This window comes from Chroicocephalus ridibundus, chromosome 1 (assembly GCF_963924245.1).
Source record: "Chroicocephalus ridibundus chromosome 1, bChrRid1.1, whole genome shotgun sequence".
Taxonomy (NCBI): Eukaryota; Metazoa; Chordata; class Aves; order Charadriiformes; family Laridae; genus Chroicocephalus; species Chroicocephalus ridibundus.
The window spans coordinates 99,793,167-99,864,614 of record NC_086284.1 but is presented as its reverse complement, the minus strand read 5'-3'; the positions used below and the strand labels follow the sequence as shown (position 1 = coordinate 99,864,614).

The window sequence follows — 71,448 nt, the reverse complement described above, 5'->3', positions numbered from 1 at the left end:
AAGAACTGGCAATACATTTAAATTTTGAAGCCAGGTAGGGAAGCATTGCAAAGGAGAAGAAAACAGCCTGACTGTCAGGAGACTTTCCTGATGATGAAACCCCGTGGGATTATGGATGGCCAGCTGCGGTGCCCGGAGGACACAGAGGGGAGATTATAGGTCACCTATAGCCACTGCAAGCTCAGGAAAACGTGAATCTTCAACCATCAAGACTGCCTTATATTTGTGGGCTTTACTAGGCTAATCTTCCTCCCTCTCCAGCTTTTTATCTGTTGATAATCTTTATTTATCATGATACACATTTGAAGTGCGTGCACTTTTTGGGGCAAGGGTAGTGCCGGCACAGACTCTGCCCTGTGCCAAGCAGATGCTTAGGGAGAATCCACAAGGCTCAGGGCAAAAGTTGAGACCATGACTGTCTGTTTATCTGTCTGTATTGTTTAAATGATGATTCATTACTTGCTCAGAACAAGGAATTGGGCAAGGTTTGCTCCCTTTCCCCGAAGGACCCTAGTGCCTCACACCAAGAGTGGTGGAAAAGTCCTAATCCTCAAAGAGAGAGATAGTAAAAGTTCCTCTGTCGGAGGTGTTTTAGATAGCACTGAACAAAGTCTTGGAGAGTTATTGACTGCAATAAATCTGAAAAGGAGATAACCCAGCAGATCTCTGGTTTTGCATTGTAGTATAATTATAGGTGAGCTTTACTGTCACGCAGGTGACCATGTTGCTGGGTGCTGGGAAGAAAACTGGTGATACATTACTACTGTGACTCTGGTTTCAGCCCCAAAACACACATCTCATTAGCAGGCACGTCTAGTCAGAGAAATGGCATCATGCTTAGTGTTCATGGTATTCAGCAGTGTTGAGAGGTATTAATTCATGCTTTGGTGATCTCGTCTTACTTCTGCTTTTTGTACCAAGGTTCTGAATTTCATAGCTTGTTGTTCTGAATGTGTGGCCGGAGAGTGTCGTTCTCCTAGCATGAACTGCGCACTCACTCAGTTAACGTAACACAAATCTCTTAGTAAGAACTGAAGAATTGGGGTCACGATGGAGCCTGTATCCTGCTGTTATCAGTACCTGATAATGGAAGTTCTTTGGGTAAGAAAGCACCAAACACAGTGTGGGCAGAAAGGAAATCTTCTGTTTCAGAAAGGTTGACCTAGCATCCAATTGAATGGAAAATGTGTCATCCTTCAACTCCCCAAAGGAGCAGTGTCCTAATCTTGCTCTTGCCTTGTAGTCAGGGACATGACCCTGCTTTTTAGCCATAGGGCTTCAGTGTGCAAGCCATGGTGGTGGCTCATCCCATTGCCTCGTTCTCTTCCTCATACTGCTGTGTTCAGTATGTATGCTCTTGTACCCTCCCTATACTCAGCACTTAAAATGAAGTCGATTGGATTTCACACAATAAAAATCTAACAGTGCTGCCTTGTACCAGCAAATTGTCCTGTACGTTGGGGTGAATTCGCCCAGCAGAGACTACATGGTGGTCCAGTTACCAGTTTCCCGTGGTTTTTCATACTAGGAAGAGATAGGAAATTATCCTGGCTTTTGCGTTGTGAATTCTGTCATTAGACTACATTAGAGCTGCTTCTCCATTCATCTTCCTGACCCCCACCCCACTCACCCTGCCCCTGGTGCTCAGACCTTTCTCAGGCTGGTGTTTGCTTCTTTGGGGAGCTGTTGGCTTTGTGTTACCATCGGGGAGAGAGGAGGACAAACAGCCCTCCCCAGTCAATCCATGCCAAAGTATGTTTCAGAAGTATGTTTAGCTTTGATTGGGAGGGGTGGGAAGAGGTTCTCCTGTCTCTGTTTGCCTCTATTTTACTTTGAAGCCATCAAACATCTTCATTGCCTGGCTTCGTGTGCCTCTCAAACATGGGAACCAGCAGAGAGAATATGATGAAACAGGTATTTAAGGCAATTAAGGGGCAGGCTGGAGCACAGGCTGAGTTATCAATCATTACATGATCTACCTGGAGAGGTGAAAGAACAGTGTGAGTACTTGGCACATATCTGTCTGGTATTAAAGAGGGGCTGTCTGGGGATTTTTGTATTTTTAACTAAATATGCAATGAAGTAAAGTTGTTAGTTTACCTGCTCATGTCTTATGGTTCCAGAGAGAGCTCTAAATTAATACTCTGTAGGAGCTGAGAACAGGAAATCACTTTTCCAGAGCTCCGATCTAATAAAAGCTCAGTTCCAGGACTAAAGCAGAAGATGGACTAAGAACCCCGAAGTGACACACAACATTTAACTTTTGCTTTTTTAAAAACCTCTCACGGAGCTGCAGTAATCCAAAACAAAAGTACTCAGCTTAGAGAAATACAAAGGATAGAAGTGCTTTAGCTCACAGAAAAAATCTTTCAAGGATTGGATTACATCCTAAAATGTCTTCACCTGGTTATTCCTGCCCCAAAAGAAACCCCAGAAATTGTGAGTGGATTTTTACAATGTCCTCTGTAAAAACTCTGCCAACTGCATCAATAACCTTTTTGCACTCAATATATTAGTGATTCCACAATAAGAGAATTACACAAGTGTTTATTTGTTTTACTGTTGACAGGATAATACTTTAGCCATTACAAATAGGTAAAAATGAAAAGTTCTGCCTGCCCCCAATTTAAATTATTGCTTGCTGTCCTGCAGTTTGGAGCTCTGCTGGTACTTAGAGGCCATGGAGCCCTTCTAACCAGTAATGCTGATGAGCTAGCTAGTGCTGATTGACTCTACTGATGGGTTTAGGTCCATGAAACACTTTCAAAATATGTTAGTGATCTGTTGACCTCAAGCTTTGAGAAACGCCAGTCTAAGCAAATGTGAAAAGGAAAGAAAGTGAAGCAGTGTAGTGGCATGACCAAGTTTAGAAAACATTCAGGAAAATCGAGTAGGACTTTTTTTTTTGGTAGCATCAGTAACTGAGTTTAAAAAAAAAAAAAAGTGGTTCTTTTTTTTAATTTTTTTTTTTAAAAAAGTTTTAATGGTAATAGTGTTTTTTGAAAAATTGTTCTCTGGTAGAAGTGTTTTTCTGGTGCTGATATTTTAAAAAAGCCCCACTAGGTGTCCTCAGTCAGTAATTTGACCTGAGAAGTTACAATTTCTCATACAAGAGTTGTAGTCTGAGGTGTGGGAAACAAAGCCGGAGCAGATTGTTGTGGTTTGGAAGGCTGCGGGCTTCCTCCTCCACATGCCCGCAAAACAGCACTGAAAGTCGGTTCTGGCCCTGAGAGCATACCTATGTCAGTACCAAAGCACTCATCAGTGTTTCCATGCTACAGTGAGATGCCTTTAAATGTAAGAGAGTGTGTTCTTCTGAATATGTCTTGACATACACCATAGATATATTGCCTACTTGCAAGCACGTGGATCACTGTTAATCGTAAATCCCAGACGAAGGAATAGCTTCAAAGAATCTTGTGTTTGTTTGGAGCATAAATAGCTCTGTTATAACCAATGAACCTGAACAATGAAGGAACCTCAGTATTTATCAATATTAGTTCGAAAATATTCAAGCATGTGTGCGTGCAACCAGATTTTACCTGAACTTGCAAACCTGTTGAGTCAATGAAGGTCATCTGGAAATCAGAAGGCTTTCTTCTGAGTCTTTTGGTACACGTTTTGCTGTACGGTTAGGAATAACCCCAAGCACTGCTTTCCTGCCACTGTCTCACATCTCACCCTTGGCTTTGCTGGAGGTGGTGGGAAGTATGGAGAACACTCCAAGTGCACCTCTGCTTTCTTGAACCTATTTCATCCTCTTCTTGGCCTTTTGGGTTGTGTTGATAGCAGAAGTTCAAAATCTCTGTAGAAAGCGAAGATGTTTGAAGTCTTTCAGGCAGAAAATTAGCACATTGATAAGGATCGTGGTTCAGAGTGTCTGAAACCCAAATTTAGCCTTACTAAATAAAAAAAACAAAAAATCCCACTGGTTGTTTTCTGTGTAGTTCCAGCAGGCTTGCATTAGTGTTCCTAATGAGTTTTGTAAATAATCTTTAAAAGTAATCAAAACCTGGACTGAAGCTCTATGAGGGGCACAGTGACCTTATGACAGAGCTTGGAATTACACATCTGTGCTCAGTGTTATTTCTGGTCTACTACACATCAATGTCAAATGTTGTTGGATTGTAGGTTTTAAGGTGCAGGGGGGAAGAAGGCAAAACTATTAGAAGGCAATCTAGGAACAAAACCAAGCACCTTTAGGTATCTATTCCAGTACTACGTTTGTTTTTAATATTGAATACTGCTTCTGAAACATAATAGAAAACAACCTTATTTGAATGTTTCGGTAATCTTTTTAATAAGTCTGAACACTTAGCTCTCCATGGGACCTCACATGTTGCCGTTTCAAAATACTGAAAACATTCTAAACTTCTAGAAGAAAATTGTTTTTAATGAACAGAGACTGTGGCTCAAAATACGCATTAGCAAAAACCAGATTATTAAGTGAGTTAAATGCTCATGAGACTTGCAAATTGACAACTTTGGAGGAGAAAGTTCTCTGCATAGCCACGGGGCAAATAAAGCAAGGGCAGAAGAAATACAGGCCCTGACAAAAGTGCTGTAACTTTGGCCCCAGGTCGTCCCGTTTCCGGCTTGGTTGAATGCTCGGCCTCTCTTTCCAAAGGCTGAAGCTGTTGCTCTTTCTCCTTGTTTCGAGTCCTTCAGGGCACATCTGTTGCCCTGTAACCTCCTCTAGGTAATTTTTTCCCCTCTTCCTAATGCTGATGATCTTAATGCAACTCTGGAATACCCAGCGGCTCTGGTGCCTTCGTGCCTGTCTTGCTTTGAAATGTAAGGTTGGACCTCCCTTGAGTAGTCTCACGAATTCACTGAAGAAAACCATCCATTTTGTGGGGGCATTGAAGAGGGGACCTTGACCCTTTCAGCAAGGCAGACCTCCTGTCCTAAAAGGCAGGAGTCGACATGACTCACCGTAGGTTGAGTGGTGTGTTTCCTGATCCAACATTTCTTCCCGGGTATTTCTCATCTCATTCTGATCTTAGTCATAAAGTTTTATGAGCGCTTTTCTTCCTGGCCTTTTTACCCTAGCTCAATGCTGTTAAGCAGCCCTTTGTTCCTTTTAGTCATCCACCCACAGCTTTCCCAGTTTTATTAGTGCCAAAATGAACGTTCCTACTTCTCTAGGCCATTCAGCACATATTGATTCACACAACTTCTAATCAGCCTTTTCTTATTCCCAGTGTGGAACTGGGAATTAGCTGAAATTTAAATAGAATCCTGCAGATTAGGATGTCTGCAGAAGCAGATCCCCTTTTGTATAGTGGAGAAGATAAGCTTTAGGTTTTTAAATGCTCCAACAATCTTTCTGGCATGATTAGTGCTCCAGGGAGTGTTCCTGTTATCCATAATGGCTTTAATTGTGCCCTTGGGGTATTGTGAGGTGGGAGGGGAGACGACCTGTGTTAGGGAAAGATAAATCATTTATCACATTTCTGGATGTTTTGAAAGTCCCCAGCAAACACCAGGTTGGAGCAGAAAGCTCATCAGTGATTCCTGCTGGGAGGCAAGCAGCCCCACAGTGGCTCACAGCTGATTGCCCTGGCAGAGGAGGTTGGCACATCACCTACCCTCCAAAAACATGTGCTCTGTCCCAGGCACTCACTCTTTGGGAAGACAAGGTGTGCTGTGGCTGCCCTACCTCAGCTGCAGTGCTGGCAGTTTTGGGGGGTCTTAGCCCAGAGACTCTTCTTTGGCCTTGTGGGCAGTAGATTGATTTGTATCTCCTTTATAGGAATAACTAGCTCTAAGGTCAGGTCTTCGTTTTGTCTCTCCCTGTGGAAGAATCCCTGCTGTCAAGAAGAAGCTTGCATAGAGGGAGCAAGGATATAATTTTTCTCTGGTCTTTAATTAGTGGATTTTTTTTAATGATTTCTTCACAAGCTAGCCCTTTAGGTTGCTACTACTTATGACTTGTCTGACTCTGCTGTCTCCTCTCTCTCCCTTCCGCCTTCCTTCTAGCCCTCTCATTTCCATTTTTGTGTCTTTGCTTCCCCTCTTGTTGCACTTCCCTCCCTGCAGAGCTTCATACCTCTTTATGAACTTCACACCTACCACAGTCTTTGCTTAACCTTACAGCAAAGACCAACTGTTGAAGAACTAACGTTGACATTGAACTGTCAACACTGTTACTCTGCCATGCTGAGGTTGCTGTGAGATGGCCAAGAAAGGTCTAGTAGCTGAGTCATTGTTTGGAGACCTCTGCAAGCTTGGGCGTGTGTGACTATCTCTGCTTGGTTCTTTTTTTGGCAGGCCTCCTCTGTGACAAACAAGGGGTAGAGTCTTGTCCATTGAAAAACAATGAAAAACAAAGCAACTCTCTAATACACATTTAGCATCTGGATTCTACCCAGGGCAAACTAGGCTTACAAACCACATGCTCTGCTGCCATTCTGCAGTGGCATGTCCTGAGTTTTGTGGAGCTTTTCTTCTGCTGTGAAGAGTAGGCTGGATCTACAGTCAGGAGTAGCACTGAGACTAGTATTTAGATGGCCAGCCAAGTCTTAATATCCATGGAAAGGTTCTACATTTCCATAAAGTTTGGTATTGCTTGCATACCAGGTGGATTCTAGAGAAAAAAAAAATCCAGTCACAGGTTTAGTTATACAAAGTGGGGAGCATGAGCAAGGAGCTGAATTACATTTGTTTTGAGGATATTTCTAATATAGCATTAAATTAACTTATTTAAGCAAATGGTGCACTTCAGTCAACTCCCACCAGAGTCAGGTGCAAGATCAGGTTCCACAAAGGTGAACATGATGCTTAAATAATACTAGAAGTTCTCTGTGACCATTGGGCTTCTCATACAAAGAAAGTGCAGAGAGTAGACCAGGTGTGTATTAAACAAGCTGAAGAAGAGGTGACTGCCCACAAGCCAAATCCAGGTTGCCTTCCCTTGACCTCCCCCTGCACACCCCAATGGTCAGAGTGTCCTCTGCCCAGCTACCTGCCATGGGGTGGGTGGGAGGAGGGAGGAGGAGGAAGGAAGGAGAGCAGGAGCTTCCGCTTCTGGTAGCAACAAGTTACTGAGCCTTGACATGAATTCCTACCTTGGAGCAGGGCAGGGAGTGCAAGGGGCAGAGTATGGGCAGATCAGAGGCAGCGGACACCCTGCCAGTGGTGATGGAGCTGCGGAAAAAGCTGTGGCATGACCCTGGGCTGCACAGCAAGATCTGGGAGAAGATGTCGGTCTTTGGCCCGGTGAAGCAGATGACAACCCTCCAGTCTGTGCTCAGAAAAACTCTATGGCAAGCCTCTTGGTGGGGATGAGAAGAGAAAGGCTTGGGAGGGCAGCAGTGTAGAGAGCAAAGAAGAAAAGTAAAGAAGTGAAGATCAATTAAAAGTGTATATATTGATTTATTGAGTAAATGGGACAATAGACACAATCTCCACAAATACTGACAATTAGAATTTTCAATTTGAAGGAGTCTGAAATACTCTGTTTTCTTCTTGAGGCTTTCTTACTTTGGTTTCAGAGTATGATTTGAAATACCTTAATTAAAGAAATTATTTTCCAAATACCAGGTTTCTTGGGGGAGGACAGTCGGGACAATTATTTCAAAAACACTTTTTAGGGGTGGGGAGGGAGGGAGGTGCTGCTTATATGTGTGTGTGTGTATAAATACACACACAAAAAAAATATTCTGTCAGGAGAACCTTCAGTAACGTGCATGAAATACATAGATTTTAAAATGGTATCTTTCAACACAGAAGTATAATTAATAGACACATCTTACTTTTTCTTCTTAAATTAAGTAATCCTCTCTAAGGCTGTTATGACAGCTGTGTGCTGGAGCTGAGGGTTCAGGTATTTGTAGACAAGTTACTAATGGGGCGCTGAAAGAAATGACCTCTTGTTTCTCATGACCAAGGACGGCTTCATAATGATTGTCTGTCCTGATGCCATAATGTAGAACCTGATATGGACCGATTTGCATCGTAATGATGATACATTATTGATACAAGGAGAAGTATTTCACCCAGTTACAGCGCAGACCTCTCCCATATCTTCTTGTGCAAGTGCATTGAAATCTCTGTTGACATTGAGTGTGTCCGGCTGTGTCATTATGTTTCCAAACAAGCCACTCCCTCTGCCCATTGTTTCCTAAACTTCTCTCCAGAGAAATTATTTACTTCAGTGCTAACCCACAGTGAAGAAAAAAATGTATACATATAAAAAGTAAGCCCAAGGAATCTGTAGTAGAACACTTTTCAACTAGCAAAGGAAGGAAATGCTTTTGTGGGGTGTGGTTTTAGGACATCGTTTCATTACATTCTGCTACTTTTTTTTTCTTCTTCATGCTGAAATTTCTTCAGGAGAGGAGACTACTCACACTAAGCAGATCCATCAAAGGACAAGTGCCTCAGCTTAATTTCAAGAATGAATTGCCCTCAAAAGTCTTTTATTGCCACATCTGTTTTTCTGCCCTAAACATTAATGCTTTTGGATGGTAACTTGTCTGTTGACAGATTGTCTTCCTGCTTCCCAGACAAAGTGCTCATCCACACTTAAAATACTTGGTATATTTCAGAGGAGGGGAGACTCTTGTTCTTTTTTTTTATCATAGTGTTTGATTATCTGTGGTACTGGATTGTATAAAAGCGTGAAACAAAGAGAGCCTCTCGTATAAGAACAAGTTTATTGTCGGCACAGGAATGTCTTGAAGAAAGTACAGGGGGCCAATGCTTAGGGAAGCTGACTATTCAGTATCTCTACAGATATGAACAGATAAGTAGGTATATACGGGTGAATGCAACTTGGAATTCCTGCCTATTGGAACGTTTCTATGGTTTTATGCTTCATATAAAACAGTTTTTAAAAAATTTGGTCCAGAAATGCTTCAGATTAGAACCTGTCAGTTGCTGCTACTGGATTGTCAGGTGTTCAGTGGGAACTGAAATTGAGGAACGTCATGTCCCTTCTTCTTTTAGGATCAAGCCTCTGTGTAAACTCAAGCTTGTGTGTCTTATTATGTATGAAAATGGCGGAGACTTTTTTTGTGGAACTATGCACGTACACTTGTTGCCTCCTGTATGTAGTCTGTCAAGCAGACAAACAATGACAAAATCCAAATGAGTAATGTTTTTTTTTTCCCAAGACTTCATGTATGCAGGGATTTATATATCCTATTGCAATGTGGCTGAGTTACCCTGTGTGGTAACTTCAGAAATAGATTCAGTGTGAATTTCCTTGCCAGTTAAGGAAAGTTATATACATCCACATACTTATTCAGTAAAATGCCAGATTATAGACCAAGTTCTATGAGACCAATGATGATGCCAAAAAATATATCTGATGAGACTGGGGGGAAGTTAGTCACCCCGCACTTGAGCTGGATAGGAAATTTGGCCACTGTTCAAAATTAGCAGGAGTCTTAAGTTCAACTCATTTGGTCAGTTCTGAAGTCTGAGTTCCTCCACGTTTTGGAAAGGAACCCCTCAGGTGTTCTACGCCAGACCGTTCACATGTCTATTTATTTCCTTATTTGAACACATTGCTAATTTTGCCAGTTAAACAGTAAAATGAGGTTAAAACACGCATTCAGAGCAGAAATGCCCACAGTGGTTTAAGGGCAAACTCTCTTTTGCCAGCAGAAGTCTGCCTTTGGTGGCAGAGAGATCGTGCACATGTGCTTTAGCTGTTTTGGTGCCAATTGATTGCCCGTAACAGGGTCTGAGTTAGTCTGTGATCTCAGCCCTGGCGAGGTCGAGGTGCCGGCACGTGGTCTGTTTTACAGCCTTGCTGGTGTCTGGCCGTGCAGTGCAAAGGCCTGGGTTACAAAACAGCTTAACAGGTAGCAGCATCCTAAATTGCTGCTATTAAACTTGGCATTGCATGCTTGACCCATGCCCTTAAAAAGCTTTTCTGGAACTGCTCTCCTTTAAGCCGATAACGAGACCTTTGCAATTTCTGAGCTTGTTTTAGTAAACTGATCTTATCTGAAGATCAAAATAGATTTTAAAGGTGCACAATGCTCGCAGTATATCTCCTGTAACAACACGCTTGTCACAACAGGTGGAGGCTTCAGACTGAACAGCACATTGGGCTTGGCCGCTCTTCGCGCTCCCGTCAGCTTCAGTGAGGCTGTGGGAGGGATGCAAACCCTCCCATTGAACAGAGCGATGTGACTTTTTGGGCTGTTTGGAGTACGTGTTGCACTCTGGTCTCTGGTTTGATCTGTTGTTATCACTATGTTTCATAAGGAAAATATTTAGTTTGACACACATGGTGTTTTTCTTTTCTGTATCTTACTATTAAATCCCTGACTGAAAGCACGTTGCTGCATAATTACACGCAGGTATCTTCCTTTGGGTTTAGAAATAAAATTGCAGATGTCTGCAAGGGGAATCTTTTCTTCTGTCTATTCAAAGAAATGAGAGCCATCTTGTAAAACTTGCAATGTACTCTTGTTCTTTCAGCCTCAACCAGAATGAATTCTGCAATAACGTTTGGTGACACACATCTGTGGGGGTGGCGGGGTTTTATTTTTCATCTTCAGAAATGATGTTTCAGTGATGCTGAAACGCTTTACAGCACTTAGAGGGTGTTATATAATAACTTAAGTGTGTGCTCAGAGGAGTCGGAGAACTTTGACCAGGAAATCAGGCTGGGGAGAACAGTCATCGCGGGTCAGGCCTGCGTCAGGGTGGGGAGTAGGTCGGGCAGCCTCCGAGTCCTGGAGCAGAGCCGGATCAGAGACACTGCTACTTTGGGATTTCTTCCCAACTGCGGTGGTGGTGGTGGTGGAGAAGCATTAAACCACAAACAGGATGAGGCGTCTGTTGATCTGTAGGCTGTGCTGGAGAGGGTTGTCCTGAGACATGAAGCTTAGTGACCTGCGCTGTAGGTGGTAAAAGTCTGCTTGTGGGTAGAGCTGAAATCGGGCTGAGCAGATGGTGTTCAAGTGCCTTCCTTGCCCCGCAAACCCCTGCTGTCCCCACAGCCTTCAGCAAAGGCAGCACAGGGTGGCATTTTTGCACTCAGTTGTCACAGTTGCAGCACCTTACGGGACAAGAGATGGTGGATAAAGTCCAGCTGTGCACACAGGTGCCTGTGCCTGGTGCAAAAGCTCCTGTCCATACTGTAGTCCAAAGCAGAGTCGGGCGTTCCCTGCCACCATCCCTGGAGCATGCCCAAAGCCTGCAGTGAGTTTACACTCGGGCACCTTGTAGCTATGCTCAGGTTGCAGCATGGAGCTGGGCCCCCCGAGGTGTTTCCTAGGTGCATCATAGATGCTATTAAATACAGGCGGGGGGGTGAAGAAAATAGGCTTGTCTAGCACTGTTTTGTCAAAATACAACCAGGACAAGTGCAAACTAATTAGAAATCTAGACAACTCCCATATAAAACGCAATGGTGTGTCATGTGTGTGCCAACACACAAAGTCATTACTCAGTTGTTGTTCAGCTAAAATTCCCACTGAGTAAGGTCAGAGTAATCACCTCAGGATCTGGCCCTCCTGTGTTCCCCTCCAGTTGCCATAGTGCTTGTGATGAGCACAAGGTACTTTCTGATCTCGGCTGGGTGCGTGTCTCGCACTCATGACTTTGCTGAGTCAAGGCAAGGCTTGGCACGGCACCTGGACGTCACCCGTCCTCTCCGAGAGGAGACAAAACCTCCTGGGCTTCTGCACGTCGTCCTCCTGCAAGCACCTTCATCCCTGTGCCACCTTACCAAAATTGCCACAGTGATTAGGCAATGCTGTGTGGAAGTTGCTGCCTATCAGAGTGATCACGGTCGATTTGTCCTTGTTATCCCTTCATTTCATCTTCCCTGCCTTTCCATACTAGTGAGCAGGCCAACTGGAGGCAACTGGGGACATGCCCTTCACCCACTCTTCCCCAAAAGCTCTGCTGGGCTTTTTTCATCCCCACTGGGCGGTGAGGGAGGGGTGACGGTGCCTGGGTACAGGCTCACCTGGCTCTTGCCACCAGCCTTGCAGTAGCCATGAGCTACCTCAGCCCCTGGCTGAGGTAGGCTGCCAAAAAAGCACAAAAGCAGGCTGCCAGATGGACATTGCAGTTTCCTGGAGGCAGGTGCACATCTTGCTCCATTTGTACAGGTCTGAGGGTTGTATGCACCAGGGGCTCCTCCTGTGCTCCCTTGAGATCAGTAATGGTAGAGATGTGATACTTTCAGATGCTTTTCTTTGTGTGGAGAGATGCTGCTTTAGTGCCCGGGCCCACCCTTTCCAGCTCATGGCCTCTCATCTACCTCTAATGTCCAGGGATGCATCAGACCCTTCAGACACCTCCCCAGATCAGTATTACTCTTCAAAGGCCACCTCCAGGGCCTGTCCTGAGCCTTGCTGGTCTCTCTGGAGGTCCATGGGGTTGGTCTGGCTCCCTTATTGTGGGGCAGCTTTCAGGATCTGGACCAAAGGGGGTTTTTTTGAGGACTCTGGTATGGCTGCAGTCCTTTTATAGCCTGGGTAGTCCTTAACGTCAGCGCTATGAACACTGCTGGGCATGAACTGTCTCACACTGTGTTCCCATCCCTCTATTTCAGGGATTTCAAGTTCCCTGCATCCCTCTCCCTGCGTACTCTGCCATCTCCCTGCAGGGATGGATTGCATGCCTAACTTAAATACCAGGGACTCATGTTATCCTCCCATTGCTTCCCATTCACCGCACTGGGCAAGGAGCTCCCTGCATCTCACCCTCTCCCATAATGCGTGTTTCCCTCCTGGGTTTTTCATGCCTGCCCCACACCAGCTCCCCTCTATTCCCCTTTCCTCCCTGGACTCCACCCAGCTTTATCTTCTAGACAGACGGAGAGATATGACACACAGCTGTGTTCAGACCTTACTTCACTTGGCTGATGATCTCTCTCCAATTAGCTTAAATGCAAGCTAGCACAGCAAGAAGGAGAGGAAGTTTTAGGAGGGCTTGAGAGAAAAATGTCATGCTCCATGGCAATAGCAAAGAAAAAAGAAAAAGGATTTGATTTACAGCAAAAGCAGGCTGCCAGATGGACTTCTAGGCCAGTTAGCGTGAAATTAATGATAAAAACATAATGTGTGCAAATTTTGGCCTTGATTCCTCTGTTGCTTGTGTGTGTTAGGCATCTGACCAAGGATGGCAAGAGCTGAGCTCTGGGAGATGTAGCTGTGGTTGTTTGTCTGTGCTCTGCCTCTCTGCTGGAGGTTGGTGTCTGAGCAGCAGGGTATCATGGAGGGCAGGAGGACCTACAGCCCAGCTGCTGCTCTTCGTTGTCCAGCCCGGTTCCTGAAATCAGTAATAACGGTGGCATTGTACTAAAATGCTGTGAACCCAAGGGGGTTGCATGAGTCATTTTCTGGCCCCTCTTCTGAGAAGAGATATCCTTCAGAAAAGTGTGTGTCAGGAGGGTGGGAATGGTAATGTCTTGTCCATGAGGGCTGTCCTGTCCACAGACAAGACAGTTCCCATGTTGACTTTCCTTTTTTTTAGGCTTAATATTGGTTTTCTCTTTACGTACCCCTGGCTTGATGGAGATGTACCTTTTGACATTGTGTAAGAGCAACGCTTTGGAAGGAAATGTCTCCATTTATGCTTATGTGGGTATTATGTATGGCTGCTGGGAAGGAAAAGGCCTGTCCTTTAGAAGAGCCTTATTAAGGGAAACCAGTTATTAACAAGTATATATGGAAAGGGTGGGGCTCCTCATTACTCCACTCATTTCAGCATCTCCTATCTGCCTCAGGAGTGCATCATAGTGATATCAGCCTTTATTAATATAAAATGCAGAATTACGCACCCAAGATTACACCACAGGTAGCTAATTCAGTGGGTCTCTGACACTGCAGCCTATCTGATTAAAGTGGCAGTGGAGCGATCAATGACAGCAAATTAAGCTGTCAGTGAGAAGGAGCTTTTGGTGTTATGGTGCAAACTTTAAATGATATTCAAGGATTAAAACCTGGGAGACTGTGATTTAATTAGCTGAAGTTTATCCTGTGAGTGGTTGAGACGTAGTGACTTGGAGATGCGGAGATGAAAATGCCCAATGGCCAATTTTCTCTGTGGGAAAGTGAAAAATTAATTGTTTTTTATATGTGCTACATGATTTTCTGTGTGCTTTTTTGATGGGTTCTGTCCAGTCTAAGGAACATGCTGCTGTGGAAAGATATATTAACTTTATCTCTTTTCCAAGCAAGTATGAGTTACAGAGATTTTCCCCTCTCCTTAGGAAAAGTATCTTTATCTGGTTCCTGCCTTTATCACAGGAGTTACCACAAAACTTAATCAGGGGAAGCATGTTTTTAGTGGTGGAGCTGCTGAGAAATTAGTACTTCTGTTCTGAAGTCCAGTGTTGATGTTTAAATCTTGTGTGGGAAGAAAAAGTCCACATCTCTTGCAAAACAAAACTCAGTTATTCCTAATGAAAATTCTCCAGAAACCTTTCATATTGAGAGTAACATTTTGATAGTATCACATCTTATACTTTATTGTTATACAGGTAAACATGTTTCAATAGAGAGAGCATAGAAAATAATAATAATAATAATAAAATTACCATATAAAAAAAATTCTCATTCCATTTTGTTAATCTGAAAAATTGTTTGGTCTCTTCCTTTCTTGAAAACACTTATACCAAACCATTTCTGCAAAACATCTTGCTTCTGTTACAACATCATGTTTTTTCTTTTTTTAACAGAAAACTCTTCCCTCAGATATTTTCATCACTTTTATTTAGCATATGAGTGTCTAGTGTTTCAGATAATGAGAGGTGCAGGGTGGCTTCAGATGAATTTTAAGGGACTCAGCACTCCTCAGCGTGAGTCCCACAATATTTACCCAGCGATGAGACAAGCAGGTGTAATTATATTGGCCTTTATCGTTTTCTCATAGCTGTCTCGGTGATAAGCCGTCCTTGTTGAGAACAGCTCACGCACACTCGATGACGAACCGGTGTGTTTGCGTGCGTATGTGTGCCCATGCATGGACACAGACACACCAGGGCTGCCCTCTGGTACCATTCCCACCCAGCCTCGGAGAAAGAGGGGACTCAGAGCTCTGGCTTTCGGTATTAAGGGGTGTTTTTTGAGCAGCTGTTGGTATTGTGGATTTCTGATGCAATTCAGTTGTGGCTCAGGACTCCTCTTCCCCGCTAATACTCCTCCCTCCCCCATACTCGGCTCTGTGAAATGAGGTCCCTCAAAGCTGGCCCTTGCTTCAGAGAGCTTGGCACCCAAGCTGGCACTGTTCTGCAAAACTTTGAAATATACCGCCTTCTCCAAGTGCCATTATGCTCTGTCCTCGTGATAGCTGCTTTCTGTCTTCCTGTCTCTGTCTTTCTTTCTGCCTTCTTCCTCTAAACCTAAGCTGTGTATGTGTAAGAGGAGCCCACTCGTTCTGCTCTGTCAGTGGGCTCACAGCATGCTCTCTGCCTGGCTGCAGTTGATGGGAAGGAGGTTTTATCATCCGCCCATCAGCGGATGCAGCCCAGCCCTCCACTGAACATCTGTAGGGAACAGGGGATAATATAGAGGGTTGTGTTCAACCAACACATTAACAGACAAAGAGAAGTCAAGCTGTCTTTTAAGGCAAAAGATAAGCTGAAAAAATATGTATATCTCAACGACAGTGGGATTTAAGGGGTGAAAATAATTGGATGCAGTTTAAGGAATGAAAAATGTCCCAGATCTAGATTCTTTCCTGTATGTCAATATTTAGCTGTAGGATTTTATGGAGAGGGTATCTTGGGATCAATAGTTGTGTTTCAAAGAACGCCTTTGACCTACTTATGTGACAAGCTTGTTACTTGGTGTCTAAATAAAACTTCTGATGATAAGTAAATGATGCTGTTCCCAAGTGAACTCTACAGAAAATGTGCAGATTGTTAGCTAACTCATTTTTCACCTTGGGAGACAGACACTGGAGTGAAAGCTGATCATGAACTTGCTACTGTAAGCGTCAAGCACTGGAAACATTCATCATTGCTCACGGGCTGTTAAGTCAACTTCCCGTTCCCCAGTTCTCTTCTTATTTTGTCAGGTTTTCTCTCTTTATTTTTTTTTTCTTAAGTTTTTTTTTTCTCTCTCTTAAGTTTTTCTCTCTTATTTTCCAGTCTTCTCACCTCTCTCATTCCTCTTTCCATCAGCGCAGCACCTCCTATTGAGCTTCCTTATACCCTTAAAACACTGCCCACATCTCTTGTGGACAGGAAACTCACCATTCTCCTCCACATCATTGCTGGGGAGGAAGAGTAAAAGTATTGAGGAAGATGCCAGGAGCTAGGGTTTACATTTTTTTTGCAGTGGTTTGGGGTGATTATTTTATGGGCAAAACTTTTAATTTGAGCAGAACTTATATTCATGTCAATATGTATTTAATGACAATTAAATCCCCGTTCCGATTCAATTTTTAATTGGCACTTTTAACATATCCTACTTTGTGTATTGGCAAAGACAAACTTTTTCTCTTTAATGCATCCTCCCACTTTTTGACTCTTGTCCTTTCACTCTGTTCATTTCCAACACCTGATCAGCCAATTTATTTACTTAAGGTTTTTCAAGGTAAAAATATAATTTGGCATATGTATGAAAACATGCTATTCAAATGAATAAAAATAAGGAATATTGAGATTCTTTTTAAGTCCTCAAATCTACCTATATTATATTAATTTTCACAACAAAAGTTTCATAAATTATTTTGGAGACTTTTCATGGAATGGAAACTTTTTTCACGTTTCCTGTGTTGTTTTTTTGGTTTGGCTTGGGTTTTTTCCTTAACTAGAAATTCATGTTCTTTAAGAGCTGTTTGCCCAGTGCCGTTTTTAAACTCCTACCATTATCTCCCATGCATACCTTTTACTTTAAGTATGTAATTGATGCTGGAGACTGCGCCGTGTTTAAAAACAATTACATTAATTCCTGTATTTTTCACATAATGCGGTGTGTGTCTGCTGCAGCCTACAAAGGCTTAATAACATGGCTAAATACTGCATGAGGGTGCAGTGAAGATTAGGCTGAGCATGGAAAGTGCAGAAACTGAAACGGAGGGGAAAGGCTTTTGTTCAACTAGAATGGGGTGAGAAACCTTTTCCTTACCTGGGACCACAGAGGGCTCTCGGGTACCAGATCAGTGGCTCTTGCAGTAGCACACACCAGCGTGTATTTCCTTTTCTCCTGGACCCTGCACAGTGCCCACTCTTGCCCAGCATCTCCCACGCCACAGCACCAGACTTCCTCAGCTTGCTAAGCCCGGAATCATCGCAGCATTCTCTAGCCCCCTGTGTGGCACTAAGCTGCCCCGAGCCAGGCATCAACCTGTGTGGAGTTGGAAAATGGGAGTCCAAGAGCATCCTTTGGGACACAGGGGTGAAAATGGAGAGTGGAAAAAGATCAATAGAAGGGATGGGAAACAGAGGTGGGACTTCACAGGGCACCAGGCTGTGCCGGGGAAGTTGTCATTGGGGTGCAGGTTTCCCACCTCTGTGCTAGAGAGTCAACTTTCAAAATCAGCCTAGCAAGGAAAGGGCTGAGCCCTAGCCCTTTGCGATGGGAGCTGGGCATGCACAGGTATGTTCCCTGGTGAAAAACGGCAGCTGTGGTTGTGGTAGAGGGAGCAGCTCATCAGTTTGGGGAGGGCAATGGCAGGAGCGGAGGGAGGTCCGCACTGCTGTGTGTACAGGCAATGTGTTGCAAAATGATAGTTGTGTCATCCTGCCAGAGGGGATGTGACCCAGAAAAGATGATACAAAATACGAAGGAATACATTAACTGGAGGAGACCGTGTTCCCGGGCAGGACAGCAGCTGGCCAAGCCATGTGGATGTAGTAGGGAGAACTTTTTGCCTTTAGCCTCACTCTGGGGGACCAGATTGGGTAAAATGCAGATTTATTACCCAGGATTTAATTTCTAACTTCTCCCAGAGGAGAAAATTTAGAGCTAACCTTGTTCTTTTTTTTTCCCACTCTTGACACCCTAGAAAGGAAAAGTAACCAGCCGAGGTTTAAAGCGTCTGACACCAGGCCTGATGCAATGGCAATATGGGGTAAAATAACAAGTTGCAAACCCTGCCTGGGAGCGTGGAAGATTGCTGGTGCCGTGCTGAGGGACACAAGCTGCCGCCGGTGCTCGAGCCGTGGCTTCCCAGGTGGCAGTCGCACCCTTTTAGCCTGTGGTGTGGGCATTGCCTTTGGTGTTACTGGCTCAGCAGCGAGAAGTGCTGAGCCAGTTGCTGGCTATTTAGGTAGGGTTCCCGGCCTGTCTCCCAGGGAAATCAGAGTTGCGTAAGGGCACAAGTTGGAAGTCTTGCTGGGGCACAGGGGAAGTGGAAGTTGTAATGGGAGAAGTGTATGCAAGGGAAGATCCTGTGGGAGAAAAAAGGGTGAGAGCCAGGTTTCTCTTTCTTGGTTGGAGAGCAGACCACCCGCCCACCTGCTTATTTTTTCTAACTTTCGATCTGCTCATGGTTCGCCACCTTTGACCTGGTGTAAATTCCTATTCTCTGTTCATATCTCCATCCTCTCGCTTATAGCGGGTTCCTGTGCTATCACTAGCAGTTGCTGGAAATGTCGGACCTGGTCTTCAAAACTAGATGGCTCCAATTGGGTTGAATTTGCCCTGAAGACTTGTGTACAAACGAGTCCAATACACACACTTGGATTGGGTGGTGGGTGGCTGTGAAGAAGCCGTCTCACTGAGCTCCTTACAAGCACTTATGCAGTCATGCACACAAACCCAATTATGAAAGGGAAAACCAAGGTAATATGACAGGAAGGTCTGTAACAGACCCCTACGGCACGGGAGAAGGGATGGATGTGATTTATTATTTTTTTTCTAAAGGCAGCTATTGTGCCTGTCTGAGGGGTGGGACCTTGTGGTAAACAGACATCTCGCTCTCCCAAAGGCCTGTTGGAGCAGCAGTTGGGCGGCCAGGTTCCTCCAACACAGTAGAAACAACTCATCTCAGAAATGGGAGGCAGCTAATAATGGACTGGCTATTTTAGTATTTGTCCTGGTTAATAGAAACTGATTTAACAATCCAAAGGTGGGAGTTAATTGAGTGATCATAAAATAAGCCAGGTCACTATGATAATAATCGTGGATTTCAGGAAAGGTATGGAGCTGGTCGATTGTTATCCAGGGCAAAAGTCTAAAGGGTAAAGGATGACTGACAATAAGATACTGTATCCAAAACATGCTGGTAGACTTTACTGATCTAGCAGCCAGCTGGAAAGCTCTGTCTGAAATGCCCTGCAGTCCCTGGAGAGGAACTCGGTACAGACAGGTGCATTCCCGCTTCAGGATGTGGCACAAAATGAAGCGTGGGGAATATCTCCTTGGCAGCAGTGGAGCAGAAGGATCCAGTTGTGAACAGAGTGCAAAGGATGGCCAGCTGCGATGCAAACGTGTCCTTCAGCAAGAATGGCCGAAGTCTAGACAGGCTTGTGCTCCTCTATGGCCTCGCTGGGTTTGTTTGTGTTTTGGGATTCCAGCACGTTGTATCTCAAGTGTTCCACATCCACAGGAATGTGAAAAGCATTAAAATCAAGATTAGGATGATTGATATAGTGCTGTTTGTTTGCTAACCTGGTTACAAAAAGTATTCCGCTTTGTAGTGCGCTCTGAATTATAAGTGAATGTAGCCCGATGTCTGAGTCTGCTCTGAAACGTATGTAGTGTAGCCAAACGTTTACAGTGCCCTGAACAGTGCTGACGTGTTGGCCTTTGTGCAGTCTGGGTACATGGGGGAGTACTCACTTTTGGTATAATAATAATAATAATGAAAAATTAGATATTTGAAAGAAATCTCATGGAACTGGCAGAGTCTTCCTATTCAGCTACACTTTTGTTGTTTTGCAGCCCTTTTACACCCTAAGTACATTCTGTTAGCTAATGCTAGTGGTTCCTTTTACTGTTACAAAGCTAGTTCATGAAGAGAAATATGTGCCGTGTCCAGCTTTTCCTGTTCAGGGAGTAATTTTTTCCATGACGTCTAATCTTTTTCTTTTGCTGAACTGTCAGTAAAGCCAGACCACTTTGGCTTGGCATTTCGCCCACATCCACCTACATATTTTTCTTAACAGCAAACAAACTAATTAAATGCCTTTATCTTATGAGGCATTCCTTTCTCTCAGGTAGTTACTGATTAAAAAAAATAAATAAAACTTCTCACTATTTTGAGAAAACAAGAGATGAGTCAGTGTGTTCACAGCCTGGTTTATTATTAAATAAGAAGCCAGGATCAAAAAATGAGCAGGGTGGAAAAAAATGTTAGTGCCATCGTATTATGTTTGTGGCCAGTGAAAAGAGTCTGTTCTCACTCCAGTGAGCATTTCCAATATTCATTAAAATTCATGAGCATTACATTTGCACATGTAGGTGGACAGGGGTACATAAACGAGGCAGAGGTACCTCTCATGTGAAAGATTACTGCAATAAAATGTTAATTTATAAACCATAGTTTGTATTGCTTCATGTTAGGCATGTGCTTCAATAGCCTTTCCAATAATGCTAACCTGAAGCAGAAAGGCAATTGTTCAGAGTCAACAGAGGTTCTCCAAATCTAATAGGTAACAATAACCTTACCAATTGAAGCTTTGTCTTCTTTTTCACTTAAAAAAGTGGTACACTTATAAAATGAATTAATTGGAAATGGAAATATTCAGAGAGATCATCTAGGCCAACATCTGCTATTGGAGGAGTCGTGGGGAATAACAGTATGTGTACTCTGGGTGTTACAGCTCCCAAGCAATTTCCCTTCATGGGGTAAAAAAGGAGCAGGAGCAAAGGGCAAAAAGCCTGGCTGGGTGGTGCCGTGGGGGAGAGGGTGGGGGGCTTGATGCCTCGGTGGCTCCACATGCTAGGGCTGAGGAGCAAAGGTGCTGCTAGATAGCCTGGTGAAGGCAGGTAGCTCTGGTGTTAACCTGAACTAATCCCGATGGACCTTCTGGGCCTGAGCAAAATAGTTGTTCATTCGGCGCCGCTGCCTGAGCACTGACCGCAGCACCCTGATCGACCCGAGGCACCAACCAGGCAGTGAGTGATGAATGTACCAGTAAGCTCCTGCCAGGGCAGCATCCACTGTAATGCTCTACACTTAAGAGAAAACAACAATTAAGAGGTCTTCGGTCCCTGTTGTCTCTTTCCCTAATATTAAGCCCAGTTCTAGGCTTGCCTGTGTTTGCCTGGAGAACAATCTGTGCCCCAAGACAAACCAGGAGACGCTTGCTGCTATTACCAGCAGCCCTCATTCTACCTTGGGAGGTGTTGCAAAATGTGTAAATCAGCTTAGCTCTTCATCCCTTGGTTTTCTTAATCAGGAGTTCAACTCCAGCCTTTGAAGCAGGCTTTAGTCACAACAGACCTATTAAGTTATTTGCTTCTGCTATTGTATATCCAGGAGATCCACACATGCCCCACAGTTACATAGAAGCCATCCAGACTGACACCAGTATTTATGCAAATCTACAGGATTTATCATTTGGCGTAGAGTTTGGGCCAAAGTGCCAACCCTGTATTTAAAAACTACCGTGCCATAGAGTAGCATCCCAGCAAACTCTCCCTGCCCCAGAAAAAAGCAGGAGCTATTGGCTTACAGTGGCACCATCTCTAATCCCAGCCTCCAAGGGCTGAATGATTCAGAAGCAGGCTGAGATCTTCCATGCATTGTTTTGATCCCTAATCCTGCCCAATCCTCTTCCTTTGATATGTAATAGAGGGCTGCTGGCAGCTGTGGTGAGTGGCTGCTGTTCGCCAAAGGGTGGTTAGGAGACACCAGATGCTGGAGCTGCTGAGGTATGTTAGCATTGGGCAGAAGGTAGAATCAGTGCAGCCTGAAAAAGGAGATTTGCTGCTGGAGCTGGGAAGGCCCCATGGGTGGAGCTGATGGTGAGTTTGGCCAGACAGTGCTCACGGAGATGGTGAGAAGAGCTAAATAACCCTGACAGCGTGACACCAGCTCCCATCCTGCTTTCCCACTGGGCCAATTAAAGCAGGAAAACAGGCTCTTCCAACCCAAGCATTAAGTGTGTGCCCATAGACACATGTGTAGGAGTCCCTATCTCATCCCAAAATAGTCCAAAAGGTATTTGCTCCTTCTAATGCCAGCCATCCTCCTGCTTATCTGAGCTTTGTGAATCAGTTGGGCTCCTCAAACCCTGCTGTTCCTAATCCTGGCCCTCATCTTAGCACAGGACCTCCAGGAGCTCATCCTTATGAAAAACAACTAATCCTTTGAGGATGCTGCACAGGCTCTCATCCCAGGCCCTCAGCTTTACCTTGTGGTAAAACAAGAAACTCCTCAGTTCCTGTTGAATGAAGCCCTGGCCTTGCCCTAAGCTTTCTGGAGCGTTTCTACTGCCTTTGGGCTTTGATTAGCACTGGTGGCACGTGGGTGTGTGTTTGTAGTTCCTGTGTCTGAGGGACCACATGGAAAGGTAAGGGTCTAAAGAGCTGCATGGGTCAATATGTGCATGTGCCTGCAAGACTAAACAAGCAAAAGTGAGGGTGGCATCCTGAGGGAAAACATTGATCTTTGATTTGTTCAGGTGTGTTTTTTTAAAACACAGCAGAAGGCATGATGGTTAGGGTTTGGCTTAGCACAGGCTGAAGATCTCCCGGACTCTGTGTTCTGTTCTGCTGAGCCCTGCTACACATTTAAAAGTAGGATGGCTACCATGTGGGTGAGAGAGTCCTCTGGGAGCAAGGATATCAAGCCTGTTGTTAGGACTCAAGCTGGCTCACAAAGATCTGTAATTTCTGTTTGGTTCTTGTAGTCTCGTAAAACTGAAAACTTAGCATCACCTAGGGCAAAAGGCTCATAATTCATTTAGGTTCAGCTCAACATCACTGGGCCAGAGTGTTAAGGGCAGAAGCTGAAGAGTTTGATATAATATGAGCATCCTGTCTGGCTAAGATAAGGGTTGCATAATGTGGAGGCAATTTTGCTTTGATTTGCTCAGAAGTGGGATGAGAGTTTTCTGTAAGGCTAAAATGAGAGTCAGTGCCTCCTGGCATGAATTCAGTGTTGATTATTCTAGACCAGATTCAACTAATTGAAGAGGCATTATGGTTTGCACCCAGAGTACAGGAAACTCCAGTGTAAAAGCAGAAAGGGTTGCGGCCTAGGCAAGAGGTAGGACAGGTGTTAGGTCTCAGAAAAGCAGAAATTATCCTCATTGTGATGAGAAGTGATTGGCAAGCTTGTCCACTGAATGTGAGGCTGGTGCCAGGAATTCTGAATGGAATATCTTTGTCTAGGACAAATGGAAATGGCTGGGTGTTACTGGGAAGGCTGAGAGTTACTTGTCCCTACTACTACCATTGGCCTGCATTCACTTTCTAGGCAACATTGCTCGGGTTATTTCTTTTGATCCTGTGGTTCTCAATGCTGACCCTAGCCTTAGCAAAGAGTGACTTAGCTCAACACATGCTGCTAATCCCTGCTGGCACCCTGCCTTGTCCTCTGTCTTTAGTGTGCATTTGATTTGATTCTGAACTTCCTCAGACCTGCCTCTACCAAATGACCATCTGACCTACCCCTCCAGCCGTGAGCTTTCCTATACCAAGGAGTCCTCAGCCAATTTCAGAATTATGTAGAGCCCTTCAGAAACTTGCCTTCATGCCCATGTCTCCCAGGGCACCTTCTGTGAGAGCAGCCCTGCTGCCCTAAACCCCAACCCTAACACAGCAGACCACCTCAGTGAAGCACTGCTAGCTCCTCAAGGGTTGATAACCCGTTTACCCCTAGAGACAGTGGCACTTACTCTAGGTCTTTTGTCCGTGCTTTTAACACAGCAGCAGACCCGTCTCTTTAGTTCCTTCTGTTCTTATCCATAAACATAACCCTAACCCTACTGTTAGCCCATCAGTCTGGTCAATTCAACACAACCTATTAGACAATTAGCTTTGACACACAGCGAGTGCTCAGCCTAGGAGGACCCACCAGATGAGATACCTGGCTCTGCTACCATTGCAGTCCTCTTCCTTCCTCAAGAGACTGTACAATACACAGTCATGAGGCCAATTCTCCAACTCCTAGACCAAACCCCCCTCAGAACTCCAGTGATACCCTAAGGCATGTCACAGGAGCTGCTTATCATGTCCCTTTCCTGGGGCTGTTCTAACAAAGCATAGGTAGCCTCGGTGGGATGTAGCTCTCCTTACTTTGTCCAGCCCAGTTCCCAGGGGTCCATCTGGGCAGTCTGCTTTCCCTCTCTGGTCAGTGCAGGGCACTCAGCTCACCCAGAGACACATCTCAGTGTCCGAGGAAGGTGGGATGAATAAATACACTGGGGTTTCCTCTTTTTCTCTCCACTGGCTGCTGAGGGACCGTTTGCACACATGTGGTCTATTGGAGGCCTAAAGTTGGGTGTGCTGCATCCCACCTGGCTACGAAAGCTTGTATTTCATGAATAACCTAAACTGTGATCGAGTTACTAGCCCTGTTCCCCCTGTCTTATTAGTCTCTGGGTTGGTCGTATGTTTCCAGCACTTGCAAATGTGTTCTTTTGGCTCTTTGTTGGCACTCTCCATAATTAGTAAGCGTGTTACCCACTGTGCTCTGCATGGTGATCTGGGATGTGCAGGAGACGAGCCCACATGGCAGGGGCTGCCTGATCCCACTGCAGGAGGGCAGTGAGCACAAGTCCTCGGTGACGCTTAGACACTTGGTGCCATGGATTTCAGCTTTGAGGAGCTGGGACGCTGTGCTTAGGCAGTTGGCTGAGCCCTTCCTTGGGACACCTGCCACTTCTGAAGTCTCTGAGACCGTGCATCTGTGTTCATCCAGCGTGTGCTGAGGAGGAAGGGACTGTACGAGGAGGCCATGGAAAGATGCAGCAATCGGAGGAAAATGAAACAAACCCACAAACTCCTTTTTGTTAGGAGCAGTCATAAAAACACCTGGTGGAGAGGTGATTTCAGCTGTAGGTGCTGTTACCTGATACCAGCTTGATATCATGGTGCCATCTTGGGTGGGGTCTTTGCAGAGAACAACTTTGTTACAAGAACATTAAAGCTGTAACAGCTGGCTCAAACAATGCAAGTAAAGGGAAATAAAAGAGAAGGATAAGAAAGTAATTGTCATAATTAGACAGGCGGAGAAAACTGAATAGGCTGTGTTGGGGGGAGCGGAGGCAGCAAAGCGCTGCTGGGCTACCTGCTGCAGGTGTGGAGCTGTAATGGCAAAGACTCAAAAAAAAATTTAGAGTTGTGTAATTAATACCCTATGAATAATGCAAATAGGTGCCCTCACAGGTAGTTGAATAACTGATTTTGTTACAGGGATACTGCATAATTCCACAATGTGCTTTTCTTTCCCAGCTGCCTTCTTGATTTTCTTCCTCCTCCTCCACATTTCTGTTTCAGGAGTTGGTGTTCTTTTCATCAAATCAATAAGTTTCCTGTGTCTCGTCCCGTTTCACTGCTGTGAGAGAGAGATCCTTAATAACTTGGCCCAGCCAAGGCAGGAGGAAGTGGAAGAAGGATCTCTCGGGACCTCCATCATAGGTGAGACAAAGAAAAGGAGAAAGTCCCTGCAGAGGAGGGAGGGGAAAAAAACTGCAGTGACGGGGCCATGTTACAGGTAGGCTGAGTTAGAGAGGGTGTTGGCAGCTGTACTCCCACAAAACACTGGAATAGCTTCACCAGAGGAGCAGACATCCACTGCTTCCAACCTCTAGAGCACACGGTACAGCTCTGCAGGATATAGAGGGGAGGAAAAATCTGCACCAGGGGACATGGCTTGTCCCATGTGTTCATTTTGCACCCACCCCTCCGTGAGTCATTGAGGCTTCATCCTTCAACTCTGGATGTGCTCAATCACTGACGGCTCAAAGGGCAGGACCCAGAAGAGGAGCAGGAGGTGAAGACAGCAGGCTTAAGCACCCTTCCAGTGGCAGCTGGCACACCTAAGGAAAAGAAGGGCAGGCTGGGCTGTTGTCATGTGTGGTGGCTGTAGGCACACCTACGCACCCAGGAGGTACAGCGGGGTCACCCTGAGGTGACAGCACCCCTGGCACCTGCTGCTTTCAGGAACAAGCAAATGTAGGCATCTAGGAGCTGTCTTTAAGGTCTGCTCGGTGAAGTGTGCAGTCAAGAATGAGGTCAAACTAAGGTGGGACAGATACATTCGCAGCTTAATGGCCTTTTTAAGACAAGGGAACAGCATCTAATGTAACCTAGGCACAAAGTAGGCTCTATCGTGGAGCAGCCATTCCTTGGAGGGCCTCGTAGCTTCTTACTTGCATATATGTTAGAAAAATATCTCAGCTGGATGTGGGCATTTCCGGTGAGGAACAAGGTTCTTTTAATGGCTTGAACAAAGGATGGGATATCAAATAGGACTAAATTTAATCCGTAGTTAAAGGATTATTTTTTGGCTCCAAAACAATTACATATTCAGTGGAAATCTGGTGATCTTAAGTATGTCACAATATAATATTAATTACCTCATTACACATTAACCATGTCACAATTCAGATACCACAGCCAAACTCTGCTGGCAACAGAGAGGCATTTGTACTGACATCTTAACTTCACTGCTGTCGGCCAAATGCCTTTTGGGCAAAATAGGAGGATTGGGTTGGTTGTTCAGGAAGGTCATTATGGAGTTAAAAGCACTGGGGAGGCAGGTGGAGGCAAACCCAAAAGCTGAGGCTGGCTCTGGGTTGCTGGGAGGTTTCTCCATCAATAGAAATGACTTTGCTCCTCTGGCTCACCCACCTCCCATCCTCTTGCGGGGAGCAGCAGAGCTGCCCCCAAAGCTCCAGCATCTCTCAAGAGCTGGCCTGCACCTCTCCCCAAAACAGGCCTCCCCAGAAATTAAACTTTCAGGGGAGCTGAGGTACTGGGGCTCGCTCCCCTCGTGGGCAGCCCTGTCAGGGGGGGCCTGGTGGCAGCACCCTGCTGCAGCCTTGGCCAGGAGCACATCTTGTCCCTGGCTGGGTCTGCTCCTGTCACTCACTATCGGCAGAGCAGCTTTGATATCTGATTGAGGAAGATAATTAAAGCAGCTCGAGATACCTTCGAGGAAGCCATAATCCTCTGGCACTTCAATGGGGTGTGGGTGGCAAGGAGTGGCCGGGGCTCAACATGGAGCCCCTGGCACCCACCAGCATCAGGAAGGGGTAGGGGGACATTTTTAGGAGAGAGAAATAAATCTAGCTTTGCTGCGGGCTGTGGTCTGCTTGGCTTGGAAATTTTTGGCCCTTGCATCTTGGTCTCCAGTGAATTTTGTTATCTGGAACATATTCAGGGTCTAGAGCAAATACAGGAAAACAAACAGGGCTTGGGAAAACAGCAGAAGGGCAGGAGGAGGCTTGATACGTTGCTGCTTGTAAAAGCAGTCTGGCACTGCAACCGACTGCTTAGTCTGTGTGTGCGTGCATACCTCTGCAATGGATGTAAGAAATACTTGGTGAATACCTTCTTTATGGGCCAAAGACTGCCCTTTGGTGTAAATTTGAGGCTGTTGCAGCATCAGCAGAGAAAGTAATTAAAAAGTGTGTTGAAGAAGGCAGCTGGAGGACAGGGGGAGGAATAAACCACTGAGAAGATGTAAGGTCAAAAGTAAATAAGCTCCTTCAGCTTTTGGTAATGCAGGAACAGCAGCCACATGTAGCATTTTGGACCCAAGACCTTGCTCTGGGTTTGGATTTGGGTTGGGATGGGGTTGGAGCTGTTGTCAATAAGTAGCATCGTAGAGAAAACTAAGGGTTTATATCCCATATCTCACGTGACTGCTAGAGAGAAGGTAAAGACAACTTACTCTGCCACCACAGGAGGTAGAAGCAGACTCCAAAGGCAGAATGTCTTTAGACTGAACAAATAAATGCTTTCAAGGGCTTTCATATATATATGAAATACATACATATATGAATACATACACACACATACATATGTATATACATTAAAATATAAAAAATATGTATGTATATATAAATATTTTTTAAAAATGGTAACTGTTAAGAACAGTGTAGGATTCTGGCAGTATTTAAATATTTATTATAGGAAACGTGAACACTGTGATAAGTGTCTGGGATGTGGAGGGCATTTTCCCTATGAGCATTTTACTTCCGAACTGCTTAGAGCAGGATTATGTTTTGATTCTTCCTTAGGCTTTCAACACAGGAAACTCTCAGGCAAAATACTGAATCTGGGGAATGCTGCTCTGATCCAGATTGTGTTTACTGGGCTGGGAATGCCTGAATGGGAACAACCATACCAGTGTTCATGGTTCCGCAAGTTGATATTTCTTCCTCTTGCTTTTGCAGCCAGGATTTGATTTCTTTCTGACAGCGGCAGTATCTCACAGGAGTGGATTACAGGGTTGCGGCAGTGCCGTGATGTGTCTGACTCGAGCCGGTGGCAGCCTCAAGGGATGCACCCTGAGGCTGCCTTTAGTCATCTTGGATGTTCTGATAGACCACAGGGAGCTGGGATGGAGTAGCTCAAAGGGGAGAGCTGCAAACTGCTGTGGTACTGAGTGTTCGATGGGGATTAGGTTAGCAAAGCATTGCATGAACAGCCGTGCATTAGTGCCGTCTCCTCTCTCATTTCTGCAGTCCGTTTCTGAAAGCAAAAAGTTACAGCCCTGTCATTATGTGGCTTGGGCTGGGGTGAATTTGGTGGAGGTAGTGGTCTGAGAGCTCCCTGCCTTGAAAAGTGGCTAATTCTCAGCATGAAAATAAGAAATGAATATTGCATTTGTGAAGGCAGGGCAGGCACGTGTGTGCCTGTGAGCCTGCGTGTGCAGGAGGGCAAGTGCGTGTGCCTGTGTAGGTAGGTACACATGCACCTACACAGGCACACGGCCGTCCCTGTGATCACAGTGAAGAAAGAGATGCATTAAAAAGCTGAAATAGCTTGCAGTCCCGTCCTTATTGCCTCTGGTCTCCTACCTCGCCCAGCCTCACCCTGTCCCACGTCCCTGTTAATTGCTCGCAAACAGCAGCCAGGGACACAGCGGCAGCCAGGGTTGCTGCGTGCTTGTCACAGGGCTGATCAGCAAGTCGGGCCCTTCTCTGGGAAGCCATACCGCCTTGATGTGGTGCTCGTGCCAACCTGTGACACCGGCTGCTTCAGAGCAGTCGAGCAAAGGGCCGAGGGAGAGCCCTGCCTGCAAGCTGGTGGCACAAACTGGTGGAATGCACAAGGGGCGCTCATGACACACCTCAGAGCAAAGTTCTGGGAATTTTACACCAAAAAACCTGACTTTGGGCCCTGTGAGTTTTTTTCTGGGTGCCTTAGAGCATGCACGGGGCTGTCGGATGGAGGGAGGCAGTAGGGTGCTGTGGTGCATCCCTCAGCCCGTTTCCTCTACGGGGCAGGAGGGAGTGGAGGAGGTGACATCATGTGAAGGATCAGTCCCAGCCGCCTGCAGGCATCAAGCACAGCGCTGGCCAAGTCCCTTAGGTTGGCGTCCCTCTGGTTTTAATGGGAGTCAGATGCATAAAATCCTTGTAAAGTGGTTGCTGTCCTTAAGGGAATGACAGTCTCCCCCGGAGCAGCTTTTTCTGGCCCGCTCCAGCCTGAAGAGACTCTGTCAGGGGGCTAGCACAGCCCTGATACCCCCAAAACATCAGGGAGCAAAACGGTCCCTTTCTGAGGGTGAGCTTGGCTAGCAGTGCCGCTGCTGGGGAGTTGCACACTCTGACCACCCCCAAGCCAGCCCCACTTCACCCCTGCCTTTCGGCTGCCAGCCCACACCCTGGCAGGGCGAAAAAGGGCATCCCCCTTCAGGCACTCGTCTCTGACGGAGGGGAGAAGCTGGTGTGTTCCTCTGTGTCTGTTGGCCTTTTAGTTTATTTTTTCTTTTCATTCCTCCAGGAAGGAGGCAACTAATTGAGAGGCAAGGGAAGCTAAGAGGGAGGAAGGAGAGGACCAGGGAGGCCTCAGCCTCCCCACTGGCACAGGCTGGTTATGAGCCATGATGACTACCCAGCCATTTTGCTTTGCTGGGTGCGCTGCCAGCACAGCTAATTACCATTGCCATCACTGTCAGGCTTTACCCTGACTTAAGGCTGGAGCAGCTGTTTTGGTTACTAATGGAGAGAAACGAATGGAGAAAGTCCAGCGGCATCTGCAATGCCGCCTCCCTGCCAAAAAAGCCGGCTGGAAAACCTCAGGCAGCCTCGTCTGGGCAGGAGCCTCCCTCGATGGGAAGGCAGGCGGCAGTGAGCCGGAGCCACCTGTAGCGCAGTGCGTGCCAGCACACGCCGTGCGGGCTGCCGGGCTTCACTCGCCACCCAGGGCAAAGGGCTCCCATGAAGCTGCCAAGTCCTGGCAGGCCTGTGAGGAGGAAGGAGAAAGGGTGCTGCGCTGAAAGCATGTCTGGGGCTCTCTCCTTGGCACTGCTGTGGCCCTGGGAAGGGGATGCCAGGAGTAGTTCTGCACCTCTCTCTTTCCCCGGAGTTAGCAGAACCAAGGATGGCAAGCGAGCCCCTCAGTTTCCAAGTCTGCAAAGCTTTTTTGCTTTGGAAACTGCTCTGGTGAAAGGGAGGGCAATGCACGCTGCGGGTTGTAGCTGTGGCAAGGGAGCTTATCTGCATCTTGCCGGCTGGCCTGGTTTGCTGCACTAAAGCAAACTTCTCTGGGAACCGGTGTGCTGAGAAATGTGCCAGGAGTCCAAAGGGTGAGGGAAGAAAAGGGATGGTCCTGAGAGATGTCTGACTTGGAGAGCAATGGCACAGTACCACCTTTCCTTAATAAACCACCGTCCGAATCAGGATTTAGGTCAGGTGGAAACAGAAAGCCCTGGTTGCTCATTAATGGTCAGTGGCCCTCTGCTGCTCTGCTCCCCACCCCCGGTTACGGTTACCACTATAGCAGCAGCCTTGCAGTGCAGCTTCCTCCTCCTCCTCCTCTTCTTCCCTCCTGCTCCCCATAGGGAAGCTCAGCTGGGGCGTGGGCTCACGCATCCTTGTGTGGAAAGGGGGTGAAAGCCTGGTACCTCCCACCTGCCCTGAAGGTACTTCACAAGTTGTACCCTGGCTGCACCCGGCAGGGAGATGCTGTCATGCTCAGGAATTGGAACCAAGTGGGAAGATACAGGGGAATAAAGGCTTTTCTGCTTTGGGAAGCCGTTGGTAAGGCTAAATTAATCTTAAGACTTCTAGCATCTTTAAGCTGGGATGGACTAGTCTGCTGGTTAGATTTAAAAATTTACTTGTTTTTGAAAAGGAAGATGTTGGAGAATTTTGTGAGCCCCTGAGACTAGCGGAGGGACTTCAAGTTAGGCTGAAGTCAGCCTTTATATTCACCGCATACAAACTTCTAGACTTTGATTTTGCAAACATCTAAACCCCATTGCACGTGTGCTTTTGGATGTAGCTACTGTGATAAGTGTTCCCAATGTCAGTTATAATTGTGGCCTGCTTAACCTCCTACGATGCCCCTAGCTAAGCATCTTTGCAAAGAGCAAGACAATGTTGGGACAAAGCCAGCCTCGCTGGGGGTTTTAAAACACACGGCAGACATCAGTAACAGCAGCACAGGACCTGGCATGTTTTGCCCATTAGTGGACTAAGAAAGCAATCCTATTTAAATAGATAAAAAGGAAATGTATTGGACCCAGTCCCTGTTGAGGCAGGGTCAGGGCATGAACTCATGTGAAAACTGGCTCTACGAGGTTTTATTTCCTCTGATGCCATCAGGTGATGGAGACTAGGGGGGCGGGGGGCTCGGCAGGCAAATTTGTCTCTCGTTCATGTTGGGAGTCTGCAGCCCCTGGGCCCTTATTCCTGCCACTATCAAGGGTTGCTCTCTGCCCGCAGGGAAGAGCCTGCCCCAGGGAGCAGCACCTGCAAACGGGCTCTTGCCTGCTCTTTCAGGGAAGAGCACAGAGCATCTTCCCCCTCGCCATCGCCACAGCTGTAGGATCTATCCTGTGCCTCTGCATGTTTCTACTCGAGCCTCTCAGAGCCAGGTGTTTCCATGCAGATTGTGAGTTGCTTTTTATTAGCTTTTTAAATGGTCTTTGCTCTACATCACTGCAGAGAAAAGCCTGAAAGCCTCTCCTACTGCATTTCAAAAACACAAGGTGGTGTCAACAGTGATTTTTAAACCCTGTTTTTGCTCAAGTGCCTGCCACGTGGTTCCCTACCAGTTATGGGCTTCCCCAGTGCGGCAGCGAGGGCTTCCCGGCCCAGCTGGGTGTCGTGGCTGCCTCCGCAGCCGGCACAGCCTCCCCGCGCCGCTCCCAGCCCCAACACCCTGCCCTCGGCCCCGCGTCTCGCTGCCGCAGCCCCTGAGGCTCAGCCGCCGAGCGAGGACGTGTTGGGATCTGCCTTCTGCCACCTCCCCTGCTCAAAGGGCTTCCTCGGCTCTTAACGCTGCTCTGGTTAATCAGCGCTCGCTTCGGGTTGTGAACCCCTCCCTGGCTCGGGTCGGCCATAGGAGCGCTGGTGTTCAGGCGTTTTGCCACAGCCCCTGGGTTATATTGTGTCCCAAAAGCAGGGAGAGGGGAGGGAGGGGAATGGAGCGGGGCCATGCATGATCCATCCCTCTGCAATTCTGAATCGGTGTGGCAAAAGCAGTTGAAGGCTTCACATGGGCGTTTTTGGCCAAAGAACAGGACAGGCTAAGCGTGGCGGACATCTTATCTCCAGCCCCTGGCCCCAGGACTCATGAAAGGCTCTTTCTTCCTTGCTTGTGTGTGTGTGTGTGTGTGTGTGTTTCTCCTTCAAAGAAACAGATCAAAATCAATGCTGCTGAAGACAGCCCTCCCTGTCTGAGACGGCGAGGGAAGGAGGAAGGTTGGACATCCCCTCTCCAAGAAGGCGCAGGGGCGATGGGATCCGATCGGCAGTCGGGCCCAGGGCCAGTCAGGGAGATCAAGCAGGTTTGCACCCCAGCAGCAGAGCCCCGTGGCACCCAAAGGCTTTGCCTGTTTTTTTGGGGGACACCTGCGAGCTGGTCTGCACTGTACGCCACCCAGCTGGGGTTAAAGGAACATGGAGGAGAGCAGATATCCCCCTCCCCAGACCTCTCCATGAAAGGAGACCTTGTAGAGCAGCTCCCACATGCCTTGTTTTTGTTGCAACCCTGTTGTGCAGAGCCAAGGTGGTGGTGCAAGAGAGGAGGCAGGAATGAAAGGGCTGAGGTTTGCCTCCGGGCCTCTTTGCAATCACCCAGCAATCCTCTCCCCTCGCCCCGCCACCGCCGAGCGAGCGTGTTTGAACCGCAGGCTTGTCGAGTCCTCCCGAGGCCTGTCGAAACACGGGGCTGCAGCGCCTCACGCTAAGTAGCAGGTAAATAAAGCTGCTCAGGCGCTGGGAACGAACTGTTGCGAAGACAGGTAATGCATCAGGGGCTGCGCGAGCCCCCCCGCAGGCGGAGGCCGGGATGGAGGAGCGAGGAACAGGGATGGTGTGAGGCACCTTCCCCGCTGATGGGGCTCCTACATGGGGAGCCGGCACCAGCCCCGACTACCCCCACTGCAGGCAGGCAGGCAGGCAGAGCCCAGGTTGAAAAACCACAGCTGGAGATGAAAAGCTGAAGATTATGGTCACTCACACCATTTCGTTTTATGTTTTTTTACCTACATTCGTTACTCCTTGTGCTGAAATAGCCACCTGGGGCCACGGTCAGAAGCCCTAAGGAAGTGGGCGAGCACGGTGAACGCAGAAACCCTGCAAGGACCCTCTACCTGATTTTGGAGGTGATGTTCATCTTGCAGCCCTTTCTGCTGCCAGGGAAGCAGTCAGGCAGCGTGGGGGGACCTGGAGCAAGGCTCAGCTCCGTGGAGCCCTCCGTGCCTTCACACTACCTCCCAAAGCCGCTTCCCCAGCGTGCGGTGATTTTGGGCACGTTTTAGGGATTTGCGTGAGGGCTGGAGCCGGAGGGGTGAGTGGGCAGAGCCTGCGGCTCTGGAGCTGGTTCACACCGGTGCCTCGGCTTTGCTGCAGGGCGCGAGCTGAAGTAGAGGGAGGGAAGCTGGCAGAAGGTGGTGTGGGGAGGGGAGCAGGTTTCCTTTCAGACTTGGGGCAGCTGAGTTCAACCTGCCAACTCAGCTGGGGAAAAGAAGTCAAAGGATAGCGAGTGTTCATTTACTGTTGCACCTGGGGATTTCTTTTTTTCATTTGGTAGAGGGTTTTGGGTTTTTTTGATAGGTAAGTAGTAACAAAGCCTGATATTGCCATTAGATGGTTCTGTGTATTTTGGGGGCAATTTTTTAAAGAACATGGCTAAGATTGGAAAGAGGCAAAGAAATGCCTGTAAGCTTTAGGTCAGCAGCCCAATTAGGACTTCAGCTAAGTCAGAGGAGGGCACATATGACCAGGAAAGTCACCTGCAGGAGACCTTCACAAAACAATAATTTGCAATTGCTGCATTAGTGCTAATTTAGCACCCCCATTCACCCCTCCTGCCCCCAAGGAAGGCTGGTTCACAGGGACAAATACCCACTCCAGTACTGGCAGCATGTCATTGCAATTCCTTTGCTGTTTTGTTTTTTTTTTCCAGCACCAGCTGCATTACCTTCTATGTAATGCATAGCTGGTGCCTGGTATTGTGAAAGATGGCATGGAAAATCAAGACTCATGAGTGTGGCCTCATGTTTAATTAGAAGCTAATGTGCTATTATTATTAGGCACTGAAGGAATGTACTGGCGAAGCAGTGCTTGAGCTGTTTTAAAAGCATTTTATAAGTGTACTTTCCCCTTGCCTAGCTGGCATGCACCACCTTTATTAGGAGGTGCAAGACTGCTGGTACTTGGTCTTACAGCTCTTTTGCAGTTCAGGCAAATACCACTGGAATTAAAGTACCTCAAATCTTACTGTTTGGAGGACTTTGAAATAGAAGGGTATGGTGTGTGCTAGGCTAGGCCAAGTGTTTAATCACCGTGGCACAGGACTTGAGAGACTAAAAGTGGTCTGTGGTTGAATTTGCTATAAAGAGAGGCTGATTAAGTCCCGCTTAATGAAACATGACAGCCTTATTGGTCTCAAAAGAAGTTGAAGGAAGCAGCAAGAAAATTACAGTTTTGGTTGTTTAATGAGAAGTTTCAGTGTCAGCACTTTTAGGAAGCTTGCTGTGACTGCCATGCTCCGGTAAGCCGTATATTGCTTTGTAACCTCTGTATATTGGCATGAACATGGCTTCGCCATCTGTTCTTTAATACAGTTTCATTAGGCAGTCAATGAACTGTCTTGAAATTCAAGAACTTGAACTAGGGGAGTTGCAAGCAGGTACTTGGAGCCAGGAACAGCATCAAACAGCAGCAGGTTTCCTGCGCCCTCTGCAAGCACCCATTCTCCTTTCGTTACCGCCCTCAGCCACTACCATCTCCAATAACAGGAGGCTGGTTTTTGTTTTTTGAGAAAGTATTGACTTTCATGGGGCTAGATTCCAACAGGAGCACTTTGCCTCCTAAAATCAGATACTGAGGTAGCACTGGCATTCATATCACTGCCATCAGGTATGTGCAAAAAAGGTCTGGAGCAGGAGCAGCTTTCTTGTCAGGGGAGGTGGGAACAAAGCATGACACTGCTGCTTGCTCCATGGCACGCGTGGTAGGAACACACCACCACCAAGGAGAGGCGAGGTACTTGTCTGGGCAGCAGCCCACCAGCTACAGCATAAAAGCAAAGCATCCCAGTTGTACAGCAATGTGTTATGCACCTGAAGACTAGGTTATGTGGGGTTTTAGACTACGAATTTATGCTATAATTAACACCTCCAATTCATTCAAGCTCCTTGCCTTCTGTATGAAAGCTAAGTGGAATGTAAATCTGAGGACAGCCTTACATGTCAACAGTTTGGGCTTCAACATCATTAAACATATTACAGCTGTGTGCTGCTGCTGGGCAGTGGGGTTTCTGTTGCTTTAACAACTACAAAAATACAGACAGAGATGGAACACAATCTTTTATTAATAACACATCACATTTGAACTTTGAAAAGAGTGAAAATAAAAGGTGTATTAAAACATACCCACTCTAAGCAATCTATTTTCTTCAGTAGAAAAAAGCATACAACAGGTAGAAATACTATATACACAGTATATCAATCTAGTCATCAGCCCCTCCAAACATTGTTTTGCAAATTGGTATAATGGTGTTAGAATATACCATCCAGTTACAGTCCAGTATGAATTTTAGCTTTTGACATTTTAATTTAAGACAAACCGCTAAGCACCTAGATCAGTTACTGATATTAGAATACATACAAGGTGGTACTGTATATGAAGATACCAGTGTTAAGCTTGTATTTCTGCTTATGTATTTTCGGGATCCTACCTTGTTAGTAAGTCTGCCTCATCAGTTTCGAGTACAGGGAAATCTGTAATCAATGTCTCTGTTAAACAGAGTAACTTCTGACCCTGAAATGTGAATAGCGAATAACTGTATTCTTAATAGCCCTTTCCTCATCTCTTATTTTAATTTCAAGCAGATTTGTGTTGTGTTTATTTCACGCTGGAGGCTTTCAGCCTAAAATATAGATCACTACAATAAATCAGGAATCTATGCCATCCTTTTTTTTTTTTGGCTGGGCAGGAAAATAAAAAAAGCAAAATGTTAGTTCTTAAATTAGTTTGGCACATTAAAAAAAAAAAAAAAAAAAAGCAGGAAGAAACTCACAAGTTGCATCCTTCTCTCACAACATCCTTGGAAGAGGAATGTCAATACACAGACAGGGCAGGCACATGCAGAATGACTGCTAAAACCACGGCATAGCAGACTCCAGCTCTTAGCCTTACATCTGGCCTTAGTCCATGTGCGCTCTCACTCGCACACTCAAACGCAAGTAGCTTCTGCTGGTTGCACCTCAGTCCATCAGCTGACACCGCTGATGAGCACTGCACAACTGGAGAAGGCCCTCATGAGTCAAGCTCCAGCAGCCTTCTCGCACCACACAGAAAGGTAGCAAGTTCTGTACCTTTTGTTTAAGTGTCACTTAACAACACAGTAACCGAGCTGTTACTGCTCTGCTGAGGGAGCTGTAGCAGGGTCTGACATGTGGGTCTTTGCATGTCAGTGTGCGCCCCATGCTTCAGAAGAACCTCAACTGTTTTTGTGTGCCCTCCTCGTGCAGCCAGATGAAGAGCTGTCCACCCTTCACTGTCAAAAACATTGATATTCTCTGAACTGACAAGTTCTTCTACTACTTCAGAGTGCCCGTTTTCTGCAGCAAGATGTAACGCTGTCCTATTTAAAGGGCCTCTGGCTAGAACACTGGCCCTTTCATCTATCAGCAACTTCGTTGTTGCTAAATGGCCACTGCGAGATGCCAAGTGCAGAGCGGTGTATCCTTCTGCTGTGGCTGCCTCAATGTCTGCACCATGTTTAAGGAGCAGCCTCGACGTGCTTGTGTGGCCAGTTTCAGCAGCTATGTGGAGAGCAGTCTGCAAGAGCGCGTTCCGTATGTTGACATCTGTCTCCAGGTCTATGAGAAGGCGAGCGACACGGTAGTGCCCTCGTTGAGCAGCCAAGTGTAGCGAGGTCCTTCCATCCACGGTCTGCACATTCACGTTTGCACCCCGCTGTTTGGCCAGGAGCTTTACAATGGGGAGATGACCTTGCCAGGCAGCATAGTGCAGTGGCACCCAGTCATCCTTTCCTTTGATGTTCACATTAACACCTCTTCTCAGCAGGATCCGCACAATATTCTCTTGGCCATACTGACAGGCTATGTGGATGGGGGCTCTGCCTTCAAAATCTATTTCATTTAAGGATGCGTTCTTATCAAGCAGCATTTTGGTGCTGAAATCATCCCCGTTTTGGGCAGCAAAGTGAAGAGCAGTCCACTGATCCTCATCTTTGGCATTAACATTGATTTTCCTAGCCATTATCAGCTCCACAATGCTTTTAACTTTCTTCTCAATGGCTATGTGAAGAGGGGTGGATCCCTTCTTGTTGGTGAGGTTAGGGTTAGCATTGTACAGGAGAAGCCATTTGACACATTCTTCTTGACCAGCTTCAACAGCCAAGTGCAAAAGACTGGAGTTCCCATCTAAAACAATATCAACATCTTGAGGCTGGAGGATCTTCATCAGCTTGCTGGTATCTCCAGATAAAATGGCCTCCGTTAGCTTTCTCTTCTGTATGTCTGTAGTACCAATATCTAGATGGATATAAGGAAGAAGTTTTTTTACAATGAGAATGGCAAAACACTGGAACAGGTTGCCCAGAGAGGTGGTAGATGCCCCATCCCTGGGAACATTCAAGGTCAGGCTGGATGGGGCTCTGAGCAACCTGATCTAGTTGAAGATGTCCCTGCTCATTGCAGGGGGGGTGGACTAGGTGACCTTTAAAGGTCCCTTCCAACCCAAACTATTCTACGATTCTATGAAAAAGACACCATCGCAATTCTGATACCTGTCAAAGCTTACTTGGCCATTGTTAATGTATCTGGTGGCTTCAGCAATGGCTTGACTGCAAAGAACCTCCCCCCTCCGCCTCCTGCAGTGGTTTCAGAACAATTTCAGGTCAGATTTGGAGCCCCACTTACTCTTATTCTGTTTCTTGTGAAAAGAAGATGTAAGGATGCTGTGGTTGACCTCCCTGCGCTAATCATTGTTTGCCTAACTGGAAAACAGATGCCTGGTTTTTGCAGCATGGGATTCAAAAGGGAGAGGTGTGTGCGCAACAGTGAGGGTCTTTATTACAGTGTTGATGGGGCTGCTGAGAAGGTGGCTTGAGTCTTCTCAAAAAAACCGGAAGAAAAAAAAAGAAGAAGGAAGAAAAAAAAAAGAAGAAGGAAGAAAAAAAAAAGAAGAAGGAAGAAAAAAAAAAAAGAAGAAGGAAGAAAAAAAAAAAGAAGAAGGAAGAAAAAAAAAAAGAAGAAGGAAGAAAAAAAAAAGAAGAAGGAAGAAAAAAAAAGAAGAAAAAAAAGAAGAAAAAAAAGAAGAAAAAAAAGAAGAAAAAAAAGAAGAAAAAAAAGAAGAAAAAAAAGAAGAAAAAAAAGAAGAAAAAAAAAGAAGAAAAAAAAAGAAGAAAAAAAAAGAAGAAAAAAAAAGAAGAAAAAAAAAGAAGAAAAAAAAAGAAGAAAAAAAAAGAAGAAAAAAAAGAAGAAAAAAAAGAAGAAAAAAAGGAAGAAAAAAAGGAAGAAAAAAAGGAAGAAAAAAAGGAAGAAAAAAAGGAAGAAAAAAAGGAAGAAAAAAAGGAAGAAAAAAAGGAAGAAAAAAAGGAAGAAAAAAAGGAAGAAAAAAAGGAAGAAAAAAAGGAAGAAAAAAAGGAAAAAAAAAAAGAAGAAAAAAAAGAGAAGAAAAAAAGAAGAAAAAAAAAGAGAAGAAAAAAAGAAGAAAAAAAGAAGAAGAAAAAAAAGAGAAGAAAAAAAGAAGAAGAAAAAAAGAAGAAGAAAAAAAGAAGAAGAAAAAAAGAAGAAGAAAAAAAGAAGAAGAAAAAAAGAAGAAGAAAAAAAGAAGAAGAAAAAAAGAAGAAGAAAAAAAGAAGAAGAAAAAAAAGAAGAAGAAAAAAAAGAAGAAGAAAAAAAAGAAGAAGAAAAAAAGAGAAGAAAAAAAAAAGAGAAGAAAAAAAAAGAAAAAAAAAGAGAAGGAAAAAAAAAGAAGAAAAAAAAAAGAAGAAAAAAAAAAAAGGGGGAAGAAAAAAAAAAAGCGGTGCTCAGAGTCAGGCTTAGTATAACTGAAAACGCCACAAACTCAGGTGACCTGACCAGGCATTGGCTTTAGTCCCACTTCGAGCAAGATGCTGGACTAGGTGACCTCACTTCCAACCAACTTTACATGACTGATTCTGCAATTGCTTTGGTGGGAATTCAGGTCACTTCTTTTCAAAAGTAAATGAGATTTATTATGTTTGGGAACCACCTCATTTAATTTTTTTTTTAAATAACTACCTCCAGTAAACAAATTTGTAGTGCTGACAGGAAGAGAATGCAAGGCTAACAGTGATTTCCAGAATGTTATTCTTTGTGTGACTACTCTCCAACTCATTGACTCCCATGCCCCAGTCCAAACAACTATAAAAATAAACAACAACAAAAAAACCCTGACCATTACCTGAACTCTCCCTTTCAAAGGAAAGGGAAAGGGAGCCTCTGGATGAGAAAGCTGAATCTACAGATGAAACTCCCGAAAGCCGCTTGTCACTGGAGGCAAGTTTGGACTCAGAAGAGCTGCGGCTGAGATCCTCAGGGCCTTCCATAGTCTGTGAAATCCCTGAATCCAGCTGGGACAACAACTCTGAGAGACTGTAATCCTTAACTGACGGTAAAGCAGGCTCCTGTTTCGGCTGGGATAACGCAGACATCCCCTTCAAGAGAAGCACGCAAGCATTTTAGAAAGGTCAGTAAAGAAAACTGAGCATGAGACACCACAAGAAGAAACGTAAGATTGTTTGTTTGCAGGTAGCCTTTAAGCACTGTTTGTATTAAATGAGCCTATGAATAAGGCCACTGAAAATTTTCAGATGCAGGAGGGCAACTTTCATCAGTACTCGCACAGACACTAAAGCCACACGGCTCTTCTGTCTGCAGCATTTTTTAAGATCAGTCACACCCACATAGTCCCAGCCTTTATTTCCTAACTGTCCTGCTCTCCCTCAGCAGGCTGAGATCCACTTGCACTTAGTCCTGCGCTGAGGTTTTCTTGAGATGGCCCATGCATCTGCTGTCACTTTTGCATTCCAGTCCTTCACCAAGACCCACTTCTATCAGGCAAGAAGGTGCTCAAAAGCGGCAAAGAGAAGGTTGCTTGTGGAGTTACAGGTCACAGAGGAACCTGTTCCTTGCAAAACCTACTGCCCTTGAACAAGAGACGGAAAGAGAAAATACCTCAGGCTGCTGCTCTGGGGAATTCTTGGTGTCCAGGTCCTGAGTTATCATCTCTCTTGTTTCATCTTCTGGTTTCTCACAAAGGGCCTCTGTTTCTGAAGTGATTTCTTTGAAGAAAGCAAGAGAAGGTGGTGTTTTGGTTTTTTGGCTTTTGTTTTTTTTTGTTTTTTTTTTTTTTAATAGGAGACTTTCCTGAGATGCCCTGCTGCCTTTATCTATCATTAGAGCTTAACAGCTTTGAGATACTGTGGGAGAAAAACTCCAATTTTGACTATTCCATCTAGCACCTCATCAGGAGGTACAAGTGTGTAGCTAAGCAAAGAGTGCATAGGGTTGACTCAACAATTCATTTTCACATTCAGACCAGACTGATGTTATGTGGTGTCTACGCTGCAGGACTGTGAAATGGGAACCAGCCTACTGCTGGCAGACTTAACGACATATGTTTTTAAAAAGATGGGATCCCTGTTCCCATCAGTCCCCATACCTTGTTTGGCCGGGGGGAGAAGGAAGAGGCAAATATCTCCCATTAATTAATGCTAAATGAAGCTACCTGGAGATAGCACTTGCTACATCCTTCTGCACCTTTGAATTCATAACAGGTGCATTGGGTGAGTTCAAGCCTTTCACCAGCGTTGCCTTTTATTGGCAGAAAAATGACCATACAAATTGTTTTGTTACAAGAAAACAATTCAATTTCTCAGCATACAACAGCAAGTGCCAAGAGGCAGCACCTTCAACGCTTTGGTATGGTGAAAGCCGCAACAACTCCAGCTCGGTATATGCCCTCATACACACAGTCAGAAATGAACATAATTTCTGGCTAAATGGATCAACTGGTTCAGTACAGTCCTTATTCCTGATGTGTTTACATAGCACCGTCATGGTCAGACTTGTCCCCAGATAATCTCTTCCTCCCCAAATGAATAACTGGCCTGTATCATTGTCTCTACCATACAATGTGCTCTATTTATTCTGTCACTGAGGTTCACAGCATTTACCCCAAGGATTAAGAGAGTCCTGAGCAATAACGTGACTCATAGAAGAATAAATGGGCAGCCAAGTTACGAGGAAATCTTACCTTGAAATGTTGGCCGTTCACCAGGATCATCTTGCCAACATTTTTGCATCAGTTTGATCAAGTTATTACATGACTGAGGCCTGGATTTGGAAACAGCAGGTAGCTCTGGGCGGTGGCCTTTAACTACTTTTACCATAATATGTAAAATGTTGTTTTCCTCTGTAAAGCAAAAGCACACAAATTAAGATCTCCCAGCAAAAGGAAGATTTCTCTTTTGTCTAAGAACATTAACGGTGTATTTAGGCTGAAACTTTGTTTTCATGCCTTTTTTTCTAGATTTACAGTGCTTTCTTTTATCAACAGGGAAAAAAAGAGAAGTTGCCCTTACTCTCCCATAATACCTTTGTCAATGCAGTAACACCTACTTCCCGTTTATCAGTTAAAAACAATTGCCAGTAAGTGACTGTGTTCTTTTTCCACCCACAAAAGACACAGAACCAAGGAAAAAAAACTCAAACAGTTCTTTGCGACCTCTCTCTGGATTTCCATATCTGCTGTAAGAGAACTGAACCACAGCTTGTAGTTAGAGCAGGTACCTGAACTTTTCACACAGGTGAAGGAAGCACACAAATCAAGCAGTGGCAGTAATGTGGCTCCTGACTCTGAAGTCAACCATTGAGCTAAACGGGATCTCTCGCTTGGAGAAAAATTAATAGTAGACTGGAACGTGTTCAAACATGTTTTCTATATATGGGCTAGTCATACACCCAGGAAAAGCCATAAAGAATAAATAGCTGCCTGTTGATCGGTACATTTACTGTGGGGTGGAACAAGGCTCATTCTAGCAGACTAGCAGACTGCTTTTTTTTTTTTTTTTTTTTTTTAAGGAACAAATCAGTACCTACAATCTACAAATAAACTACAGAACCTCTCTATAGGGAAGCTGTTTCTGAAAACAGCACAGTCAACTCCCACTTGGCTTTGCTCTGCGCTGCTCCTCGTTGGCTGCAAATGCGCCAGAAGCCTGCGCAGACCACACGCTCCTCTGGGTCCGTACAGCAAACTCCGGCAGGAGCAAAAAGGTGCAACTAGGGCCCCCTGCAGCAATATGGGTTCTGCTTTCATGATGTAGGACAAAGAAGCACTTAACATTCGTGATCAGAATTTCCGAGCTTAAAAGCATCTGCCACACAAGACTAGGAATTTGGAGGACATGCCTGTAATCTGGGGCTGGTGGGGCAGGAAGCGTGCTCAACAACGGGAGAAAGGAAAAAATTCCAACACAACCCACAAAACATCAAACTTACCTGCAAAAGGCTTCTTCTGTGTAAGAACTCCCCAAACGACAATGGAAAAGCTACAAATAAAGGCAAAAAAATTATTTCTAGAAAAGCTTTAAAAAAAAAAAAAAACATAACCCAAACAAATAACAAAAGTGCCAAAAAACTCACAGAAGTATGATTTATTTTCCTAAATTCTCTTTCCCTGTCCTTCACTTCTGCATCTAACTCAGCTGATGAACACACACAGCAAGATGCAGCCGAGACCCATGATTTTTTGCAGGGAGGAACCTGAGGCAGTGAACACGGGGACCTGCTGGAGGCTGCTGAGTTCTTGGTAATATTTATCAACTACTCCACACCAACACTGACAAAATCAGAGAGCAGCAAAGCGTTACTGTGGATTTTATTTAATACTTCTACCCTGCAAGACATCTTTAAAGAAATACATTCCATTGAGAATATGACACATCTTTTAATCTACAGCTATGATTTCCTTTTCCTAATAACCTTACCATGAAAGAAGAAACAGAGACCTAGTGATGAAATCCACTGAAGATAGCTAAGAATTTTGTCACAGACTCGAAAAGTAGGTCAGGATGTACCTTTTGATGGGGAAATTAAAGGTGGGCAGGCTGCCTCACATGCCAGTTACTTATTTATAAGTGTTACTTGGAATGATAATGCTCAAGACCCAGGATCGGCTGCAGTTCGTTAAAAGGCCTCTACACTATAAAGACATTGCAAAAAGCGAAGCAAACATGACCCTTTGCAAGATGAGGCTCAAACTAGATTTAGGGTTTTCATGCTCCATTAGGTTTTAGAACCAGAAAGAGGGCTCATTTTACAGCATTACTTAAAGAGCTTCTAAGTGTTTTCATAGTTAACTGACCTGTACACATCATGTTTGGTGTCAAAACACCTGTTTTTCTCTTTGATGCGCTCTGGAGGAAGGTACGCAATTGTGCCACACAAGCCGTCCATGCTGATGTCATGGGAATGGGACAAGCCATTGCACTTTGCAAGTCCAAAGTCAGAAATCTGCAAAAAACGGAGGAGGAAGAGGGGAAGAAAAGTTCACGCTACCATTAGACTTTGGAGGTGTTAAGAAAAAATTTTCTGTAGAGAACGACAGAGGTAACAGGATGACCCACCAAAATATAGTGAGCTGCCGTTCAGAAATACTAAGGTAAGAAACCATCTCTGGAAGAATTACGCTATGGTAATGCTTTATGGTTAAGCAAAAAAAATAAAGTATAAGCAGTTTTTTGCAAGCAGCAGCATGTCACCCCATTACATGGCAAACACAACAAACAGACAATCTATTGTAATTTGAAACTAGTCAAATTTAGCTAGCGCAAACTACACTTTAATGTAATTATTGGTCCTGCCACCCCCTTTCCCTGCGTAACCTCCCATTGTATGTTACGTTTAAGTGTTCTGAGCACCTGTTTTCAGACCATGAGCTCTGCAGTGAGTGCAAGAGAATTGCTCTTTCAGATATCGCTGTTACAGTGACCATACCAACAAGGACAAAGCCCAACACCGGAGACACAAAAAGTTTGTTGTTTGTTTGGGTTTTTTTGTTTGTGTGTTTTTAGTTTTGTTTTTTTTTTAAAGAAAAGTACACAAAAAACCCAAACCAAAACACACACACACATCAAAAACCCACACAGGGAATTCTTTTTGGCAACGAGGAGATATGGCAAGTTGGTGCAGTGACGCAGTGAACACAGCTGAAATGAACTAAACAAGTGACAGCAAGTTTATAAAAAGGAAAACACACCTCCACTTTAATTTGAAGTGTCAAACAAATATGCATTCATTTGCTCTCAAAGGCATACCAATCATCAAGCAAACAGATAGGCAAGGAATTTCCTTTGTCTCACTTATTTCCCACTGCTCAAAAATGTCTATTATGCTAAGTGGAAATTTCAAGAAAAGTCAAGTCTTTTTGGACAACTCAGCCCACTGATTTTTGTCTACATGTTAGATAAGATTTCCTCCCCGCCCCCCCGACTTATATATTCTTTTTATCTAATAAATACGCAGGTTTTTCAATGACTCATTCCCCTTTTGATCTTCACAGCTTCTTTGAGAAAGTTCTCCCTCAAAACAACAAGCATAATTAAAAAAAGCTTTTTTGTTTTTCTTCCCTTTTTAAATAGGCTCCAACTTTACACTTTCAGAAGTTTCTGCCTAAAGATACCACAAAGCCAGTCGTAACATGCACCCGTTACTGGAAAGGGAGAAAACTGCTGCCAGCTTCGGCCTCCTGGAGAACAGGCAGGCTACACAGCCATCGGTCTTCAAATGCTAGGAATCTCCCTTTGCCGTAAACCAAACAAAGCGACCAACGCCAGCTTCAAGAAGAACTTCTCCCAGGCACAAAGCACTCGACAGAGGCATTCTCAGGAGCTGTACAAGGCCTGTACTTTAGCACACAGGTATATTTGACCTGTTGTCCACCTGTATCTTAAATCTGTAGGGTAATGTGGGAATGACTTGAAAAGAAGAATAACAGAGAGGGGGGGAAGGAAAAAAGCGAAGTCATCTGGAGGAATAGTTTCTTGTGCTTGTAGGGCTACACTCTCGGAAGGGGATTGCTGGCCTCCTCAGCAAGCCGAGCGTTGGAATCCAGGAAAGCAGTAAGGATTCAAGAAAACCAAGTTCGCAAGCCAGCTTAGCCCTGGGAAGAGCTGAATCAACCGCCCCAGGAAGTGCTGCAGGACTCTGGGGCACTTAGCACTCCACGGGAGAACAAAAGCACAACCCCAACATCGCACAAGCCCGTGGTGTCAGGTTAATAAACGCACCGACTGCTGCAAGTCTGAACAGATCCGACCCGGCGAGGCGCTGCTATCCTTTGATTAACATGGAGCAGAGGCTTGTATACACCTCAAGAAATCCATATGGCATGAAGGCATAATTAAAGTAATACACCTTCCTCTTTGTCTAAACAATACCGGGTTTCCTACTGCCTAAGTTAAGAAATAAAGATGAAATGCAGACAGCACAGCGACACTCCTGCGTTAAGAGGCACCAGCTACGTTGCGGGAATCTAAGGCTAGGGGCTAAGACAGGAGTCTAAGCACGCCAGACAGAAAAGGTCTCAGTCTCTTTAAACCAAGAAACAGCAAAGGTCCGTAATATACCCCTCTCCCCAGGCTAGCAAGGACTTCACCTCGTGAACCCGCCCCTACCTACTATGAAGGACTTGGTTTTATACCAATTAAGAGGAAATTCATCTGTAGAGCAGGGCTTCAATCATACCAAATTCTGCAGAAAGCAGTGGAAATTGAAGAGTTATCTTCCAGGCTGCAACAAAATAGTAAGATTCTGCAGACAGCTTTTGTGGCTTTTATTAGTTCCTTTGGGGTAAATTTTCCACACTGCACAGCGTATTTAGTCATGCAGTTTCTTTAAACACCAGTGGGAACTGTGCAGTGGGTGGAAGACGCGGCCATTTAACGTACCTATTTTGCCTTTAAATTGCTTGCCAGGTACCTGGTTCTGCAATACAAGGCACCCTTGGCTGGTGAAGGTAGTGAAAGCGGAGCAACCCTCGCCGCTTCTTCCTCCGCATCCCCACTAGCCCTGGCAGCCCACCCCGGCATCTGCCCTGCCCCACGATCCCACAGAACCCCTAATCTCACTCCTCACATCAGTTATTTCAGGCGGATCCCACCATGCTTCAAAAGCACACCCAATATCAGCAAGAGTTAAGCGGAGACACGGAGGCGACAGACTGCTTCATGCAAAACAGGCGGTGAAGAGGTAGGAAGAAGAGAAAAAAAAAAAAAACACAACAAAACAACAACAAAAAAAACATTGGCCAAAGCCCACGCAGACAGTGGGATTGTTCGTGTTCAGACAGCTCGCGCCATCTCTGCTCTGAAAATGTCTGCAGGAGAACACACACGTGAGCGGCAGCTGGGGAGGGGAGCTGTACGTGTTTTCCTGCTCACTTCCCAGCAACACTTCACTTTACTGAGAGATTCCATGAACTAAAGATTTTTTTTTTTCTTTTTTTGTTTGTTTTAAATGGAGTATGCTACGCACACAGCTCTTTCTCTGCTTCTGTCATTTGTGGATGTTTCAAATCCAGTTTGTACAAAAAACTCAAAACGCTCACTTGCAAAGTTTTAAATGCTTGAGCTTGTCAAGTTATTTTCTGGAGGGGTTTTGGTGGTTTGGGATGTTGGGGTTTTTTTGGGGGGGAGCGGGGTGGTGTTTGGGTTTTGGTTGATTTTTTTTTTCCTATTTGTTTGGTTGGTTTTGGTTTTTTTTAATAGTAGATATGCTCACTTAACTACAATGGTTACTAAAGTTCCCAAACTATTCCCAAACACTGCAGGGATCTAGCTCCCAGGAATAAAATTAGCACTTGGAAGGTGCTTTCACTGATGATTCCCGACAGGCCATCCTGAAGCGTGCGCTCGGCTTCTGACACTGCATGTCATTTTTCTGCAAATAAGACTCAAGAACCCACTACAATGGACTCGGGGACAGAGTCCACCTAAAGGTTTTCTTCATCAAATAGGTAATAAAGCCATCAGATTAATTTTTAATCACTGCTGGCATATCCAGTATTTGTCTCTGTCCAAAGTCTCTGTGCACTTGGACATTGAGAATGCCACCACATTTGTCTGCAGGGTTTTTGGGTGTCTGGGGCATGGGGGGTGCTGGCCTTCTTTGTTTGTTTTTCTGGGGATAGAGGGAAATGCTGGTTGTTTCAATTTTGTTCTCTAAGAAATGCTAGAAATTTTTAAGAGACTTACATAGGGCACAGATTTTGACTACTAAAAATTAGGAATAAAAATTCATTCCAAGAGTAGACAGACCAGCATCCGCACCTCAAACATATGTCTTTACTTCAGTGTTTATGAACACACTTCAGTTGTTAGGCGCTAAAAGAAGTCTTTCTGAAACAGACTGTACTGCCATCCTTTTCCAGCCTGCCCTGAAACTTCAAATCCTCAAAACCTGTTTCAGGTGCGATGTTTGCAGTGCTCTCTTCAGAAGCAGCAGAAACCAAAGCCACGGCCAAACATCCATTTTAATCCATCATAAATCTACATTACTGTGACAGGGATGGTCTTGTTCCCTCCCCTGTGCCACCACAATTAGATCAATTAGAGAACTGATCAAGGTGAAAACCAGCTTTGTTGGTTGGGATTAAAGAGCCACCTAACAACAGCCCGACATGGAAACCTTGATCAGGAGGGGTGGGAAAGAGGGAGCAGGGACACCCAAAACAACAAAGCCTCTTCTCATTTCTAATAACAGGAGAGCATTTGCAGCTGATAAAAAGAAGTGGCTGTGTTAACTACATCAGCTAGGCTAATAAAGTGAGACAACCGCTCTTTACCAGCCTGGCCTCTGGGTATTACTTTGACCTACAGTTAACGACCTACATTAAGAAGCTTTCTGATACACGAATTTGCCCTGGAACTAGGCTTCTAACTCCACACGCAGAAATTTTGCGGCCCCTTCTTCAGCCGAAGCAAATAAAGGTGAAGACCACAGGGGGAAAGCTGTCCATGTTCAGTAAGACTGTCAGCACAGAACAACACAGCAGCAAACTTCACTCTTGACACTGGTTTAAATTGGAGCCCTGGGGCAGGGGGAAATATAAAAGCAACTACAGTGAGCTCAAAGCAGTGCACAGCTGAGACCAGCTCAGCCTGCTTCAAGTTCCTTACAAACAAAATCTGGGAGATGAAAAGTAACTGGTGGGATTTACCCCTGCGTGTATGCCCACACGTATATACATGAGCGTGTGCGTATATATACATATATACGATGAGATGAGGAGCAGCAAAACCCAGGTTGGATAGAAAAAGAAACAAGAACTTACAAATAATGCTTTTGCCCGAAAGTATTAAGTTGCAGGTTGACTTCATTTTAAATACCTGAACAAAAAGTAACACTCTTAACTATGAGATTTGGAAGATAAGAAACCTGGGAAGCAAGAACAGAGAGAGCATGGCGGGCACGGTAGCTGGCAACAAGTTAGGGTACGAGATTACTGCACGGCACGGCGTGAGTGTGTGTGTGTGTTTGTGTGTATTCTCCTACTGAGGGCCCTGGAGAGAGATCACATCGGAGCAGGGAACGAGCAAACTAACGCGGCACTGCCTCCCCAGCAGCAGCTCCCCGCCAGCAATTGTCACATCTCAGGGAGCTCAGGGGAGAGATCCAGAATTCTTACAGAGGACAGGAGAGCTGCAGAACAGGCTCATAAGACACGGTCCAGTTAAGCAAAAACTAGATGTTAAGCAGCCCATTAAGTATCGGAAGGCTGCATCAATGGAACACTGGAGAATGGGGAGGGAGGGATCTTGTTGGTACAAATAGAAGCGGCAGGTTGAAATTAAAGAAAAAACAAATGCATGCTGATCCTGGCTAGCAAAGCCTGTCTGGGTATGAAATAATCCTCCCAAGGAAACCACACTGCCTAAGGCAACCATGATGGAGCAGGACACGGAGGGGAAGGGAGCTCCCAGCTGAGGCTCTTGTCAATAGTGAGCTCCACCACCACCCCTCGCCAGGGAGGAGGCACGCATGCATGCGTCCATCCTCCAAAAACCAGCAAAGCCTTACCTTGCATTGTACGTATTATAGACATATATTTAAAATCACCAAGGAATCCCCAACGTGCCTTTGGAAAGTTAATATCTGTCTATCTAATATCCCCGCTCAGTGCTCGGGCTGATCCCATCCTCTTAATTATCCTCCCAAGAACAAAATTCGGCACACACTTATGTAATGCGCGGGAGACGGCTTTATGATATGGAGGCACCCACTTGATGATAAGTTCTGTACAACACTGCTGCCTTAGTCATCATCCTCACTTGGGGTTTTTACAGTAAGTGGTGTGCTCGTAAAAGAAGAAGGGCGTGTTTCCATTTAACTAGCAATACGGCACAGAAGCATTTCTAATGCGCTCCACTGGAAGAACTGTCTGTTTCCTGGCTCAAGGGCAAACAGTTTATAAAAGTCCTCCCTACCTCCAAACTCTTCTTTTGCAGTCTGCAACATCTCTTCACTCACCTTAGGATTCTATTAGGGCCAGGTCACCTACTAAATTAACACTGACATTTAAAAAGTAAAAACACTTCAATCAACAGCTCTATTAGCCTTCCAGCAAGAAAATCAAGCATATTCAATCAAGCTGCAGGGTCTGACATTTAATTACAAGCTTCACATCACACAAAAAGAAGGTTTGGGGCCACATTTTTAAAGTGAAGGCACCTCACAGAATATGTACATCTCTTATTTTGCATATAGGTTCCTATGTCTGCTTTGCTGCTTGGAGGGGTTTCCTCCAAGACGCCTGCAGATGTAAAAGACTGCTGGCTGGAAAAAGGTTTGGATTAGACCCTTCTTTTCTGAACTTAACGGCAAGGGTCTGAAGACCTTCATGTGTTTCATCTACAGAGCAAGTAGCAACAGTTTAGTCATGTCAACAGTGACCTCACCAGAAACATTCTCCTTTTTGAACATTTTGCACTTTGCCCCTTGTATTACATCACCACCCAACGTAGGCTGCACAGTAGGCAGAATATCAGGCAGCATTTCAACCTCCTGAAACAGTGAGAAAAATACAGCCTTCATATCTTGGCTCATGGATGAGTCAAGAATTAGGAATTTAAGAAGTTATGCAAGCCAGCACAAACTTTAGGTAAATAAATACTTAGCGACGGCCTCTCAGCACCAACATGTAAGAATATACTTTTAACAGTTCAAACCCTGATGTTCCGGTCATGATACCATGGACCGCCATAGATGCCTCTTATTCCAGAAATTCCTTCTAAGAAGTGAACCACTAAGAGGCCTAGTAAAAAAGCTGAGACCGTCACAGGTGTGACGGCATTAGAGGCACACACCTCTTACGGCTCCAACCCTTTCCTGACATCAGGAGAGGTGTTTTCATCTCATGAAAACGTCGTTTTTAGAATGGTACAGGCCAAAGCTATTTGGCCAGTTTGAGGGGGACAGGAAAATGAAGCAGATGGATGATGGCACCAATTACAATCTAGGACCACTTGTACTGAGTTATATCAGCCAGCCGGGATGATTAAGCCTGCAGTTCTAAGGTGAAGAGTTCGGCCATTGATTTGGAAAAAAAAAAAAAAAATTGGGAAAAATACGTATGTTAGTCCCTTTCTTCTCCAAAAGAAAGGATCAGAAAGCAAGCACAACTGTCTTAGTCCAGCTGTCAAAACAGAACCTCCAACAGAGAAGGCCAACAAGTTTTGCTAGCTTACTCTGGAAATGGATAACGAAAAGAATTTCATGCTGATACAGCCACAAAAATTTCCTTAAGTGACCTCTGGTATGCATAAGCAGTCAGGACAGAGATACTTCTTCACTGTATGTGCTCTGAGTAAATGAAAGAAGAAAATGAGTTGCCTCCAGGAAGGCTTCTCTGGACTCCAGCTGTAAATGAGATTTGGGTATTTAGTGGAGCGTACAAAGCCAGAAACACCTAGACAGAACAAGGTTACCACTGAAGCTGTGGAGGTGGCATAGATGATTTAGAGGTTCACGCTACTTTTCTCTCGCTGTTCTCATCTGCCTCATGATCCTACTGCGAGGAAATTTACAGCAGGGCCCATTAGGTATCAAGACCAGAGTCCACTACACTAGCACCCTCCTAAAATTTCAAGAGAGTTCTCACAAGCTCCCTAACTCAGCCTCAATAGAAGTTGTAACAAAATGATGCGTAAATCAGGTAGGCAAGTTTGGGGATTGGAGAGGTTGGGTTGCTGGGCGTTTTTCTAATTCAAAAGGAATGCTGCTGGTTTCTCTCAGGCCTCTGAGTTTGGCAGGAGCCATGCAGGAATATCCAAAAGTGGGTCCCTGGTATAGAGTGCCCAATGCCTACCTTGACATGGTAGTGGGCATCAAGCAGGATGTTTGCAGGCTTGAGGTCCAGGTGGAGCAGCGGAGGGGACATGCAGTGCAGGAAGTTCATCCCCACAGCTGTCTCGTGGATGATTCGGAAGCGCAATTCCCAGGGCAGAGGTTCTGAAGCCAGGAGTTTTTCTAGAGAACCCGTTTCCATGTATTCCATGACCAAGCCAACAGGTTCTTTACAGATGCCATAAACAGGAAGGATGTAGCGAAACTTTGCCATTTCCATCTTCCTGGCTTCTTCCAGTAACTCCATGCGCTCCCTGGGTAGAAGAGAACAGACGGTGAAGGATGGAGTAGCTGTTTCTTCCCCCCCAAAATGTGCACAAAAAGTTTCTTATGAAACTGAACACCGCGCTTCATGATCATCGCTTTCATGACCACGCTACATCTCATCAGCCTGTACTCCAGGCGTATTTCCACAGTTGCTAACTTTGTTTTACACTTCTAATGGCAGGCAGCTCACAGCTGCTGAGCCACAGACGAGTTGCACACTTCGGTGGCGCAAATATCCCCAGCGTAAAGCCCGTCCCCCCCGCTTTGATGTTTATGCTGTGCTGTTCAGAACGAGGACGATACATGCGGTGCCCAGATTTACCACCGCTGTAACTCCTTGGGCTAAAGTCATTAACTTTTTGTGAGTCATAAGGCTGTGTTAATCAGGAGCGAGCAGGGATGGCATTGCTTCAGCCGCCCTGCCCGGCGTGGGCTGCCGGTGCGCAGACCCCGGCCTTGGGAGAGGAACCCCCGGGACCCACCATGCAGGGGAGCAAGCTGCCCGCTGCGGCTGGGGGGACCCAGCAAGAGCCTCCTCGTCCTCAAAAACCCAGGCTTAGCAACTCCAATACCATGCTCACTCAGCTCCAGCGGATGCCGAAAACTCCCAGCATGCCATTTTCGGTGATGTAACAGTCCCAGCGCCAGCACGTGTAATGAGCACCCCCGGGTTGTTTACGGGTCACTCCAGCCTGACCCCACAGAGCACGAAGCGTTACTCAGGCCAAGCTGCAGCCTCACAGGTCAAGACCCTTAATTGCCATGCCCTCCTTCTGCACCTCGCACACGGCCAACCTGCCGGGAGTCGCGTTCGCAAGAGGAAACAAAGGTCCTCTCCCTTGGCCGACTGTGCCCCCACAGAGGAGCCACACCTGATGGGTGAAAAAAACCTTCATTCCGTCAAAAGCTACATTACTAGTGATGATGGGCAGTACCCAGAGCAGCTTTGGGCCAGGGGTACTGATGCATCTCCGTTGCTGCCACCCACCGGTTCACAAAAGAGGACAGAGGGAGGTCAGATAGATAATATTTCCTGAACAGAACCTCTCTTATTACACGACCCTGTAATGTACCCAAGGCGTGTCCACTATTTAATGGAGAACAGTACCCGAAGTAATACGACAAAGTTTTAACACAGACACCTGGTAAACAGAGAGTCCTACTTTAAAAGAAAAAAAACAAACAACACATTGATTTGACACTCTCCTACCCACCCAAGCGTTTTGAGTTGACCAGCCTTTCTGGAAGACATCAGGGTTTAAATATAAAGCTCAGCAAGCACGTTCACAGTGGCTGCCACAAGTGATGAGAAGAAAGATGCTCGTAGCCTGGCAAGGCAGAAAGCTCTGTCGCCTGCCCCTTCTGCCAGTTCCCGAGAGCTGGAGAACACCTGAGGACCGATCCTGACCCAGTCTCAGTTTGTGCCCTATGCCACTAAGAAGTGATGCCAGTCACCACCAGGGAAGCCTCTGCCATGGCAGAGCTATCAGCTCAATCAAACTTACTATTTTTAAAATACAAGGCCAGCTAGAAGCACTCTCCATTTCTAAAAAGAGAAAAGCCAAGTCCAACCTTAGCGCAGTAAAGTCTCCCCTTCCTGCGTGTCCCCCTCGCCGATGCCCGAATGACCCAGGGGACACCACACACCACCCACATGAAACGTGGCTTGCAAGGGACCCTCAGCACTCCCATGTGGGAGCAATTTTGGGAGCCATCATTGAGCCCTTAGACTCCTGTGCATCAGGACACTCCTGTGGCCCCATCCCCTTCCGCTCTGCTTCACCGGCTGCGGGAAGCGCAGAGTTGATGTTTGCCCAGACAAGGTTGGGAACGCGTCTGCTGCCTGTTCCTCACCAGCTGCAGCAGCCTGCAATAACCCGATGCAGTTAACATTTCATGCTGGGGGCGAGTCTAGCCCAGCAAGAAGCAGCAGACCTATTTCAGAGGCAAGATTAGGCTGAAAAATGGTTTAAGAGGGACATACACACTGGCAGGAAAAAAAAAAAAAAAGATAAGGGAAATAATTTCTATTAACCATGTTGGCTCCTGCTGCTCCCTACAGCAACTTTCTTGTGAAATAATTGCCTTTGTAGACAAGTACCCAGTTTGCTCTTTGGCACGCTGGAAGGGAGCGCCTATGAATAATGCAACCAACTCCTTGCCCCCAAGCCACATGCATAGCCAGCATAATTCACCAGGCTTCGGCGGGCTGAGCTCTGGAGTCAGGGATGTAAAGTACCTGTCTGAGCCCTCCAAGGCAAGGCAAGAACCCAGCAACAGCTACAGCCTAACAAGAACCACTAGACTCCGGGGATGGGGTTCCCGGGCTGACAACAGCCTCAGAGAGCATCATCAAAATGACAGGCATCAGCTGCTGGAAATGGGGCATTTTCCCCAATGAAGAGAGAAGTTCTAGTTTCAACAAATTTTTTTTTTTTTTTTTTTAAAAAAAAAGCTCCCTTTCTGCTTGGACCAGACCCAGTTAGTTGAGTGAATTAACTGACTAATTAACAGGCAAGGGCCCTTTATCTAATTTGCCTGTTTAATAAAACCCCCACACAACAATTGCCACCTTTAGCATCTTCCCATACCCAGAGCATTCAAAACTTAATCAGCCAGCCACCTGGTACAGCCAGGGAGACATGTCGGTTTTCAAATACCTTTAGAAACCAGAAAAGGAAAAAAGACAAAAGAAATAGAGAGGGACAAAATGCAACTCGGTCATTAGCCAAGTGCCAGAGTGCACTTGCATTAATCGTATTAACACAAACAGGTCGTTAAAGCAAGATCTCCTGCATCAGGCAAAGATGAAAGGTCTTTCCCTTCCCTTTCCCCTCAGCGCAGGGCGCTGCTGGCAACTCAGCACAGCCTTAGGTGTTCCCAGCGCGCCCATCACCTCAACGCGCAAGTGGTAAAGCTGCGACAAAGGATGCTGTAGGTATCCTTCACCTTCACGTTTAACAGATCAAAGTAAGCGCTGGGATGGGGGGGCTGCTGCTCAGTTACTCCTAGTGCTTCGAAACTACTCCGCGGCACTATCACCAAGAAACACCTCCCTCCTAAGTGGGGGAAAAGAAAAGCTCCTTAGGACGTTTCTCAGTCAAGAGGCATGAGACTAGCCTCTGTTATAATAGCTTCTTATTTAACACCTACACGATTAAAGAGTCAGAATTATCTTCCCTGAGCACCTTGGCTCCATTCCCCTTCCCCTCCACTACTATATCCTAACATTATAGTTATAAAAAGTAAAAAAGGAAAAGAAAAAGCTCACACACAGGGCAGCCGAGCTCATGTAAATCATGGGGTGCGTACACTTTCCCCCGTAATAGTATTAGGGGACGGGGGCATTCGCAGCAAGAGATCTAGCACTGGGTTCAGTGCCAAACAGCATCTTTGTCAGAGAAGTCAATGACAGATCTCCCATTTTCAAAGCAATCAGGAGCATTACATGAACGAGGGACCTCCGACATCCCCAAAACAGCTGCCTGCTTCTGCTCAAAGTCAGACCCCGAACGGATAAGGCCACATTCTTTGGATTCTCCTGGAGAGACAAGGGCCTTACTCCTGCCCACCGCCTCACTCCCCAGGGCCCAACCCTTGTACCACAAACCCTGCCACAAGAACAGCAAGAATTACGACTATATCCACATTTGCATGTATCCAATCTTTATGCCCTAAAGATAACACTGTGTTATAAAAGCACAACTTTAAACTCACAAGGCAGTCCTTGCAGCTTTATATTCCCCCACCACTACCACCACATTTCCTTAATGGAGTCTGAGACAGAGCAGTTTAAAGGTGCTCCAGAGAAAAATCAAAAAGCCCCGAAAAGCCGTAATGGGGCTGTTTCTGTGAACCACCTCCAGACAGAGAGCAGCCAGGCTTCTTTCTCCCAGCCCTGCACAGCCACGCTGCTCTCCAGCGGGGAACGCCAGTCACCTCTTTGCAAGCTGCAGCCGCTGAAAGATGGGGTCCACAAAAATACAACACCCGGTAATTCTTTCAGGGGCTCTTTTGTCTGCACCACGGCAGATGTTTAAGAGCATACCGTGACCTCTGCTCTGCAGGGTACCTCTTTAATGACCTTCACGCTGCTGGTCCTGAGAGAAGAATGTGAGTAAGAGAAGAAAAGAAAAACCACTGCATGGCCAGGGCAGAATATGTTTGGGGAAAAGGAAAGAAAAAAAAAAAAAAAAAAAAGGAAGAAAAATCCCTTCTTTCAGGTTAACACAGATCTCAGCCCTGCTAACAGACCTCTGCTGCACAGCCCCGGTACAAGGGGATGACAGGTTAACTCAGACAGCTAGGCTCGCCCCTACGCTTTAAGGGGCACAAGTTGAGTTATTAAGTTCTACCTACACATCCAGGGACCGCCAGAACAGACATTCATTCACCTTCGTCACCTAAATAAATGCAACATCCGCTAACAGCAAGGCATTTCTAAAACCTCATGAATTTCTAAATTCCACTCCACTCCTAAATCCAGGTCCTGCAGAGGGACATGTAGGGCTTTGCTCTTTTTTTTTTTCCCAATCAAGAAGGCAGACCTTTCCACCTCCACACCCTGTAGTCACCCCCACCAGAGAAGAGCCCTGAAGAACCTCTCTGGGAACCGTTACATCGTTCATCCTCATTGGAGCCTGCACGTTTACGTTCAGCTATAAGAAATCCACAAAGGCTTCCAGGTTGCTCTCTGAGCTCACCACCCTTTTTCTCCAGACCATACTTACATTCTGGCCAACGAGAGTAAAGAGAAAAGACTTGCTGCTCTCCGCCGCAAGTCCTGGGGGAGAGGCTCCTCCACCTTTCTGGCTCACACTCTCTTTTATTCAGGCTTACACTGAACCTCCCCATCTTATACAATCATAGAATGGTTTGGGTTCGAAAGGACCTTAAAAATCACCTAGTTCCAACCATCTAGTCCCTGCCATGGGCAGGGACACCTCCCACCAGACCAGGTTGCTCAAAGCCCCATCCAGCCTGGCCTTGAACACTGCCAGGGATGGGGCATCCACAGCGTCTCTGGGCAACCTGTTCCAGTGCCTCACCACCCTCACAGGAAAGAATTTCTTCCTAATATCTAATCTAAATCTCCCCTCTTTCAGTTTAGCCCTCGTCCTATCACTCCTCTCCCTGATAAAGAGTCCCTCCCCGTCTCTCCTGTAGGCCCTGTTCAGGTACTGTAAGGCTGCTATAAGGTCTCCCTGGAGCCTTCTCTTCTCCAGGCTGAACAAGCCCAACTCTCTCAGCCTGTCCTCACAGCAATCTTGAGAGCATCTTGAGTCACATGCGGGAAATGTGATCTCAGGAGACAGAAAGTGGGAGCAAATAAGGTGTTAGGAATGGAATTTGGCTTGATCACCTGAGAGGGCTTGGGCTTAAAGGTAAAAACCACTTCTGGCTGTACATTCAGTTTTTCTTCTGCTTGAGGCCACTTGGCTCTATGCTGCGATAATTGCCAAGGGAATTACTTCAAATCTCTTACTGTCTGCAGAAACACAGTAAGAGAGACTGTATACAGAGTACTACTACCACCAAGCCATTACAAACAGGGTTTTAATGTGGTACCAAATAAATAAATAATAAAAAAAGCACCTCTGTGTTTTTCAGTTAATGTTTCTGATGCCACTAACTCTGCCGCTTCACAGAGTTCCAAGAAACGGCTAGTCAAGTTAATATCCTGGATTAACAATCTAATTACACAGGCTTGTTCCAACCTGCAAACTAAAAAGGTAGTGGTTTATTTTGTCTGTGCCCCCCACCCCACCATTGGAATGGCACAATTTAGAAAAGTTTCGGGTGAAAAGTCTTTTTTTTTTTTGGGGGCGCGGGGGGAGGGCAGCGTTATCAGCTACTGAAAGGGGTTTGGTAGAGCAGCCTAAGAACCAAAGGAGAAGCAAGTACAAATTCAGCTTAGCTTTTATTTTGCAGAAACAGCCATTTCAATGGCCAGAGACCCTCCAACTTCTAATTAATGCTCCCCTTAAGCACTTGAAACACAAATTCTGCAGTAAAAGAAATAAATTAGTGTTTCGAGGATTGGATCGTCAAAATGAACTAGGAGCTGCAAGAGCCCCACGCCCTCAAAGTTCCCAAATTCCGAACGCATTTCTGTGTACTGCACTGCATGTTTGTACAGTCCTCACAGCCACGGAGGGACAGGCAATTCTCTATTGCTCATTGAAGATATTAATATAGAGATTTGGTAGAAACTCTCAAAATTAATTGTTCACATTACAATAGGTGGCAGCATCCTTCTTCTCTGACTGAAAATTCACTTTTGAGTAAACTTCTAAATGCACTCTGCAAACGAAGAGTATAACAAGTGTTCTAGCTTATTTTTAAGAGTTGTTTTAACTGCAAAATCAGTCAGCTACAATGCAATTTTTATTAGGCCTCAATAAGCAGCAAGTCTAAAGTCTACTTTGAAGTTTTAATGGCAGGAGGGCTCGCAGGTTAACCCAATAAAACACCCTCGGCAACTTTGAGGTCTTTTCTGTGTCACCCACAGACAGCACAGTTACCCTACGCATATATTAAACTCTCCCTCTCCCCTTTTAAACAAGGATCGCTTTTATTTTATTTACTAGGCTATATAAGCCAAAGTCAGCAATTCAGATAATGGGCAAGATGCCCCACTGCCCTAGTAATCTTGCAGAAGATGGGCTCACAAACGTCTATCTCCCTCCTCCTGCAGGAATGGCAACAAGGGAAACCTTTTGTGACCGAACCAACCCACTTCTCAAAAAAAAAAAAAAAAACGAACTGCAGAATCAGCTCGTGAGCTGGCAGAGATCCCAGAGACCAAGATGGAGCTGGAAAAGCTGCATGAACCCGACTTGGCCACATTTCGCCTCCCTCCGCGCAGAGGCTGACCTGCTGGGAAATCACTACTGTCCCTCAAAACAGAAGGATGCTTCTGAAGACGCCTCTGCCAGCCTTCCTCTCCTTGGGAAGGAGAGCTGCGCTCCATCGGCCCCCACCACACGCAGACGGCACGAGCACAGCGTAGCTGACCATCCTCCACCACGGGCCACAGCTGGTTACAGATGGCAGGGGAGCCGGAGGAGGCTCTCACCATGCGGTATCTTTACCTGCCACACGCAAGACGGCTCCTCACTGGACCACCCAGTGAGGACGCACCCTGGGCAGAGGCAGGGAGAAGCGCCGGCCCTGAACTGAAGCTGGAGAACGTTATTTCCCAGCACGTCTCCTTTCAGCACCCGCTCCTGAAAGGCGGAACGCCCGTGGCTGCGGCACCCGCACCCCAACGCCCCCCACTTGCCCCACCAGCATCTGCCCCACGGGAGTCGCGACTAACGCGTCTGCAAATGCAAAATGCAGGCTATAGGGTTTCTGCAAGGTATGGAGATGACTGATCCCCAGAAGCCCCCGGGGATCCCATCCGGCATTCCCACTCCTGCAACCTCCCATCCGGCGCTGCCTTCCACGACCTTTGGAGCCGCGGCAGGCGTTAACGCTTCGGCGCAAGCCGATACACGCGCGACCAGGGGCAGGGCCGAATGCTTTTCCCTGCATGGCTCCCGGGGAATCAAGCAAGACCCATGCCGCAGCCCGTGCGGCCAAATGACACCTTGGAAGGAGGGGTACGACGGAAGGAAAAAGGCTGCTCTTGGCTTGAAGTGTGGCAAAGGCCACTTGGGGAATATTTAATCGCCCGGCGTTTGGTGAGAACCTTCGTTCTCGTTGTCGCTGGTGGGTTAAGTAGGGCTACTAAGGGGGAGCCCTCGGTTGCCCCGCGGCTCCCCGGCTGCGCGTACGCGCAGCCGGGGAGCCGCGGGGCAACCGAGGGCTCCAGGCTGCCCGGAGAGGGGTCTCTCCCATGGGATAAAATGCTTCCCACCCCACCACCACCACCACCAACCACCCTTACTTCTCATCCACATGCAGGCTGGGCGAGCACTTGATGGCGAGCCAGGTCTTCCAGTGGAGGTGCCGCACCTTGTACACCTGCCCGAACCCCCCCGAGCCGATCTTCTCCCAGCTGCCGAATTCGCTCTCCTCGAAAGTTTTCAGGAGTCCCATGGCCCCCCAGGGCGAGCCGGGCTCCCGGGACATGATGATGGTGGTGGTGATGGTGATGATGATGCTCCTGCCGCCGCCACCGCTGCTGTTCCTTCTCGGTCGCCGCCGCCGCCGCCGCCACCCGGCACCGCTACCGTCACCGCCCGTCCAGGTGAGTCAGGTGTGACGGGGGGTGGGGGGGGAGTGGCGTCACTTCCTGGGCTGGACCCGTCATCCCGGCCGGGCTCCCGGCTCGTAGCGCCCTCCTCGGTCCTTGCGGAGGGAGGCGGGATGTCCCCAGGGAAGGGACAACGCTTGGGACACCTATAAAGGGCAGCGTCCCCCTCGCCCCCCCTCAGCGCACGCTGTCGAGCTGCGACAATTAAGCTATTAAATAATTAGCACCGGCGACTGCATTCCTTCTTTTTCTTCAAGGCAGGGGCTGCGTCCCTCCGGCAAAGGAGGACAAACCCCTTCACCCGTGTGTCCCCAGGCTCGGGCCATCCCACTTGCAGGTTGTGTCTGTCCGTCTGTCCAGACACGCTCCAAAGCGACCATTTTTAAGGCTCTGGGAAACCCTATTGATGCATCTCTGGTGTTTTTTTAGTTGTTTTTTTTTTGTTGTTTTTGGTTTTTTTATTGGTCGCGCCCGGGATTCGAAGCTTTGATGATCCCTGCGGCGCATTTCAGTGCCTGAATCCTTTTGCGGATCTAATTCGCAGGTACCGCAGGATGAAGAGAAGAGGTTTAACTCGGTGACCGAGGGGAGGTCACAGCTGCAGCTGGGAGGAGGGAGCCCGCAGCCCCGGGCGAGCAACCTGGCAGCAAAGAGGCTACTCCCATGGGCATCAGGACCTTCACGCCTATCGCGTGTCTAAAGGTTAATAAAGCTCGTGTTTGTTGTACTGAGTATCGGACTCGGGTTGGTTGTTCTAGGCCGTTAGTGTATGATCATTTAATCTGGCGTGTTAGGCAAGAGATAGAGGACAATGTGTTTTAAAGCTGGGATAATAGCAGTAGTCAGCCTTGTCTTTGCAAAGCGCCATTTAAAAAGAATCCATAGAGACATTTAATTACTTTCAAAAGACATGGGACATTAAGTCTGTTCTCAGGGCTTTATTCCACATGGACTTGTTCCTGCTTAATTTACTCCGGATTAAGTGAAACAATTGCTCATTCTGAATGAGAACATCTCTGTTTAAATAAGTCAGGAATAAGAAATAGCTGTGTCTAGAGACAAGCCCTTAGGCCACCTGTGTGACCCAACAAGACACCTCTACCTGACCCCCTTCTCGTGGCTATCATCCTAACTTGTTCCTTGCTTTGATTCGGGACTTCAGCTGTGACCGGATCAGCCTGGAGAGACTGCCACGCTCTCAAGGAGCTCTGCTGCAGTTGAGGGATTTGGAGAACAAAAGCCTTGGACGCTTTATCTTCTGGAGGTGTGCACAACTTACTTAGTTCCAAGCAGCACAATAGGTATTTTATTCCACTGACGATACATTGCCATTCAAGCTACCATTTTATTGAGAAGATGGCAAAAGTTGTAAAACTAAATGATTTAGACAAAACCCAACTTGCGCTTAGTTGGCAGTGGAGTTTAAGGAAGAAGTGGATTGTACACCTTCTACTTGCACTGTGATTCGAGAATTAATTCAACAAACAGCAGCAACAGAGTGAGAGCTCATGATGGAACATGGAAAGAGCTCATCTAAGAGAATTTCCATTACTTAAGTGCTTTCAAAAGGGCTAGACCTAAATAAAATTCACATTTAAGGTGCTTGGAGATCTGGCTGCCCAACTTCTGCGCTGCTAGATGTTGAAGTATAGGAAGGCTGGAAAAGGTCACCAGAAGAGCTTGTCTTCAAGAGGCAGCAAAAGAAGGTGGCAAGGGCATTCCAGAGCAGTCAAATGTCTGCCTAAAAAGAAAGAAAGAAAATATGCTCACAGCTAGCCAGGCTGACAAACAAGAGTCAATACTAGGTATATTAGAACAAATCATGTGAAACCACCCTACGATATCTTTTTGTGGCAAGGTAACCAGTCTTGTCTAACTTTTTCTCTCCTGTGCACGTACGTTACCAGGGGCATCACAAAGAAACAATCTGTTTCACTGCCTTGCAGTATTTCTCAGTCCTTTCAGAGAACAGGATTTAATACAGTGCTTTAGTCTTTTCTTTTTAGAATGAAATCCTTCCAAAGGGTTGTTTGGCGTATCAGCCAACCTGAAGATTCAACAGGTCGTAGGGCACCTTTGTCCCCTATGTTCGAGCTAAATGTTTCGCTTCTATGTTCTGTGAAGAGACAGCAGATGGCAACTAGGTAAAAGCTTTAAAGCTGATACAAAAGAGCACTAATACGCAGCTTTCCAAAAGATAAAACAAAAACCCGTCTATTCGCCCACTCTGCAAACGTATAAGCTATGCCTAGGCTGTCATACACAGAGGGTGCAATGCTGCAGGTGGCTTAAGCCGATCTGAAACTACGTTGTGCCTCAAGGAGGCTGCCAGCCCCTCTTTTGTGTCGCTGCTAGTGTTCACGCGGTTGTACTCGCATTCACGTGGTTGAGCAGTAACTGAATCAGCTCAATGATCTCACTTAAAAAAACCTCCCTTGGTCGGTTCTCAGACAGATCGGAAGGCTGGCCTGACTTACCAGCTGCTCGTTCGTGTCAACAGAAAGGGAGGCGAGTGTGCTGGAAGGAAACTACCTCCGAAGAAGGTGATGAAAGGGGCATCGTTACACATCCTCGCAGATGCTGGAGTTCCTTGCTGATCTCATTTCAAGCACACCCTCGCAAACAACTGCGAAGCGTGGTGTGGAGGTGGAAGCGCGCGGTAGGAAGAGGGTGGGGATTCTTAAACCAACTTTTCCACTGAAGAAAAGTAAAAAGAAAAGGACAGGGTAGGTAATCCTTCTGAAGGCAACTACACACTGCAGCTGGGCTGCTCCTAGTGCCCAGAGTCAGGCATGTGCGTGAATTTTTGCTAGTTCGGAGCTTAATGGCAGCTCTGCCTGCTCAGCACCCCAGGAGTCAGTTCCTTTATAAGTTGGTTTGAACTTACAAAAGTAAGCCATGAATTAAAAGGCAGGCTGGGGACCATGCCTGGCTCTTCATCAGCGTGTTTTTAGTGCTCGGGACTGTAATAGCTGAACAAATCAGAACACAAGTTAATAAAAATCTTGTGGCTTCCTCGTAAGGCTGAGAATTCTTCTTTAGAGGCAGAAAACTGAGGCACGTCAGAATTTGTTGGAGATCACACAAGCTCCTCGCTGTAGAGACAGTAACAGAACGTACTCTGTATTCGATGGGTAAGAAAACTGCTGGTTTGGGCCTTTAGGTAGCTTTGCGGATTGCTTTTAACACATCTTACGTGATGGAATTATATGCCAAAAGCCAGACCAGGGCAACCACTTCTCTCCCAGATGCTAAACTTTAAAGCCCATGCAACATAATAGTGCTGCTTAATGATCCAGTTTTGAGATATTTTTTTTCCCAATAGACAAATACTGTGCTTTTTCACAACTGCTTTCTTAGAAACTACTAACATTTGCTAACATTCTTCCTCTGTAAGAATAATAAAAAGCCCTGCTTTCAGTAATGTGAGAAGTATTAAAGAACCCAAATTTTACTTATGTCTCATTATCAGCTCTGTTTATGATGGTAGAAAGCCTGTACAAAAGTGAAAAAACACAAATTTTAAAAAAAAGATTAATGACATTTGTGTAAGCAGTGAATGACTGACATGACTCTTTCTGTGGTACTTAGGAGAAGAATGCCTAGTTTTAAATTTTTGTTCTCAAACCCCTGAGAACAAAAAAGGTGTTCTGCATGAGTTCCTCAAGCTCCGTCTTGCTCTGCTTCCTGGCAGACGCTGTCATTTTTTCGGTACATTTTTTTCCTGCTGTTAGCTGTGCTCCGGGGCACCATCCCCGAGGTCATTATCAAAGGGTTCCTTTGTCAGCCTGGCAAGCTGTCTCCTCCTGCCTCCACAAAGCCAAGGGCTAGTCCGGTCCCACCAAAATCCACCGAGGTCCCATGCCAGAGCCACACTCAGACATTATGCTGGTTCTACAGACTCCGGTGGACCTGCGCCAGTTTGCCTTATCTGATGATCTGGCTCCATGAGAACAAGTCACGTCCGTGACTCACGTCCACCTCATACCCGCCGTGCACGGGAAGGAGTTGTTTGTCGAGCCGGGTCCCGCACATCCCAACAAATAACGTCGTCTTTTTCTCCTAGGGCTTCTTTCTTCTAGGAGGCGCTGAATAAAGAGTATGTATTCAACCAAGATATCGGCTTGGCACATGTCCCCCGCTGTCGCACGATGTCGTCGGACGAGGCGGCGGGTTCGGTCCGCGGGCACCCTCTGTAGGCGCTTCCTCGGGAGCGCGCTCGGCAGCGCTGGCTGGGGAGAGAGCAGCTTCAGCGCCACGTTGAAAATTACGCAGAAACAAACAAAAACTAGCATTCAAACCCGAATAGACTTACATACAGTTATTTTAGTACGCTTACCTAGCATGAAAGACGCATAATTTGGTAGCCAAATCAGAAAATAGCCTCTTTTTACCAAAGTGTTTTCGTTCCAATGGATATTTTATTTCGCTTTGTACGTGCAAACCAGCATCTTGGAGTGCTAATATAACACTTAATTCTTAACGACAAATTTGAAAAGAACTCTGAAAAAACACCTTTGAAATCCATTGTCACTAACAGCTATTACCCAGTAAATACAGGGCTGTCGACAAAGCCTCTGGATCCAAACTGATGTATGAATGTAAATTCTAAACTAGATTTCTCACTAGAAAATGGATGTAACTTCTTAGCTTGGCAAAGCCCTTGCGTGAATGCAAACACTGTGAAGAATAAGAAAGCGGAACAGGTACCTAAGCAATAGTAGAGTAAAACTCCAGAGTGTCATTAAGCAGCGTAACCGAGGGAAATTATTTTAAAATATGATTTTCAAAAATAAGTCTCCACTAATAAATTATCATCCCATTGTGTCTGCCCCCACAGTTGATTTTGTCTTCCAAAACGTTTTTAATAGGCTCCCACGAAGTTGTGGCAATTTAGAACTTGCAGGTCATAGCCTTGCCCTGCAAGCGCGGTTCCACAGCTCCAGTACCAATCTGGAATGCCATGTTTAAACCTGTCATGTGAAGTCTTTGTGTAAATTAACCTTGGGACCTGCAGTGCAGCTTGCATGAAGGCAGCAACCCCCAATCAGGCAGGCATGGGGAGCTGCCCAAAGGAGTAAATTGTTGGTTATTGGATTAGAGGCTTCTGGTAAACTATTCTGAAAGATCTGGAAAGGACTCCTCTGTATTCTGGTTGACTAATACTTTCCATTATAAAGGACTCTTTCTTTGGGAAGCATTAACACCTCTGTTGTTTGTTGCAGGCCTTTGATATTTAGCAGGGGAAATCCCAGAGGCTATAGTGGTACCTATTCATTGCCCAGAGAAACGTGAGTCAGTTTTACCCATATTGTGAAGTATTAAAAATGCTGGGTCTCTGATTCATGCACAAAAGCAGATTAAAATCAGGCTGCCACCCACAGCTGTCTGGCCTGCCACCACTGCACAGGTGGCTCAACTGCTCTTGAAACAGCAGCTGAATTGCCACAAATTACAGCCCCGGCGTATTTAATACTACTAAAACCTGAGCACAAGGATCTTAGCTGCCTGCAAAGCAGGAACTTCCAAGGCAGTAACAAGGCAAACAGCTACGGAAGGAGATTTTTACAGCCGTCACTTTTAATCTGCCTATATTTGTGACAGGGGTCTTAAATGCCTTTTCTCTCTCTGACTGAGATTGCTAAACGTCGTAGACAAGCTGGTCGAGGTTGTTAGGCTGAAGCAGCCATGAGCATTGCTGTCTGAGCACAGGTGGAGAGTCGGAGGCATCACTTAGGGCTCCCTGCAGCAAGCCCGGCTCTCATTCATAACACAATGGCACAGAGCCTTCCGTTGGCTCGCTCTCCCCACCCTCTTTGCAACAGCAAATGTAGGAAGGAGAAGGAACAGCTCATGTAGGAGTGTAACAGATCCTACCCTGATACCGCCTCCTCACCCGCTCCTGCCAGCCTTCCTGAGGGCCCTGGGCAGAGCACCGTGCTCTTCCAGCCGTGGGGATGAGAGGGACCGAGTCCTGCCTTCCCCCAGCCCCACACACTGACCTGGCATGGCCTCATGGTCCTCACCTGCAACAGCGGTTGGCAGTTAGGTGTTGAGGGCCCAGTCCAGCGGAGACAGTTTTCTACAGAAGATGCACAGTGTAAATCCTCCCAAACAGAAGTGCCCCAGAAGCCTTGGGGCTACATGTCAAGCTGACCTCAATTTCAGACGGCCTATTTTTGTTCACACTATTTATTCCCAGTCAGTCTGATATTCCATTCTGGTTGGTGGGGGGCTCAGCCGTGTGGGGGTGGATTGCTTGTCCTGGGCTCGCAGTGTCAGTTTGTCTACATAAAGGAACAAGAGCCAGTAAGTGAGGGTGACACAACACTGCTCTGCCTATGCACTCAAAGTTGCTTTCCAAGTGGGACAGCAAGTCCTTCCCAGGGAATGCCTCTGGGTCCTCAAGGGATGCTGGCAGGTAGTAGCTAACCCAGGGTAAATTAGTCTTCTAGCTGAATGAATACGGCCTTCTCCTCTATATAAATCTTATCTATTTTAGTTGGAGGGTTGATTCAGTTCTTGTTTTAAAAAAAAAAAAAAAATGTTTCAAACACTGTAATTCATTTTTACTGTGACGAAAGATACCTGTCTTTTTGTCTGTGCGTTTTATATAAGAATGAAATAAACGCCTTTGCCAAACACTTTTCCTAGCAGGTCAGAATAACTACGGCTATGTGGAATTATTTATGAAAATACAGTGCATTATTTATGAAAATACAGCACATTTAGCTATGCTGCCAATATCATTCATTTACTTTCTCGTCATTGTACCTGCAGCACCCAACAAATAACTATAAAATTTCCATTATACCAAATGGTATATAAATCCTGAAGTCAGCCCTATGAACACCTTTAGCTGTTTTATTTAGACGTGAGTTTCTTCTTTATTTAAATGTATTCATTTAACAATACATTGCAGCTTAAAAGTCCATTATAAAAACAAATTTTCTGTAATGATTCTTGAAATAATTTTAAAGTCACTAAGTAAAGCTAAAAACCCTGCCAAAATTGTCAGTTTTTTTATATATCTCACAAGCTGTTATCTGATTTCTAATAAACAACGTAGTGGGCTAATACAAATTGAGATGTTTTACCTATCGATTCAAACTGTTTGTCTCATGCATCAGCTCAACACTTTACCCACAGGCTATATATTTTTTAATAAATAAATAAATACACACGCACACATATATATGCTATATGAATACAAGTTCATATTTATAGCCAAAAGGCTATAAATTAAAGTATTATGTGTGCATAATATTGTGTGTATCTTGCATGTATTCTCTAAGAACATCAGAAAAATTTAACATGAAGGCTGAGAAAATACAGGATTATATACAAGATTTGACAAGGATAAAAGTCAAGACTTTAAAACGTATTTTGTTTTAAAAAAATAAACCTCTTCTGAAGAGTATACTTTTCACAGTTTTTCTAGAAAGCTATCTGAATTCCCAAGCCCAGTTCCACTTCTAGTAGCTTTTCCTTCACACTCATTGGTGTTGTTTCATCGACTTTAGAGGAAGCACAACAGTCCTCAAAGGGCTGCGCGGCAGTTTGAAGTTCAGAATACACAGGCTCTGGCACGCAAGTGCCTGTTTCTATCAGAATATTTTCTCCAGTAACTTGTGACCACAGCTGAAGCTGCGTGAAAAGTACTTCTGCTGCTGAAGCATCTCTTTCGCAAGAGGCCCCTCCTCCTCTTCCAAAACTATTTTGACTTGGTGAAGACTTACTTGTTACCATCTTGTTATTACGAGCCTGACCTAGACCCGTGACAGCATTATATGCTGCTATATTCAAACTCATATGACCCTCATCATCTTCTTTATATCTAAGGGAGTAAAATTGAAAATACTGAAACTACAAGTTACAAACATAGCATTTATAGCAGCAAATAAGAATAACATCTAATTAGATTGCCAAAACTGAGAATGTCAGCAATTAAAAGATGAATTAGATTGTTATTTATTAGGTGGCACTCAAAACAAAAGACATTTTATGTGAAGGAACACCTGCAAGGGGGTTGGGTTCCAAAAAGTAGTTTTACCAAATACACATCATATAAGAGGAAATAAGAGACACCTATTCATAATTATATTTTATTTGCTGGATTTTCTTGTCCCAAAATGGAGAGTACGGCTTGTTTATACTACAGAAGCTGTTGATACATTTACATACTCTCTTTGGTGGATGCAACTTGCAGGCTCAAAAAATTTCTTTCAACAATCTAGATTACAACAATTTCACAGCGGAAAAAGCTATAAAAGCAAAAAGACCTTTTTTTCTCTTCGTTTAACCATTTTTGCACTAGATTTTCCAACATGATAGTGAAACCTAAGTAGTAAATTGTTTCACACTCTGAATGTTTAAAACTGAACCAAACTTAAGATAGCATTTAATTAAATATCTGGATCTCTTAAACAAAACATTTTAAAAAAATTCTTTATGATCTGGGCAAGAATCAAGTGGTAACATACCTGAACCGAGAATGACTCCTGAGCTTATGAGCTTTTCGAAGATGTAGGGTCAATGTATAACTCCACGAGAAACATTTCTGACAGATGTGGCATTTGTATTTCAGAATGCCGTTACTCTTGGAAAGAAAGACTTTTAGAGTCATTGAAGGCTTGTACATATACATGACAAAAAATAATCCTTTGTTGAAAAGGAGAAAACCACACTAACTATCTGAAAACTTTCTTGAAGTTAACTTCCTAAAATGTTTAAAATTTGTGGTTTTCAGAACTTGTCTGATTAAAGAAACCCCAGTGAACACGGAAATTCTCCGCATTGGCCACCAGTACTGCAGATATCTCCAACAGCGGTGTGACACACAGCTTCCACTAAAATATATTCATTTTATAACATAGCAGTGATCCTAACTCAGAAAGTTGAAGAAACAGGCAACAAGCGTGCATAAACTATAGCAGCCAAAACTGTATTTTAATGTAGCCAGACTCACTCAATTGAAAGTGATGTAAACTTTACACACTTTATAATTTCTCTATTTTCAGGTAACGTATTAGTTCTCAGGATGGAGTACCAACATGAGGAGAAAGGTAACATTGGATTTTAATCCCTGAAATATTTTGCTGTTGAGATTAGGATTGGCATGTTCTTTTTTTTTTTTTAAAAAAGGGGGATGGGGCTTGGCCAGTGTTCAAGACTGTCAGTATGCAACTGCATGCACCTAAGGTAAGCATACAAAATCTATAGGTAAGGATGAGTCCTAGAAATGTGTGCAAATACATACTTGATTTGATGCAAAAATGAAACATTTCATTAATTCGCAAAAAACTAAACGCAGGTGAATTTGAAACTGTAGTCTCATTTATAGCAATATATTTTATTCTGCTATTTAATATACTTACCACATGTACTCTCTTGTAATGCTGTCTCAAAGTTTGTAAAGTCCGTGAAGTAAAACCACATCCTTCAACATCACAGCTGTAGGCATCTGAATCATTGTGTGTTTCAACATGTTTATGCAGATCATACGTGTTCTTGAAACTGAAAACAAGGTAAAACAAATAACAGATATAATAGTACAGAGGAGTTGTCTTGTGGTTAATGTTTAGGACTGGGAGGTAGTAATTTTTGGCTCTGACAATGACAAGTGAAAGCGGAATATGTGTAAATCGCTTCTCTACCTCATTTTTTCCACTTGTGAGAAGGGGATAGTATAGACATCTCTTTGATGTGCTCTGGATTTCATTTTCCAGTCCCTCTTTCTTCCCACACATCCACGCCATGCCCAAATATAGGTAATTTTTCCACAACCATGTTGCAAGGCATCACCCCCTCTTTCTGTTCACACAAAGAAAATTCTTGTCCATTATTAAACAGTCGTTTCATTCTCTCTGGTCTAGAAATTCAGATTATTTCCTCCGTCCACCCACAGTGCGAACACAAAAGTACTTAAATATTTGTTCACTTTATCCTACTTCCAGCATACAAAGGCTAGACCTCTCATCTTCTCTGGTAAAGTTAAACATAATTTGACAATGCTTGTATATGCAACTTGATCTATCACCTCACAATGCCTTTTTTTTTTAATTTATTATTTCACTGCTGTGTGGCATCATATGGTGAAAGCAGAAAAAAAACCCCACCACAGAATAATGAGAGTGCAAGACAGCAGAAGGTATAGTAAGCCTGTGGCAGAAAAAGTCACTCAAAGGAGAAGACCGTGATTCTCCCAGCAAACAGCCAGCAATCGTTTAGAATGGCAAAACCCGGAGTTTAAGGCAGTGCTGCTACACATCTCAACTTGTTGTGATGACTGTTTTGTAGTACACATAGTCTTGCTAAGAAAATCCACCTTTTAATGCATCGGTCCTGCTTGCACCAGAAGTTCACAAACTACAACGTCTCAGCAGCTGAAGGCAGATGAACAGCAGATGAATCTATTAGATTTCTGCATTGAACAGTTGATTATTTTTGTGGTTGAAAACTTTTCTTTCTTTACAGACTCCTATGTAAAACACTAACTTGGTTCTACAGTTCTGCTCACATAGCTACGAGCCTCAAATTTTCTTACCTTCCATCACAGAGGTGACAATGGAAAGGACGTTCATTGCAGTGTCGGAATCTGATGTGTGCTTTCAGTGAGGAGACGCTTGTGCATACCATATCACAAAGGGCACATGTAACATGAGTAACTAGAATAGATCGTAGAAAGAAAGATAATTTCATCTCTGTATCGCCTCTTCACCAGGAGATTGTCTGCTATGACATATGACCAAAAAAATTTATTAAAATGTCATATTAAAATTAACAGATTATAATACATTCGGGAATAAAATATACAGAGAAAAAAAGATATAAACATGAAATGCAGACACAATAAAGAGAGTAGTGAAATAATGGTCAGTCTTACAATGTTTCAAGTTACTTTAAAAAAATAGATGGTAAGGGAAAAAGATGTAGAGAATCACATTTCACTCTCTAGGCTCTAACAAAAAGGGTGATTATTGTCTTGCCCTTGGCACTTTGGGAGGATTTCTAAAAGGTGGATGTTGTCTGGAGGCCTTCTGACAGACAAGCAGTGG

At 45.4% G+C, this 71,448-nt stretch overlaps 1 protein-coding gene across 1 annotated transcript; it reads right to left on the bottom strand.

Annotated features, from left to right (window-relative positions):
* Positions 1-35,821: 35,821 nt before the first annotated feature.
* Positions 35,822-60,267, bottom strand: RIPK4 (receptor interacting serine/threonine kinase 4). Its single transcript, XM_063345166.1, has 8 exons — positions 60,083-60,267; positions 51,884-52,175; positions 43,883-44,031; positions 43,018-43,067; positions 41,771-41,929; positions 40,690-40,796; positions 39,917-40,169; positions 35,822-38,019 (listed from the first exon to the last, which is right to left on the bottom strand). Exons 1-8 carry the CDS (start codon positions 60,265-60,267, stop codon positions 36,842-36,844), a joined length of 2,373 nt encoding a protein of 790 aa, XP_063201236.1. The 3' UTR covers positions 35,822-36,841.
* Positions 60,268-71,448: the final 11,181 nt, after the last annotated feature.

What these genes read in the sequence shown, in the direction of transcription:
- RIPK4 (XM_063345166.1), bottom strand. Translation starts at nt 60,267, where the DNA reads ATGTCCCGGGAGCCCGGCTCGCCCTGGGGGGCCATGGGACTCCTGAAA. An exon ending in ATGCCCACTACCATGTCAAG is followed by an intron (nt 44,032 to 51,883) that starts GTAGGCATTGGG and finishes CGTTTTTTGCAG; the next exon opens with ATTTCTGACTTTGGACTTGC. An exon ending in CCCCAGAGCAGCAGCCTGAG is followed by an intron (nt 40,170 to 40,689) that starts GTATTTTCTCTT and finishes CTTCTCTTGAAG; the next exon opens with GGGATGTCTGCGTTATCCCA.